The 72,089-nt window shown below is 32.3% G+C and overlaps 1 protein-coding gene across 7 annotated transcripts; it reads left to right on the top strand.

Moving 5' to 3' along the window:
- The first annotated feature begins 24,962 nt into the window (after window positions 1–24,962).
- Window positions 24,963–57,552, top strand: LOC124956785 (cell adhesion molecule 2-like). Of its 7 annotated transcripts, none has more exons than XM_047513034.1 (7): window positions 24,963–25,146; window positions 25,650–26,076; window positions 26,464–26,643; window positions 42,586–42,797; window positions 50,857–51,085; window positions 51,849–52,148; window positions 54,919–57,552. In XM_047513034.1, the coding sequence occupies exons 3-7, from the start codon at window positions 26,583–26,585 to the stop codon at window positions 55,017–55,019; spliced, it is 903 nt and encodes a 300-aa protein (XP_047368990.1). In that variant the 5' UTR covers window positions 24,963–25,146; window positions 25,650–26,076; window positions 26,464–26,582; the 3' UTR covers window positions 55,020–57,552. The 7 variants fall into 7 exon arrangements, with proteins under 7 accessions (XP_047368990.1, XP_047368987.1, XP_047368988.1 ...); XM_047513031.1 differs by having other exon boundaries at window positions 25,448–26,076; XM_047513032.1 differs by having other exon boundaries at window positions 24,963–25,262; window positions 25,661–26,076.
- The last annotated feature ends 14,537 nt before the right edge of the window (window positions 57,553–72,089 follow it).

The following is a 72,089-nucleotide window of genomic DNA, read 5'->3' as shown; positions in this document are numbered from 1 at the left end:
AATCATTTAATGGATTTTCTCGTTGTAAACGATGAACCTACCAAGAAAATCTAAAAACGAGAGATGAAAATACACGATAAATTCTCAACTCTTGTTCATCACCACATCGAACGATCTGTTCTTTCGCTTTGATATAATAAAGGATGAAGAGGAAGAGAGAAAGATAAAAAGTTATTTATACTTTAGGAATTTAACACGAAACCTTTTCGAGTTTATCAAAACAAAATTAAATTACTCCTCTCAATCTATAACTTTTGCGTATTTACAAAATTCAATATTATGTGTTGGTATAACTTTATAACATAAATTTAATAACCTATTTTATTATATAATTTATTGTACGTGTAGAAATATATCGTCGATTAGAATTATGTTATTTAAAAACGTGATCCTTCGGGATTTCAAATAAAATTACGAAATAATATTTATAATGAATGATGAATAATTAAGCTTAATAAGTTTTAATGAATTTTTTCATAATTAAATAAGAATTTCTTTTCTACGGTTAAATAAAAACTAATTGCAAATATCGGGGATACCTGTTACGTTTTCTAAAGGCACAAAAAACTATGACGCTTTTACAATAAATACGATGCATAAATCTATCCAGTTGTAATTCTTCATCGAACCATGTAAACAAAATGTCAATCATTTCTATATATATATATATATATATATATATATATATATATTTATATATAGACACGCATCTTATACATGAGTACATAACATAAGCTCGTACATAAGCTCGTACATAAGCCCCGTTACATAAATCCGTACATAAATCGGTAAATACATATGTATCGAATATATATCCAAGATTCAAGAACAGCTTCCTCAAAGTTCGCATTAAAATGCTGATATGTTAATGAGCATCCATATATACGAGATATTATACACGATTCACCGCTGAAGTTTCGAACGTATAATACGTTTAATATTATTATGCGACGAAGAGTACGATAATGTATAGCTCGTGCAGCTACTCCAACTCTGTTAATATTTATCGGTTTTACTCTACGTACTCCTATCCGAATGAATAACAAAATGCGATACTCCCACAATATATTCATAGATTTATCATAGTTTATAATATCACTTATTTCTTTTTCTTTTTATTTTTATCTTGTTTTTCTTCTTTTTTTTTTTTTTTTGCTTTCTTTTTTTTTCTTCTTAATAAACCATCAAAACGCCTCCATAATATATTATATAAATAAATATGATGCTCGTTAAACATTCATTATATATTAATATAATCGAAGTATTGTATTATTTAAATGTAATTTAATTTTCGTTTTCTTTTCTTTCTTTCATTTTTTTTTTTTGCTTTTTTTCTTTTTTTTGTTTTTTTTTTTGCTTTCTTTCTTTAAATTATCGATCTCAAGAGTATATAGATATCGTTCACGAAAACGACGTATAGGGACAGAGAACTATCTACTGCCAAGAATGATTCTTAGGAAGTAGTCGATATATACCACGGGTGGTATATACGAAATGGAAATTTATTTCGACCAAATAAAAGACGTATAATGCCACGAAAATCTTCTGAAAGAAAGCTACGGAAATATACGGTAACATCTGACGCGAATCGATAAGCTGCCAATTCGAGATGTTTACAAATAGGATTTGAAAAATCAATAATAATACTTTTCTATAGTTCCTTTTAAAATCCAACCTATTTGTTAGAAATATATATATATATATATATATATATATATATGTAATTTTTTATATTTATAAATTAAAGTACAAAGAATTCGAAATATTAAACGTACACGATATTAATTTAAAATCACGTTCGTTTAAAAGGAATTTACATTAATGAATCCGTAGAGATCAACGAAAAATTAGCAACGAACGTGTTAACGTGTAACAACAAACGTTATTTTACTGAATACTCGAAAACGAGATGGATGGAAGCCATATTCGAACTATTCTATATATATATATATATATATACACATCGTGTCAACATTTATTATTCACGACATGTCACAAGTTGGGAAAAGAGAGATAGATAGATAGATAGAGAGAGAGAGATAGAGAGAGATAGTGTGCAGTGTCAATTTTAATGGCTCTCATATAGTTCTGACTGGCCAACGTGCTTTCATAGTTCTAGGGATTGTAAATTTGAATACAAGTGGCCATTGTCGCTACTATTAAATGATTTTAACACAACTGACGTGAACAACGTTAATATCCTTGGCATTCTGATTTTCTAAATAAATATATCTATTATATAAATTTGTAATAAATATGTAATAAATACATACACGTATATACGTACACAGTCATACACAGAGAAAAGAAGAAGAAGAAGAAGATGAAAATGATAATAAAGAAGATTTGTATTTCGAACGATATTAACAATCAAAAATCTTTCCTCTTTTTATTTTTATGTTAGATTTAGACGAAAAGAGAACGACCCAAGAGATATGTAAAATAATATCTTATCAGACTTGGGAAACCTCAAGGAAGTCTAACATACTTCGTGAAATCTCCTTCAACTCGTTTTCCCAAGCTCGTCCATTTTCTACTTTGCAACTTGCCTTTCTCTTACGTTTACCCATCTTTTTCGTTTGCTTCTCCTATTATTTGAGCCGTCATCCAACCTTATTCTCATCCGTTTAACCGTAAGATCCACAATTTCATATAACTCGAACGTTGAATCCTTGAAACGGACATGTTTACTGATCAAAACTGTGTTCGAGCTAGCGTCATATTTTTGATATCTGACATGAAATCGATTTTTAAATATTTAAATTAGATTATATTATCAAGATATGTAAATAAATAAATATGTGTATCTGTGTATGTGTAGATATATCTATATATATATATATATATATATATATATATATATATATATATAGGATTCGTAAAAGGATAATAACGAACGAAATAGGTAGATATCCTTATATTATGATTTGATACTCTAAACGGACATCATCGGATTCATCGGAAAAGGACATCGCGAGAAATCGCTTATCGAACTGTATAAAACGGATCGATGTTCGTTCGATTGGAAATTGATCCTCGACAGGAAGGGTCAAAGATGACTTATCACAAGATATATTCCGTTTCCACATAGTGAGATAGGTCATTGGCCTTGATCGACGTATTTTCACGTTTTTTTTTTTTTTTTTTTAAACAAATGATAATAATATCTCAAGTGATAGATAATACCGTCATTTTATTTTTCGAAATTTTTCCCTTTTTCTTTCTTTCTTTCTTTCTTTCTTTCTTTTTTTCGTCGTTTTTCAATCTTTTCAATATTTGCAAAAAATTCTTAATAGATATTTCATATATAAATACGTAGATATATATACATCGTACGTATTATCTATTACGTATTATGATTAATTTAATTTATCTACTGATTAATTTATTCAATATAAAAAATTAGAACATATGATGGACGTTAGCGGAAGAGAGATATCGAGATGAGATATGCCGATGAAATTCTTAATAGAAATGAAAGAGACGAATATACGAATTTCTCGATGAGGGCGATAATAAACGATATTTGAAATGAGCACGCGTTCATTATGAGGAAGAATCGTAGAGATAAGAGATTATTCGATATCGATGATTTTTAGAGCATGAATGAGTAAGTACTTACTAGAAATCTATTTTTTTTTTTTTTTTTTTTTTTTTATATATTTTCATCCCTATCTTTAGCTTCTTCCAAGAGATTTTCTTGTCTTCTTTATTTACTTTTTTCTCTTTTTTTATATAATAAATTTTTTATTTTTTTTTTTTTTTTTTTTTATGTAGTACTTGATAATTTTTTTGTTTCTTCTTCTTTTTTCTTTTCTATCATCCAGTTTCAAATAGCATAATATAAGTTTCAAACGAGTGTATGTTATTGCGCTAAAAGCTTTAGTTATACGCCGTATTAATAGGAATAAATATTTTTATTTATATTTTTTTTTTTTTTTTTTTTTGCATTTTTTTATTTTTTTTTTTTATTTTTTTATTTTTTTTTCTTTGTTTAAACCATTGTCTAAATATTGTAGTAGTATTGTAAATCATATGAATCGAGGCATGAGAGTATCGATATAAACGAAATCGATATGGATCGTCGAGATTTTTCGAGAGGATTTCTATCTTTTTTCACTTTTTTTCTTTTTTCATTTTTTCTTTTAAAGATTTCCCTGTCCAATCTAAATACAATGATTTTATTTAACATCGAACAATAAATGGGATTTGTTGGCACGCCACAATGTTTGATCATTGATATCAAGCCTGGAAAAACTATGACGGTGTTTGAAAAACAACAAGGATTTCTTTCTATACGTTACGTGTATTTACACACGATATATTCCCATAAAATATTACAATATTTCTTTATGTATACTTACAACAAACAGAGAAATGTAATGGACCAATGGTTTCCTTTCATTGAGTAAACTTTAAATATTTAACGTCATTTGAATTAATAACGTTCTCGTTTTTATTAACAGTATACCAACTCTCTATATTTCTAGAAAGTTTATTCACTGCGTTCGTAAATTAAAAGTAAAAACGAAAAGAGGAAAAAAAAAAGGGTCTGATATCAGCATTCGAATATAAATTGAGAAAAATCTGTTGGCTCATAGAGGAAACATGATAAATAGAACATAATTAATAAAGAATTATTTTTCTTCTTTTATAACAAGGATCTAATATTTTTTTCAATACTGTACTAATTATAATAATAATAATAATAATAATAATAATAATAATAAAAAAAAAAAGAATCTAACAACGTGTATCTATCTTTAGTGCCCTCTTTTTAAAACCAATATTGCTAACCTCGATATTTTCCTCTTCTCTTTCACACTAATAATAAATAATTATCCTACTTTTGAAGAATTGTTTTTCTCGTCTATACTTTTTCTCTTTCTTTCTTTCTTTCTTTCTTTCTTTTTTTTTTTCTTTTTTAGCCCAAACTAAAACATTAAAGAAAAAGCATACATTACGTGCAAATATTACGTATGTTTGTCAATTGATATTAATTCGTGTACGAAGTTTGTATGCGTATATAAATAAATAAGTAAATAAATAAATAAATAAATAAATAAATAAATACATAAATAAATAAATAAATAAATAAATAAACGAATGAATAAATTAATAACATGTGTGTGAACATTTATCTTGGAGTAGAAAATTGTGACGATAAATGATGTCTCGGGAATCGTGAAATCCTCTTCGACTTGCCAGAGGCTAATTTGCGAAAGGTAGACCGTAGAATAATTTCACTTCGTTCTCAAAGTGTTCCATAGTATCCAGTTCGATCTTGCCAAACCCAAGTTGAGAATTTGGCAGGTAATCAGCAGTTCGAGCCGATTTTCGACGATTCCCATGACGTTGGAGACGGTAGTGAGTGGATGAGGACGAGGGTGGAGTTCAGAGGCGGCGGCTCGAGACACGATTCACGCTTGAATTCTCTCTTTTCCTCAGGAATCTCTTGCGAGGCCCTTTCCACTTCCCATCCCTATCTCCTCCTCCTCCTCCCGATCGGGAAGGATTTCTACGAATGTTTCCAAATACGGAAATTCCGCAATCTGGAATAACGCAAACGTCTGTTCGAAACGTTTCGAACCGTTGAATTCCTTGATTGCATGAGCTTCAAGAATTACAGAACGAAACGGGAATTATTGTTTTTTTAATGAATATTGATCGAATCGTTTGAAGGAAAAAAAAAAAAAAGAAAAAAAAAAGAAAAGAAAAAAAAATTCGTAAGGATAAATTACGATAGGGATAACAAATAATACGATTTTTAACAATAGGAATAATGTTCGATAATATATTTTGATGGTTAAAAAAAATTCGAAGCATTTATCGGGAATAGTTCGAGGGATCGAAAATTTGTGGAACGATGCCAAACGAACGAACGAGTTGAATAATCTGAACGAAATGGCAGGCGTTGAAGGAGGAGAAGGAGGAAGAGAACGAGGAGGAGAACGAAACACGTTCGTCCAGTAAATTACTGCTCACTCTCTTTCTCTCTCTCTCTCTCTCTCTCAATCTCTCTCTCTCTCTCTTTCTCTTTCTCTTTCTTTCTCTCTGTACAGCCAAATATATTTTTCCCGTTTAACGTGTGGCCTGAACCACTCCTTTTCAACGTACCACCCCTGAGCCTTTTAGGTCGAAGCAAATGCCACCATTCCTAACGCAGTTTCTACGGAACACTAAAAACGACTCCGGGGGAAATCTACTAAGTTCTTTTTTTTTCCGCGTTTCTACGAAATACATTTTCCTATCTGAATTTGACCAGGTTTTATGCACACTATGCTTTCATTTCCTAGCTTAATGTTTTCGAGCATATCTACGTATGTATCTACTTATGTACGTATATATATATATGTGTGTGTGTATCTATGTATGCATGTATGTATAAAAAAGACTATTAGTTATCTCTTTTATTTCACCTTTTCCTTTATATTTTTTTTTTTCCTTATTTTTTATTTTTTCAGTCACGAGAAATTCCCAAATCTCCCGTACTCGAGAGAGTACGAACGTGTTCTCATCATCTACAAGATATATATATATATATATATATATATATATATATATAAATTGTTTATAAATATACGATTTCGTGGGGATATCGAACGATCTTCGAAATTTATCCTCTTTCACCTTTAACATTGACAACAATGATCTTATCGTTAAATATATATGCTTAATTGACGTAATACAATATGTTTACGTTATAAGTAGGATCCGAATGGAAGGACAAAAGTACGCCAGGTAAATAAATAATACGAACGATCGAATGTCCTTTGTTCCGTTTAATTCTGACGCAGTTCCTTATCAACCATCGAACATAGTGGTCCTGTATTTCGAAGCCTGAAGTATGTATATAAAGAAAATATAGAAATTAACAAACATTTCTAAATTTTATTTTACTTTTACTTTACTTACTCAATAGTGATATATATATATATATAATCTAACTTTATCATAGATATATTTATATTTAATTCGATATAACGTTACACTATTATATCTAATATTATATGAAACGATATTGTATTATATTATACTATTCTAAATTCTGATCCTTCGATATTTTCTAATAATTCCATTTCATATATACATATATCTTTAAATCAATATTACTAACGACTTAAGAATATATTTCTTTCATTCATAATCCATTTATGAATGAACTTAATTATTTATCCTTCTCCATTCAGTTTCTCTGTGTCATTCATAGGACATATATCGTTATTTATTATGTTTTTTTTTTTTAACAATACGTTGTCAAAATAATTTTTACGTTTGAAATTAATTCACAAGATATTTTTTCGGATATTAAATCAATATTACTAACGACTTAAGAATATATTTATTTATATACTTAATATATGTAACGCATTCTGATCCATTCACGAATGGACTTAATTATTTATCCTTCTTCATTCAGTTTCTCTGTGTCATTCATAGTACATATATCGTTATTTATTATGTTTTTTTTTTTCATAATGCGTTGTCAAAATAATTTTTACGTTTGAAATTAATTCACATGATTTTTTTTTTTTTCGGATAATAAGTCTATTAGATATAAATTTGATCGATCGAAAAGACAGTTAACGACTTGAAATTGGTACGATCCATCTCAGGTCTACTACGTAATTTGGATAAGTGCCCTGTGGAGACGCAATAATGGATTCCTCGCTTTCACAGGAGACGAAAACATTCCCCTTTCCCGTTCGTGAACCAAACGTTCTCTTGTAAGCGTTAGGCATCCTCTCGTTAATAATAGACATTTAAGCTCGTCTCTCACAGTGGGGGGTAAGCACATAAATTGTTTCCCATTCTACCTAACTGACAAACGTTAATGAAGACTTATGGGAACTGGGAAATGACCATTGGCTTTGGTCATCGACGAATTACAATTTTGATCAATGATCGAATATCATTGAATCATTCGTTAACTTTCAATGAAAATATTGATGATTCATCCACTAATGTTATACTTGTGATTGAAAATAATGATCTAATGTATATCAGAACTAATCAATGATATCGTTATATTCATCCGTATACGATAAACATCAAAAACAAAGAGATCGTTAAATGAGATGATTAAATGATCCATCTTTAATTCAATATTATATTTATCATTTCATGATAATTATATTTAATAGATATTCAATATTCATTTAAATTGAAAATCACTTTCAATTATTATCACTTATTAGGTAATAGTAATGATTAAAAAAAAAAAAAAGAAAAAAAAACATTGATATCATCGGTACGTATAAAAAATTTCTATGGAATATTTTATTAATTAAAAAGAAAAAAAAAAAAAAAACAAAAAGAAAAAATATCACTCGTTTTTTAACAGATTATTCACGATTTTCTATTTTGTTTAGACTATAATCGTATGTATTGGCAAGAAGATTGAGGCAATCGATGAGCCATATAAAAAAAAAAAAATTGCATTATTGTATATATTTAAAACGATGTAATAAAAATTTCAGACGTATGTACGTTATTGGTCATTCGATAAGATATAGGTATAGTAATAAAAAATTTGATATATATATATATAGAACAGGGCAAATAAATTTTATGAAAGAATACGATCGCGTTCTCTTATATAAGAAAATTATTTAGTATTGTACGAGAACTTATTTTATTTATGGTACAAAGAATATCACGCATGATATGACAAAGGACGAACTTACGAATTACGATCTTCTCTTTACGAGGAGGTTATTATCTAAGAGCATTGATCGTATCGATTCGTTGCCAATAATTCTACGAAGCTTTAACATTGAATCGATCAAGCATCGTATAAAAGATGCTTTTGTATCTTTGAAAATTTCGTTTGGATACAAATAGATATATCTATGTATGTATGTATCTATGTACATACATAAGTAAATAAGTACATACACGTATAAGGATATAGAATAGATCGAGTCGATCGATCTCTTATAGTTTTTTCTTCTTTTTTTTTTTTTTTTTTTTTTTTTTTTTTTTTTTTTTTTTTATTTATTCTGTTCTATTTTATTTTCAACGAGATATACACACGCGAGCATTGCTTTATCTTCTTTTTTTCTTTCTTTCTTTCTTACTTTCTCCTTTTTTTTTTTCCTATTTTCATCGTTATTGTTGTCTCATTTCTTTCGGAACATTTTATAATTTTTTAATATCAACGGTAAATAAATTGTAAGATACTAATGTGTGTATAAAGAAAAAACAAACCCATATAAATATATATATATATATATGTATGTGTGTGTGCGTGTGTGTGTGTGCGGATATATTGTATATATATATGAAAGATTTTAGTGATTTGAAAAAGATACGAGAAATGACTAGATACTAAAGAGATTAAATGGTGATAAAGCTTTTACGGTTGGACGATCGGCTCGAAAAGGTTTGCTTCTTCGAGTCTATCGTCGAAGATTATAAAACGTTATACGACTTTAGTTGAACTCGTCAAAACTCTCCGAAAGCATCTGGGACGAGTAAAGTCTAAACGTGGGCTTAACGATCGATTAACTTACGATTCAAAGACATTGATGACTTAAAATTCGTCAGGTATTCGATCAAATTGACAATTTTTCTGTCTGTTTAAAATGAATAATGAATTAAGTATAATTATTTAAAATATAATACGTATCAATACGACAAATAAGATTTGATTTAGAAAGGCTTTTGATTCGTATCACTTTTAAAGTTCATTATTTACGAATAATTATATCGATGATAAAATAGCTATTGTATTTCTGATTTATATATATATATATATATATATATATATATATATATATATATATTCTGGCGTGTATGAAAAAAAAAAAAAAAAAAAGAAAAAGACATGAAGGCATCTTTAACTTTCGACTGTAAAAACGTTTATGCGAATTTCCAACAAGGAGCTTTGTATTCCATTTAGATGTGTATCTGTATGTGTGTGTGTGCGTGTGTATCAGGATAGTCCCTTGGAAAGAAGAAATATGAATACCACTTTATATACGACGGTTTTAAACGGTCTTCCAACGGCGATAATATCGGCCTATAGTCATCGCGTCACCAAAGAGGCAGGAAAGCATTTATGTCTTCGTGTCCTATCTTTCTTTGAGCTTTATGAGAACGACCCCGCTGCGGCCTACAATAAAGTCTACGTATTCCAGTAACCGTTTTATTTCATCGAGTTTATCGTTGTCCGATCGAGAATAGACAGAGGATGAACCTTTTCGAGAAGTATAACCGAAGAGAATATTCACATAATATTGAAGAGAAATTGGCACGAAATTGACGTGAATAATAAAGTTATGATATTATATAAATTATATTGAGATATTGTTTAAATATAATAATTATTGTAAATAATACGACGTAATGTAATGGATAAAATTATTGAAAAACATTTTGATTGAATTAATATATTTGCCAAATACTGACAAACGTTTTCGAATTATTGTATAATCGTTAATAAGATATAATATGGAGAATATATAATACCGAATATAATGATAATAATAATAATAATAATAATATCTCTCTTCAACTTTCTAATACTCACGTATTCTTCTATTTTCAGCCATAATTTCCCTCTCGACGATATTCATAATCCGATTTCAGTCGGTTCATTTCGCTTCACATCGAGCATAGAATTTGTTACGAGCCGAATTGTTAAGAGATATTACGAATTTCGGACGGATGCGTTGGATTATCGTAATTATGTTATCTGTATTCCAATTGTATGTCTATACATGATCGTTTTAAATTCGAATGCTCCTTTTTGTTCTTACGAATAAAATCAATGTGCGGGATATCGAAAATAATAAATATCCGAGAGCCTTCGATTATACATTTTAAATAATAATAATAATAATAATAATAATAATAATAATAATAATAATAATAATAAAAGTCCTTTTTTATTATACATAAAAACATTTATTCTTTTTATTTGCTTCATGTGATAGCTTTCACGGACTGCAATCATTCAGTTGAAACGAGATCCTTCAAGATGGCGTATACTGTCAAGCATTTCGCAATGGAACACGCAGTGAAGGTAAACAAAAAAGAGGAGGGTAGGAAAGAGTAAAAAGAAATAAAAAAAAAAACATAGAGATAGAGAGAACGAGAGAATGAGATAGAGAGAGAGAGAGAGAGAGAGAGAGAGAGAGAGGAGAGAAAAACAAAGATAGAAAAAAAACGAGCGTTAACTTCCAACTGCAACTAAGCTGGGCTCGCTCGGTCAACGAGATTTATATGTTTACGCGCTTCCATAGCAACTTCCTATTTTCTCGAACTCCCTGAGCCCCTTTCTTTTATTTTATCCTAATATAGAAAGAGAGAGAGAGAGAGAGAGAGAGAGAGAAAGAAAGAAAGAAAGAAAGAGAGAGAGAGGGGGGGAGAGGGTGAGTGAGCAAGAGAGAGAGAGAGAGAGAGAGAGAGAGAGAAAGTGGGAAGGAAGGGGAGGAAAAAAAAAAGGGAGAAAACAACCACGCTGTTTCTATATTTCTACGAAACTGTTCGCAGAGAGAATGCTTCTGCGCCATTTCTATCCTCGTTTGCCGCCCTTCGCGTCGACGAATCGCGATCTTCGTTTGGCGCATCGCCAAAACGCGTCATGGGCCGATACTGTTTTCGACGTAGTTACGATAAAGAAAAAACAAAAACAAAAAGAAAGAAAAAGATGAAGAAAAAGATAGATAGATAGACAGATAGACAGATAGATAGAGAGAGAGAGAGAGAGAGAGAGAGAGAGAGACAGAAAGAGAGAGAGAGAGACAGAGAATAACTTAACTATATTTTTCTTCATTTCAAGTATTTTCGAAATATCTTCTTTAATCCTAATACTCGTTCATTCAAACAATTATATTAGGTATTAGCACAGATTACTTTTTATATCGTTATAATAACATACTTCGTACTATATAATTTTTTATTGATTTTTAAATTAAAAACAAAGCGGAGTAATAGTATTGCTTACGTAAATGTATAGATTAGACAAAACGAATTAGCTAGAATAGGAGTACATCATTTCTACGTATATCTATGTATCTATGTATTTATGTATTTATGTATTTATGTATGTATGTATGTATGTATATATGTATGTAACTGAGAACAGTTTGTACTTGGGTTATTATCGAAGAGAAAAGCGCCTTAAAGCGATTCGATTTTGCTGACACAGATTGTGCTTACCGCCGTAGGACGAATCACGATTGAGTCTCGCGATCCAATGCAGAGCTTGCAAGTCTCGTTTCGTTCTCCCTCTCTGTCTCTTTCTCTCTCTTTCTCTCTCTCTCCATCTATCTATCTATCTATCTATCTATTTCTCTTTCTCCCTTGACGAGGGATGCGAATGAGAGAAGAAAAGAGAGTGAGAGAGAGAAAGAGAGAGAGAGAAAGAAAGAGAGAGAGAGAGAGAGAGGGAGAGATAGTGAGACAGGGAGTTCATACTGGTTTGCATCGAGTTCGAGTGGCCAAGGTTTAATTCTCGTATTGGCAAGCTTCGAATCGAATCGATCGTCGATGCCCAGTGAAATTGGCCGTAAGTGTAGACTAGTTAAACAGCGCGTCGTTGGAGTACCATCTCTCGATCTCTCGATTTACTCAAACATTCTCTCTCTCTCTCTCTCTCTCTTTCTTTCTCTTTCTCTTTACGTCATGAGAAAAGAAGGTCGACTATTCTCTTCGGAGAAATAATTTTAATATGTATATATATATATATATATATAGCAGCGAATTTCCTTGACTCCATGATTAAATTCTAGAGGAAGTAAACATCGACAAGTGAATGATTAAAAACACGTGATATCCATATACATATATATATATGTGTGTGTGTGTGTGTGTGTGTGTGTTAAATTATATCATATTTTAAAATACGAAAAAAAAAAAAAAGAAAATGGATCAAATAAAAAAAAGAAAAGAAAAGAAAAGAAACGAATGAAATGTTAAAGTTCGTGTTCTTGTAAAATACTTGAAGATTTTAATAAAGCCCTGTGAACGAGGGTGACGACGTTTCAATATAAAAAAGAAGGAAAGTATCTCGCGATCTTGGTTCCTTCATTAACAAGAAAAATGAGCACACCCTCTCTTTCTCTCTCTCTCTCTCTCTCTTTCTCAGCTAGAAACAGCCATAACGGGGAGCCTTATTTATTTGCTCGAGAAAGAGGATGGCCGAGCTTCAATTTGCTCGGCAGAGTGCCTCTGTATGTCGAAAGTGCGGCTAGCTGCCTTTGTCACGTTACCACCATGTAAACACGTTGTGTGCGGTTTACCGTTCTATTGTACGAATTACAAGCAAGGCTAGTCGTGTACGCGTGTGCATTCAACCTACCTTCGTATGAATCTCTCTCTCTCTCTCTCTCTTTCTCTTTCTCTTTCTCTTTTTCTCTATCTCTCTGCCTCTCTCTTGCTCTCATTCTCTCTCTTTCTCTCTCTGTGTGTCTTTCTCTCTCTTTTTATGTCTCTATCTCTATCTATCTCGTGCCACAAGAACTATGCTTATGGTAGAGAATATTCAACTGAGTTTCAACAATGTTTCTATTATTTTTCGAATTGTAAAAAGTACTTTGATGGAAGAAAAAATGGATTGCGTTATTAATCTAATTTTTATTTTATCTCTCTTTTTCTCTTTTTCTCTCTTTCTCTTTCTCCTTCTCTCTTTTCAATCTTTTTCTTGTCAATTTTTATGATGAAATATATTTAAAGGTAGTAGTAATAGATTCATCGAAAAGTTTTGTTTGCCTTGGACAATTTTTTAAATTGTCAAGGACCAATAATTTTGAAAGAGAAATAATTTGAAAACTTTTTTATCAAGATAAAAAAAAGTTGATATTATTGATGGATCAATCCAATTTGCGATTTGTTTCTCTCTCGAGTCAATTTTTAATTTATGAAAAATAAATTATAAGAATGCTGTGTTAAATATGTTATCTATAGAAAAGTTTCATTCGTTCGATCCAGTTTTCAAGTAGTAGTAGTCATTTTTAATGGAAACGAATATAAAAATTTCCATAAGTATTACATGTTGTTAATATTAATGTATCGGTATAATTTATGATTTGTATTTTTTTTCTTCGTTGACGTTTTACGATAAAATAAATTAGTATAAGGGATTAAGGTTCCTTTTATATTGGATCTACCGAAAAGTTTCGTTCGCTCGATGAGTTTTTAATTTTCAAGGACGAATTATTTTAATGAAAGAAAATAATTCAAAAACTTCTTATAAGAATGACGGGATATGATTAATATTAATTGAAAGAATTACATTATTAAAGTATTACGTTAATGATTGCATTATTAATTTAATAGCACAGAGATATTGATTTAATAATATAATAGTATAGATATTTTTAATAGATATAGAAATATATTGTTTTAATAGAAAAATTAAAGAGAACTTTTCGTTAAGAGAAAAAGGATATAAGCGTCGGAATCCTTCGAGTTTCAAAATTGTCTTTTGAACTGACTTCGCACGAAACATCCGAAACTATGAGCAACGTTTTTAACGTTTCTGGTTATGTCTGGAGAGAACGTGACTCGACTTTGCATTTTTGCCGTCTCTACAAGCTCGACGGGACGTAGTTATGGAAAATACAGCGCAGGACGTAGAAAATGTTACAAGAGAGAGAGAGAGAGAGAGAGAGAGAGAGAGAGAGAAAAGGAAGAAAAGGGAAGGAATTCTTTAGGCGAACTCCCGAGACTCTACAAGAAATAAGAGAAGTTACATATTTCATTCGATCAAGAAAAACTTCTTTCTTCATATCTTGACCTTACCGACTTTCAAATAATCTTCTATTTATTTATTTATTTATTTATTTATTTATTTATTTATTTATTCATTTATCAATTTATTTATCTATTTATTTATTTATTTTACGATACGTTTTATCTTTTCTCTATCTTCGAAATCGTAAAAAAAAAAATACGTATATATATATATATATATATATATATATATATATACATAATTTTTTTATGTATTTTGTTGCTTCTCTCTTTCGTTGATACTTTTCAAACAAAATAATATACAATGTATATATAGTTATATATATATATAAATTTGCAACGATTATTATATGAATTCAAAGAGATCAATTAATTAATTAATTAAGACAATGTAAATAAATTTAATTTAATAAATCGAACATAATAAATAGAAGATTTATTTAAATCTCCAAAATATATATGCTATTGAGATTCGAAGACATATATGAATTAATTAGAATAATCTAAACAATATTATATTGTGAGAGTAGAAAATGAGATTTATTTGCCATGTAATATCTGATATTATTAAGATAACTCTTAGTAGAACGTTATTCAAATGTATACCGACTCATGTCCAACTAATTAACGTATCTCCACGTGGCTTTCCTACAATTAACACGGTATAACACCGTAACAGTGATCCATACTTTGCCATCCTGCACGCTAATTACCGTTGGCGAGTGTAATTGCATTTTCGACGTTTCAACATCGATGCACGTATTCTGATTCGATCATTTTCTCGTCTATGCATCAACCACCATCGTCATGACCCGATACTAATTGGTAGTAATACTATATATATATATATATATATATATATATATATATATGTGTGTGTACGTTTTGGATTCTTCTTCGTTAATACCGATTTACAAATGAAATTCTCATTTAGATTAGATATTAAATTTTCATTTAAACGGTTATAAAGTTGCAACGTTGAAATTAATTACCGCTTGACAATATTTGTCATTAATGAATAAATAATTTTCCATGGTTTAGTCAATGTTAGAGAAATAATGGTTAACGAACGAACCTCAAACATTCCCACCTGTCTCGTTCTATAATTTTCTAACGTAAATGATATTATCACGAGTTACGAAGTGGACATATGAGAAATTCTTGAATATGGTTAATCGCTCGTAACACTTTATATAATTAAGTATATTCAATCGATTTTTTTAATACTGTATTCAATTCGATACATATATATGTATATATATATATTATTATTTTTCTATTCGTTTCATTCGTTTCTACCTTTCAATGTGATTTCCTTTTTACGATTTTGATATTACGCATGTACGTAAAAGGACATTTCATTTGTCAGAAGTTATATGTTATTGTAAAAAAGAAAGAAAAAAAAAAAAGGGAGAAAAAAAAAGGAATAAGAAAAAAGACTTGACACTTTCCATTCCCTTATTTTGATCGATCCTATATAGCTCTTATCGTGCCATACAAGAAAGCTCTGTGACTTGTCAGTAGCAAGGAATCTGAAAGCATGCCTTTGAATCGCAAATACTTTTTTCTCTCTTGAAGGTCCCTGATCGCCGATAAATGGTAAAAGGAAGCAAAGAGAGAGAGAGTGAGAAAGAGAGAGAGAGAGAGAGAGAGAGAGAGAGAGAGAGATAAATAGATAGAGAGAAAAAAAGAAGAAAGACATAATTATGAGCTTTCGTGTCAAATTGAAAAAAAATTTGGAAAGTAAACGTATGTTTAAAATGGAAACGAGGGAATGAAGATAAGCTTGAAAAATATTTGATTTAATTAACGCAAGAAACAAAATTAAAAATCAAATCAAACGTATGATTATTTATAGGGAATTGAAATGGAGCTTCGTTTCTTTCTTTTCTTTTTTTGTTTTTGTTTTTTTTTTTTTCTTTTTTTGTTATTGTTTATTTTCTTTTTTCTTCTATTTTTTTTTTTTTTTTTTTTTTTTTTTTTCCCCCCGTCAGAAATAAATCCTTATGCCAACGAAGCTTGCGTTAATTTCAAATCGTAACAATGGCCTGTGGAAATGGGGAAAATATAATGGGAGTGATAAACAATCTTCGAGAGAGAACAGGTTAAAGGACAATGCGAAAGTTTCGACATTGGGGGGAGGAATAGGGTGGAGAGAGTAGGTGTGTTTCGGGTTTCGTTTCTTGCCATTTTGGAGGGTTTCTCGACAGGGTACATCGTCTAGTTTACCGCCCATCGTGTTTTCCCTCATTCCTTCGTTTCTATCTATAGTTACATACGTATATGTTAAAGTTAAAGCCACAGTAGGAGGAACGATTAATAATTCTATCAATAAAATGTATTTGAAATTCTTTGCAGATTTATCAAATCGTTGGAGTAATTATAAAAAGAAAAAAAAAAAAAAAAAAAAAGGAAAGAAAAAAACAGAAGAAAAAAACAGAAGAAAAAAAAGAAAGAGAAAAAAGAATAGGGGAAAAAAAAAAGAAAAAGAGGAAGAATATATCAAATAATCTTGGGAACGTCGGTCGAACGCGTATTATAAAGAATATATATATATATATATATATATATATATATATATATATAAAAAAAGAAAAAAAAAAAAGGAAAAAAGACACACAAGCGGAAATCATTTCTAAAATGTGCCCTTTTTTATTTTAATTCGTTTAAATGTTTTAGATCGTTTATGAATGAAAATAAAAAAGTAAACGAAATAAAGAAATAAGATAGATAGATTATTTAAGATAGATATATAGACAGGACGGATAGATAGATAGATTAGGTACATGGATAGATAGATAGATAAATAGATGGATTAGGTACATTGGTAGATAGATAGGTAGATAGGTAGATAGATCGATAGTTTAGATAGAACAAACGGATAGAAAGTAGTTACTCGATTTTCCATTGTCTTGGCAATGTTAGTCTGATCGTTAAGACTCATATACGAGACTTTCCAATTTTCATTTATGACCGACACCAAGTGGTTCAAAGTTAAAGCTGAAAAGTTCTTCTGCTGCTCTTGCAATTTAGAACAACCGAATACGAGATGCTGTAAGTCTCTCTCGTACTCGAAGATTCGTACTACGATAAGTAACGAAGGAAGGAAGGAAGGAGGGAAAGATTTTTTTTTACGATAAAATAGAAACGTGATATCGACACCGAATCGAAACGATATTTTCTTTTCTTCTTCTTCTTCTTCTTCTTCTTCTTCTTTTTCTTCTTCTTCATTTTTTAAAATCAACTCCAAGCTGAGAGATAGGTTCAGCTCGATTTTCTAATAAAATTGAATACGCAGGTAGATAATATTACTCGAGAAATATATTCGAATGTCTATCTTTCTTTTTTTTTTTTTTCTTTTTCTTTTAAAAAAATCGTATTATGTCTTTCGTAAAACTTGCCAAAGAGTTCGTTCTAAATTTTGATATAGACATGTATGAAATTCAATTGATTGGATCGATCGATTTTTATGATACATACATACATACATATATATATATATATATATATATATATATATATATATATATATATATGTACAGAATTAATTTTTTATTATAAAATTTTTTGATGAAGAATTTAATTTAAAAAAAAAAAAAAAAAAATAAGAAAATGGTTCAATTTATATATCGTATCACTGCTGCAGCGGGAAATGATGTTCTTTTTTGCTCTCTTTTTATTTTTTCTTCTTTTTTCTTTTTTCTTTTTTTTTTCCTTGTAGTTCTATACAACCGTACTTACTTCTTCATATCTTGCTATAAAAAATTCAGAACACTTTGCTGTGTTTGAAAGAAGAAAAAGGTAAAAGGAAAAAGAAATATGAAGTTATTTGATCTCGAAGAGATGTTGAAATATTTTCATGATTCATCGTTGAACATAGGATGATAGTATTTTAAACGAGACACAGGTCAAAAATATATCGACTCTTGGCATTCGATGCCATTCATCGAAAAGTTCGGCACCGAACGAAATCCGCTCGAAAGCAGAAATTACTTCAATCGAAAGCGTTTATTAACGGCATTGTAATCTTTAATGGAGTCGTGAAAATCTGTCGGCCGTGGGAAATTTTCGATACTTCCATTTTATTCATCGTACGTGTTCGCTTATCGAAAAAAGCTTGTCAGGAAATTCAAAAGAACGATGATGTGGCTCTGTACGATTTATCGATAACTATTACTCGCAATCGAATCTCAAGCGATAATTTACTTTTTCATCAATTTTTATGACAATGAGATAACATTATTTTCATATTCGTCGAAATAATTATTTATAATTATTAAAAGTCAATGAAAGATAATAAATGAAATAGAGTTATAGTGTCATCGGGAAACAAAAGAGAAAGTTAGGGAAGAAAAAAGAGGGCATTGAATTTCTTTGATTGAATTATTTTTATTTTTATTCTCTTTTTTCTTTTGTTTTCTTTTTTTTTTTCCTTCCATTTTCAACAAAATCTTAATTCGATACACCTATGAGAAGTAAAGAAAAAGTATAGAAATATTTATCAAAGAGAAAATATAGAAATATAGAAATATTTGCGAAGGGAAATTAATTTTACATTAAATATTCTGATAATCGAATCTTTAGAATTTGCACGAACTTTTTCGATTTCCCGTTTTTCTACTCAAACGTAAAATAAAATAAAACTAAAAGTAGAAGTTGAGGAAAGTGTCAATGAAACGACAGTAGCCGTTTTAACGTTATGCCTTTGACACAAAAAAAAAGAAAGAAAGAAAGAAAGAAAGAGAAAGAGAGAAAGAGAGAGAGAGAGAGAGGGAGAGAAAGAGAGAGAAAGAAAAGTGCAAGTACTCTAGATAGATATATTTGTACGCGTTCTTAGAGATCGTTATTTTGCGATAAAAGAACATACTTTTACGTCTTCATTGTAGTATTTTTTATTCTTCCAGTTATATACGCAACTTCCTTTTATAGCATTGTTATTATTTACACGTATGCGTATTACGTCAGATAGGGAATTTCATGTGTGTGTGTGTGTGTGTATGTGTATGTGTGTCTCTCTTTCTCTTTCTCTTTTTCTCTTATTTTTCTTCTCACCTTCTCTTCTTTCACTGTTTCGCGACCTTAACGCTCGACGTCGTAGCTTTTCCCAGAGAAATAATAACCGGCACTCGGGACGAGAATTTGTTCGCACCTTTAGCGAACTCACACAAACGTATCAACCATTATAACATAGTTAACGTTTCCCGTATTGTTCTTTTTCACATTAAATTAATCTCACTTATTTAGTTTATCCGACATTCGTATAACCGATGATTTGAAAATGAATAGCAATCGTAATCGCGATAATCACATTTGTTTCTAATATTTTCCGTGGCTATATCCGATATTTTTCATTTGGAATATCGCTCAATTCGCAACGTTATTCTCCGACATCAATACTTCACTCATTTATCGGAATATCCATAACGATTTACCTCTGATTTATTACGATCGGACGATCACTCTGGATGGAAAAAAAAAAAAAGAGAAAAAGAGAGAGAGAGAGAAAGAGGGGGAAAGAGAGATAGAAAGACAAAGAGAGAGAGAGAGAGAGAGAGACAAAAAAAGAGAGAGAAAAAAATGAAACTATCGAACACTAGTAGCCTTGAAATTCGTCGATACGTTTCATAACGGAGTTATGGGACGGATGGAAAATAGAATTTCCCGAAAGAATTATTGCTTCCCCATAGTGTTCGAATTACATATGTACCAACAATATATATATATATAAAAGAAAGAAAGAGACAAATGTAATATAATATAATATACTATTACGTTTGTAAATCTTTCTCTCTTCTCGTAATTTAATTTAAAATGAAAGAGGTAGGAGAGATCAAAGCAGGTTCCCTTAACGCGAACATAAATTCTCCCTGATTTTAAAGGTTTCATGTAGAACGTTAATTTTCAGTTAGTTACTCCTAGGTATAGGGTGACTACAAAACGGGCTCGTTCGACGGCTTTACTATCGTTAGTGAAAGCGGCTAGTCCAACGACGACGACGACGACGACGACGACAACGACGACGATGACGACGACGAAGCTACGACCGAACATAGTTAACTCAGGATTAAGCCTAGATAACCGTGTTGTTAGATTATCATCGTCCAAGTAGGATACTACAAAATTATAATTTATGGAATAGCAATTTACCCTCTCTCTATCTATTTATCTATCTATCTATCTATCTATCTCTACCTATCTATTTCTATTGATTACCTATAACTCATTTGAAATCAATTATAAATATATTTCTATGTAAAAAAAGTATCATAATTTCTATTACATATATGTTTCTACAGATATATATTAAGTTTAATTTCATAATCATTTTTATTAATTAAGTACTATTAAAGTAATTTGAAAAATTCACATCATTTTTCTTCATTTTAACATACGCTTTAAATATACTTTTATCAAAGAGATATGTATATATTAAAATGAAAAATAAATGAAAGAGAAACATCCGGGAATTTGTCAAATTATTAATTAGTTTTATCTCATAAAAAAAAAAAAAAAATGATCGATTTTAGAATTATTTTTGTTGTTCATTTATTATTATTAATTAATTAATTAATTAATTAATTAATTATTTTTGTTTGATATAAAGTGACATTGATGTATACTCGATATACTAGGTATATGCTTTTGGTATTGATTTTTCCCTTTAAATTTTCTAGGGAACTTTTAAAATAATATCTGCTCTTGTTAGACGATATAACACGATCGTCAAACCAGTACAATTACGATCGCATTTTAGATTTGGTTGGAAGCGGAACTAGCTTCCCAGAAGTTTGCTGATTTGCGGAGAAGCCACATATCTATCTATGCTTTGGACAATCATCTGGTCGTTCGTACGTATATATGTATATATATATATATATATATATATATATATATATATATGTATGTGGACGCATATGTACGTATGTTGAAAGTAGAAGGATCGTTCGAGCAATAAATCGGATTGCGGAAATTCGAGTGAACATGACTGTGCCGATATTCACAACTAGATAGAGTGTACCATATAGAAAATTACGTTTTAGTTGACCGACCAATTTAACAATTCTCATTTGATCATTTTGTATGCTTTCATTCGCATCGTATAGTTGATAGGTATATCATTATTGTTAGGAAACAAGTATAATGGATAGCAACGGTAATAGGAAATATTGATAGAGAAACTGATAAGACAAATATTATGTTCCATTATTTCTAGTCGAAAGTTAATCTTTTCCTTTCTTTTTTTTTTTTTTTTTCTTTTTTTTTTTCTTTTTTTCCTCGTTTAACTCAGACATATAGAAATTACATTTAATTACACATTTATGATAAATATTACGAACGAAACTGATAAAATATAGTTTGAGGTTAAACGAAAAAAAAGGGAGAGAGAGAGGGGGGGGGGAAAGAAAATAAAAAAAAAATAAAAAGAAAAAATAGTCATTGTAAAAAGTGTTAGAAGAAAAAGTTTAAGAATTTTTTCCACCCTTTTTCCATCCTTTTAGTTTAGATAATACATGGATAAATGGCATAGCAGATGGTTATACGATATACTTGACGTTACACTTGCAATTAGAATGCTTTACGTTGGTCCGAATGCATTTTACGTGCACGCTACTATCTTATAGCTTATCTGACATGGTTAAAGTTCTAGAAGGTATGATTTCACGCGTCTTCGTATACTAGGCTACTTTTCGAAGGGTATAATCGTCCTACGGAAGTATTCCAAGCGCAAACCTCTGAAATTAGCAGATGGTTCCCAGTCCATATGTCCGTCTGTAACAATAGATCGGTAAGACGATTAAGGATAGTTTTTCTTTAGAAAGGCATTTACCCTATTACAGGATATTACAATATTCGAGAATTAGTGAAATGTAGTTAAATGGAAAACTCTATGATAAATCTTATGTTTACCACGCTTATCGTACTCTTCGCATTCCTATTTACAGTTACATAGGTAACGAGTTGAATTATGGAGAAACTTAAAGACATTGTATTAGAACTATGCAACGAGTATTAATGGAATGCAATTCTAATGTGCTTTAACGTGAAGATCCTAATTAACGCTACAACGATATTGATATATCAATGTTATTAATATATTTCAACAAAGTAAAAATGTTATAATTATCAATCCTATAAAATCATAATAATTATATTACTGTTATCGCCAACTTTTAGTTGAAATCAATATATATATATATTTATTTGATATTTATTTGATAACACTAATAGAAATCCTAATAGTCGTTATAATGATTCTAATATCAATATTAACATACATTTGAATGTAGAAATTTTAGAATGATCATTGATATCAAATCATAATGATTATGTTATTATTATTTGCCAATGTTGATTAGTACCAGTGTAACAATAATAACATGAACAGAAATTCCTATCGTCACTATGATGATTCTAATTTCAATATTATTATACATTTTGGTATAGTCATTTTAAAATGATTATCGCTGTGTTAACAATCGCGTTACTTGCAAAATCTCAATCGAAATCGTTACGATTATAAATTGTATTATTGTTAATTAAAAAAAAAAATAGAAAAAAAGAAAAAAATAAGTAAATAAACAAAAAAAAAAAAAAAAAAAAAAAAAAAACAAGAAATTAATTGGAATCATTATATAGGTATAGTATTATAACGAATAAAATGTATATTACTTTATATAGGTTTTAGGCTACTTTGATACAATGAAAGTTGACCGGATAAGCGAGAGACGTGTGTCGACGTTACACAGGGATTCACGTATAATATCATATATAATATCGTTTCGATGCTTTGTCGTCTCACGTATTGACCGAAAGCCGTCGGTCGTACTCCCTGGCATCGAAGGGATCGCGTGAAAACGCATTGAAAGCGTCGAGGGATTCGAGTCGGTGATCGTGCCTATTACGAGAGAACGATCGATTCTGTCAGCGTGAAAGCTCCATTATGATTTATACCTTACGGTGATATTCGTACGTTGGTACGGCATCTTCAAGGATATTAATCGATCGAATTAACGAATTAAAAAACAATCAGTATTAAGTGATACACTTAAATCGAGAATCATCTCAATCGAATTAAGGAAATTTCTAATTAAGTCCTAAATAATATATCTCGAATAATCGTTGCATTATATTCCATCGATCTTAATTTCAATTTCAATGAAAAAAAGAAAAAAAAAATGAATCGATCGAAATCATAAAAAAAAGGAAAAGATAATCGACAGGGAAGTATTTAAATGCTTTTTTTTTTTTCTCTTTTTTCTTTCTTTTTTTTTTTTCTTTCTTTCTTTTTCCTGTGAACAATTTCAACATCCAATAGTAATAAGGATCTATTAAAGTAGGATCATCCTTTATATGTTATAGTCCTTTATATATAAACCTGGTAAGACCATAGACATCTTATGTCCTCGACATACATATATATATATATATATATATATGTATATATACTTGGATACATAAATACACATGTATATACATACAAATACATGAATATATCCGTCTTAACGATCCTAATGCTCCTAACTCTCCTTTGATCCATCGTAATCCAGTTTATATCAACAACCATCAAGAGTATATATATATATATATATATATTACGATATAATTTCCGATGTTTCTCAATATCTTCAAACCTAGAAATGTAGAATAAAAGTACAAAAGAATAAAAATACAAATAAGAAGAAGGGGAGGATGAAGGGGATAAATCTTTAAGCGGATCGGCATGATCAAAAACTATCGTAGATCTTCATAGGTCTATTAGGTTCTCCTAGTACAGCCTGTTACTGTAGAACCTTTCGAAAGGTTTTGGAGAAACGTCATAGAAAGAGAGATAGAAAGATAAGAAGATAGAGATAGAGATAGAGATAGATATAGAGAAACATATATACGTGTTAGTAGACGTTTCGAAGACACAGAGAGAAAGATAGATACATAGATAGATAGATAGATAGATAGATAGAGAGAGAGAGAGAGAGAGATACATATACACGCACAACACATACATTATCGTAAAGGAGAACGTGCGCGAGCGAACGCAAGCGTGTAAACCGTCCTCCTTCTCGCACATCGTCGTCCCTTAGCTTTTCCTCCCTTCCCACCCTCTCCCCTCCCCACCGCCACCTTTCTCGTTCAACCGCCCTTCCACCCTCCGCGTACGTGCCGTGGACGGTGGCGGAAAGCTGTGCGCGCCAGAGCACCGTGACAGGGGGTGGATCGGAAACGCGCATGCTCCCACGGCCGAGAATCTCCCCAGTCAGGGTAAATCTGCCAACGAACGAAGACGTGCCTGCGTGCCGGATTGTGTTCTATATGTACATCAACGATGTCGCGTTCGCGAAGAACCGGCAAGGGAAATCGTACGAGAGGATAAACTCAACGAATTTTCGATTAATTTCATGATAAAAATTAATCGAAACCCTTATAACGGGGATACAATCGATAAATGTGATTAATTGGGATCACGATAAACTGTCCCTCCCACCTAACCTCCCTCCCCCACCTTTCAAGTGGGACCATATCAAAGGGCCCATATCGAATGTTTCTCCTATCGTGTGTGTTTAGTGAGCTTAACTTTTCTATCCGTCGAATGAATTTTATTTATTGATACATATATATATATATATATATATATATATATATATATATATACATACATATGTGTGTATGTATATATATATATATGCATGCATGTATATATACCATTTAATCATGAAATGCTGTGCTTTCGATACTAATTTAAATGTAGGTCTATACCTATATATATGTATATGAACTGTACACACGCATAGTAATAGGGAAAGAGATAGAGAGAGAGAGACAGAGAGAGAAAGAGATAATATATCAAAAAAATATTATTGCTATGTGATCTGTGCGGGTCGTGTTATTAAAATAACTTTTGATATCGTGTTTGACTGGTGATCTTCGAGAGATAAGATTTTATTTCGTAGATTGGATTCAGTGAAAGAAAACTAAATTCAACTTTGGAATGAAGATCAAAGAGGAGAGATCGTATATTTTTGGTGCGTCGTTGAAATGATTCGTTCATTACTTTTGAATGGTGTTAAACGTATCGGAAATAAAGAAAAAGTAAAAAGGATTTTGTGATTGTAAAGTGAAGGGACAAGTTTGAAGAATAAAACTTGTAGTGACTTGAGTGACTTCAAGTTGAACGATTCGATCGAAAAGGGAGAAGTCATTTTTGGTATTGCTATCGAAACTTTTCTCATAAAGCGAGTACTTTGATAAAGTACAACCTCTCAAGAAAGTATAATATACACGATATTAGAAGGATCGTCCTTAGAAAGTTGTTACTCATCGATAGATTGTGTGCGCGCAGATTCGTTATCGTATATTCGGGAACCTCGCACATTTTGGGTGTGGATTGGTTTACTAACGTTGTCGCGTGATTTTTCGTGGGGTAGAAAATATTTTTCTTTTTTTTTTTTTTTTCTTTTTCTTCGAGGGTGAAACGACGAATCGAAAGTTCTTTCGAAATAGTTCGAAATCAATTGGATCAATCGATCAATCGATCGATCGATCGATCGATCGATCGATTCTTTGATTGATTGATTGATTCGTTTCTTCGAATTCGATTGATTTCTTTCTTTCTTTTTTTTTTCTTTCTGTTTTCTTTTCGTTCTTGTTCTTTTTTTTTCTTTTTTCTTTTTGCTGCTTCTCTTTTCTTTTCTTTTCCTTTTTCCTTTTCTTTTTTTCTTCTCGTGTTAAGTGCCGCCGCGTAAAAAAATAAAAAAACAAAAATAGGATCAACGAATTAATAATACGAACTTGAAATAATGGGAGAAGAAACGAAGAGAATAATGTGAATCGTTTTAATAAATAAACATAAGTGGTAAACGTTTCAACAGAAAATTCTCTTGGAAATGGCTCTGAGATGGCAAGCCAGGCTCTCCATCGCTGCCATACTCTTCATGTGTACCGAAGGTAAATGCATCATCCATCGTTCATTTAGATTTTCACCTTCGATATAATTAATCCATCGTCTAATACGTCTAATTCGTCTATCGTGATTTTGATTACTTTGATTAGAGAATGTCTTTGTTCGAAAATATATATATATATATATATATTTGTACGATCGAACGAATTTTCCTCTTCAATGATAAATAATAAATTCTACTTTCTCGAAATAGATACGAACGAATAATAAGACAAAATTAAGAATTCAAATGAATAAAAAATAAAGAAAGAAAGAAAGATAGAAATATATAAAAATAAAAATAAAATAATAAATATAGTATAATATAATAATATATTTACGAGTAACGTAATTATATCCTTACTAGGAATAACGCTTTATTATTTCATTATGCATATGATCGTCCGGCTAATTATCGCAATTGAATGTATTTCCTCGTAGAAATCACATAAATTTTCTCGTCGTCGTCGATAGAATTTCATTAAATTATATACATACATACATACATACATACATACACACACATATATATATATATATATATATATATATATATATATATATCTTAATTGTGTCGTGTAGTATAACGATTGTATTAAACGGTGCTTGATAATTGTTAATAAAATCATATAAATAATAATTGAATAGAAGTGAATAAATAATATTGAAGATAGATAGAGAAAGAGGAAGAGAGAGAGAGAGAGAGAGAGAGAGAGAGAGAGAGAGAGAGAGAGAGAGCTCGAATAGCGTCTTAGATATGAACAGGGCAAGCAACTTCATGTTCAACTTCATCGTTCTTCATTAAAGGGAAAGCGTCTTCGAACTTAGACGATGAAGTTATATGTAGAGACTTATGTAAAGAGTTTGCGCGCTAGAGAGAGAGAGAAAGAGAAAGAGAGAAAGAGAGAGAGAGAGAGAGAGAGAAAGAGAGAGTGTATCTAACGTAGGGAAACTAACCAATCGTATAGTCAGAGTCTAGATAATTTTACGTTGTTGGTCCATCCAAGTGAATAATTCAATATCCTCCAAAACAACACGCAAGCCGCGCGTTATATATAAACGGAAAGTTATTCGATCGAAGCCACGGTATTGGGCGATAAAACGGCATAGTTAATGGAATTACAAACGTTGTATGTGCTCGTTCGCGATCGAGCTCTATGCACGTATACGCGTACAACGATGCAACTTCGGCTCTTGCATTATTCATAAGTCTATCCGATCAAGCGGTACGCGTGGAAAAGAAGAAAAAAAAAAAAAGAAAATAAATTGAAAGAGAGAGAGAGAGAGAGAGAGAGAGAGAGAGAGAGAGGGATGGAAAAGAAAGAGATAGAAAAGAAATTAAAAAACCAAAAAGAAAAAAAAATTAACACGAAGAAACGAAAAAAATCTTTCTAACTTCGCTCTACCACTCAACATTCATCCAAACGCAATCCACCTATTCCCCATTAACCATACACCAGCGTCATTGTACGTTCTATTAAATCGTAAAATCTCTTTTAAAAATCTGCCTTAGTACATTGTAAAAAATTTCAAAGGATACGAACAAACAAGTTGAAATTAAATTCAATGGTAGATACAGTAGGAGGAATGGTCGGGAGAGATCGTGGTGGTATTGGTAATGGTAGAAAGCAGCAACGGTGGTGTAAAAAGTATCGTACAGAGGGTGGAACGTTTCGCGTGTAACCAGCACAATTTTACACACCACTATCAACGCCAAACCTTTCTCCCACTCTTCTATCTTTGTCCAACGAAAACGAATAACTTTTGCAATTTCATTCGACGCGAGGCGCGAATTGTTCGACTCGCCATGTTCGCGGGACCACGAAACTTCGAAACGGACAAATTAAACGGTCGTGCCATCGCCATCGAGAGTTGGTACCACTCGCGGTGACGTTGGTGGCGAGCCATCAGACGATATCGTGCCTCTCACGTCGGATATCGCACGTAAGAGAAAGAGAGAGAGAGAGAGAGAGTGAGAGAAAAAGAGAGTGAGAAAGAGAATGAGAGAGAGAGAGAGAGAGATAGAGAGAGGATAGAAGTTATCACAAAGTTCAAAGATTAAATAGTAGGAATCGTCGAATAGAAGGAAATATAATGGAAAATATAGATAGATGAAACTTTTTCTTTCTTGTTTTTCTTGTTTTTCTTGTTTTTCTTGTTTTTCTTGTTTTTTCACCCTTTCGATAATTCGTAATAACTAAGAGTAAAATGTGATAAAAAAGAAAAAAAAAGGAAAATGTAAAAGACAAAGAAAATTGTCCTACATGGCTGGGTTTACAAATTGAACGTTTTACTTTTTCCTTTTTTATTTATTTTTTTAATTCCCTATTTTTTAAGTCCTGCGATCGTAGAGACCGATAAGATATAGGTCTAATTATAATGTAATATTTTTTATACGTACATACTTTAATATTATATATATAATGACTCATATAATAACTCATTATATATATATATATATACTATATACCGTAGTTTTATTCGTACGGGAATTAATCTTTTCATCGTATAATCGTAGAAAAAGTTTTGCACCAGAATTTCTTTTAATAATACTAATATAATGGAGTTCGCGACTATTTACGAGGATAGAATAAGATAGAATAATTTCCCGTGATTATCATAAATGATATCAATTGATCGTGTGTTATCACGCCGTCGTTCGATGTTATTCGCTTTGTTATTTATGATTCAAAGAAGACGAGGAATTTCGATAGACAATTAAATGAAATAAATATATAAATTTCGAGATAATTTTCAATTACATTATGATAAATCAGGGATTTTCGGGAAGATATATAGATCTCGCGAGAAAATTTAACAGGGTGATCCATATACGTATACATATACATATATATATATATATATATACACATATATATACATATACATATATAAACATATATATATATATATATACATAACGGAAGAGCGCTAACGTCGTCGTACGAAAGTTTAAGTAAGTAGGTTAAACTGAGAAACGATCGATCCGTTCTGTCGTTGTCCGTTATCGGTCTCTCTATATTCCTAAGGCGTTCTGAAACGCAGCCAAAACGTCATCCCTGTATCGATATATATCTATACTATCGATGGTGTACCTCTTAAATTTTCCTTTTACGATCTTGCTAGTACATACATTGAAATATACAGATGAATACATTCGGATGAGAACTCATTCACGCAAATATCATATTAATCATATTTGAATCGTCGAAGGAAATCATAGGCCGTATCATTCGACGGAACGGTCAATGAACTGTTACTAGTTAAAAACCTAATCAAATATTCAACGTGTGTGCGTGCGTGTTGCTTATCGTGGAACGAATCGTTGAAGAATTTCACGACTTTAGCTGAGCGAAAGTCAACCCTCCAAGTGTTACAACCTGTTTTCTTTGAAAGCGTTAAGGCTCGTGGAAAAATGATTTGCATAGAAAACGCGTGGTTTGCTGGGCGAACAAAGTATGTACGGAACCGTGAACTGAAGTGCTTTTGTTAGAATACAGGAGAAATGGGAGTGATAGAGATGGAGAAGGGGTTAAAGGGAGAATGAAAAGTAGAGAAGGCAGGTTGAAACTTTGACTTCGGAGATTATCCTTATCGGGTTATTTTTTTTTTTTTTTCTTTTTCTCTTCTCCTTTTTTTTACCCTCCCTCCCTCCCTCCCTCCCACCCTCTACACCCCGATGGAATCTAAAAAGAAATTTGATTTTCTATTTTCCAAGGAAAACTCGATGGACTATCTTGTTGTTTTTTCATTTTGTGTCAATGCAAAATCGTATCTTGGAATGATTTGTATATCGAAAGAAAATAGGAGTAAAATAATCGTCATGTTTCAACAATATGACGTATGTTTTTTCTATGTTCTTTCTTTTTTTATTTTTCTTTTTTTTTTCTTTTATTTTCTTTTTTTTTTCTTCTTTCTCTTTTTCTTTTTCTTTTTCTTTTCCACATGACACGTTATCTCGTGGATAGGTTCGTGAAATTAAGCCGAGTAATTTCACGCTTGTGAAAATGCTTCTCTCTCTCTCTCTCTCTCTCTCTCTCTCTCTCTCTCTCTCTTTCTCTTTCTCTCTCTCTGTAAAATAATCCTTCCTTCGTGAAAATTGCACACGAAGGCAACGCATGCCTTCGTTATATCAAATATCTCTACTTCTCATCTGGATTTTCATCATCGTCAGATAAATTCCAATATTTCTAACATGTCATCGTCAATTCCAATGACGAACTTCGAATGAATTCAAAATATATTTTCAAGGATTTCTTCAATCAATCGAATTAATTAATATTCCTCGTACGAATTCAATTTCGTTCAATTTTATTTCATAGCCCGTTGAATTAGATATAAACGGATCGGTTCTTCTTTCATTGATATTTTTATTTGAATATTCAACTGTCGCAACTCCGATCGAAAGTCAAAGCGTTTCTGGTCTTTAGAAAGCGCAAATAAAAGTTTCAAAAGTCTTGCGATGGAAATAACGTATATCTTTTTCCAAGAAAACGACGTAATCGATAGACAAACGCAACGGGATACGACGATTTTAAAAAGGGGAAAAGAGAAAGAACGAGTAAATACTTTACCCTATCTCCCCTACCTCCCTCCCACCCTCCTTTAATCTCCTAATCTCTTCTCACATTGAAATAAGTAATTCGTGGAGAATACGTTGTGTCATAAATATTGAATAAGGGATAAAAAATCACTTTAGATTAGTATGTCGAGGGATCGACATATTGTATTCGTCACGATTGAAATTAACAATCGGAGACATTATGGGATTATTTTAATTGAAAAAAATAAACTCGAAAAAAAAGTATAATTAGATTTTATTTAATTAAGGATTATTCGCTTGAATATAAAAAATGAGATAACAATTGTGAAATATAATTTAATAAGAAAAAGTAATTCTCTTAGACAATAATTCCGTATTTCTTTAGAGTATCTAATAAATTTGATTTAAATAAAATTATTTATCTTTTAACGTAGAAAATAATTTTTATATTTGTTATTTTTAAACATCTTTATAGAACTATACTCGTTTTCTTATCTTCGATTAAGGAGAATAAAAATAATTGCACGTACGTTCATATTATTTCTTTTATCTCTAAATTTCATCTTAAAACGATATTAGCTTCCTTATCTTTACTAAATATCTGTATCTTTGATATATATATATATATATATATATATATATATATATATATATATATATAAAAAAAAAATGAATTACATATTTGTTATTTCTAAATCTACAGCTTTATTAATCGTACACCAAATAAATCGCTTATTTATTACGATATACGTCTAAGATAACAAATATAATTATAACCTTTGATAAAAATAATTCATTATCTTGTGAATATTAATTTGCAATTTGTAAAAGTCGTTTCGTTGATCGACAGATAAATATATATTTTTGTTTTGTTTTATAAATAATATAATTACATGTTGTATAATATTTTGTTTAAAATATATATATATAATAATATTTAAAAATATATATATAAAATATATATTTTATATAAATATTTTATTTAAATAAAGTTTAAAATATATATAATATTTTGTATAAATTGTTTATAAATAAAATAATTGCATGTACGTTTTCGTTCGTTCGTATTATTAACAGTTGTTTTGAATCATTGAATTAACATATTATAAAGATATTCATTTTCTCTTATAAAATGATAATAAACAGGAATCAAAAGAAAGAATTTCATTGAGAAAACAGGATAGGATTAAACTTTTGGAATAAGTTTCAAGATTGAGGCACGTCGACAATGATCGATTTGAATCGAGAGAACTACATTGCAGATTCAATGAAACTCAAAGGAATCGTCCTAAGAATTCTCTGGTAGAAGATTAGATTTGCATTCTATCATTCTCATTGGAGTTATTCGACTCGACGGGGTTAAACGGGAGATTATTTCAAAATGAACTCCGTGGTGGCTGGCAGGTGTTCCGCCGATCTCTCGAAACTTTCCCGCGGAACTTCGTTCCGGGAATCGTTTTAGTCCCTCGTTCCTCTTTCTCTCTTTATCCTTCCCTCATCCCCAACTCCATTTCCCCCCTTTAAACCCCATTCGAATTCCCCATTGCCAACTACTCACACCTCGCCACACGTTACTTGGCACATGAAATCACACAAAGTATGACGAACCTTGAAATAACTTTCCGCAATAATAAAGGACAACGTGACGCGTGCATCTTCACTTTAATCTCGCGTTTCTCATTTTCCTGCCTCATAATTTGCAAGGGGGAAAAAGGGGGTGTAAAAAGAAAAGAGAGAGAGAGAGAGAGAGAGAGAGAGAAAGAGCGGAAGAAGAAGAAAAAACAAGGGAAAAGGATAAAAGTATGTGTTTGTGTGTGTGTGAGTGTATGAGTGCACGTGAGACAGAGAGAGAGAGAGAGAGAGGGAGGGAGAGGGGAAGAGAGAGAGAGAAAGAGAGAAAACAAAGAAGGAAAAAAAAGGGAAAAGAATAGACTGTCCAGTAATTATTTTTGCACTTCTGAAAATGTCATGACTGGGATTACATCTCACAAAGAGATGCATTTACGTGCACACACATTGACGCGTATAAATATATACATATATGTATGAAAATGAAGAAAATTCTCGTTGAAAGGAGAGATTTTTTCTTCTTCTTCTTCTTCTTCTTCTTCTTCTTTTTTTCTGCTTTTTTTTCCCTTCCACGCTTTCATTTTTTCTTCTCTCTTTTTTTTTTTCGTGTTTCTATAATTTTTTGTCTCCTCTTTTTTCTTCTCTCCCTGTTTTTTTGTTTTCTTTTTTTCTTTCCTCTTTTTTCGTTTTTTCTTTTTTTTTTTTTTTTTTTTTTTTTTTTTTTTCTCTCGAAAGAAAAACATCTCGGATTAAAAGTTTCGTCCGGCGTACTTGAATCTCACCTTATCTTTTGCGGGGTTTACAATGAAACGACGACTCGAAGCGGAAGCACTCGCTCGTATACATTCCACTTTTTCGGTTAGACGAAAACGAGCATGGCCGGTATAGTGTCCTCGGTCTAGATTTTTGTTAGGAGGCTGCGACAGTCTGACTTTTCGGAGGACGTGCTACTTATTTAAGTAGAACAAACTTTAGTCCCGCCGGCGTCAGCTCATTCTCTCTCTCTTTCTCTCTCTCTCTCTCTCTCTCTTTCTCTTTTTCTCTTTTTCTCTTTTGAATATAGAAGCGATAGGAACCTTTTCCCTTCGTGTCGAGGGAAAAGAGGAAATCATTAACGGATTATTCGCGAGTCGCTTCCATGCGTGTGCGGAATTAGTTGCGAAGTTTCACGATAGGAACTTTCTCACTATTCTCACGATATACTCGAATACATAGATAGACATAGTATACGAATACTTGTACGCTTTGTGGTTTACCTTATGAAATCGTTCTTTGTAGTTTTAAAAATAAACAATCTCATGATATTAGAGAAACTATTTCATAATTTTAATGTAATTAAATTATATTCAACGAGATTTTAAAATCAATTTAAGGAAAATTATTTGTACGATGAGAGGTAATTACATTTAATATTTCATTTGGAAAACATTCATTTTAATATTTATCTTTAATAATTTACATTTTTCTTTAGTACAGTTTATATGTGATATATCATTAAAGGGTATTAAGCGTAATTCATTAAACGAACAATTAAATATGATCAAACTTAAGGATCAAAGGGGAATATACAATAATAATTCAGGATATAATGTTCGTTTCCTGAACGTTTTAAATCAAATCCTCTTCTTTACATTCTTCCGGTGGATTTTACGAATACGAATTCCCACTAAGTGTGAGACGTATATATATATATATATATATATATATATATATTTATATATGTATAATTCTCGTAGAGATACGTGAGAACGTACGTAACACACGCAATAGAGAAGTTCGCGATCCCCGGTAAAGTCGCAACCGGCTGCATTCGCTTGTTACGTGGTTGCAGTCAGCTCACAGAGGGAGGAAACATTAAGTTTCTCCGTGTTTTAATTACGAGCCACGAAAGGGAGTACCCTCGACCTGGTTAAACGCGAACGGCAACTTGCTCCTCGCTGCTAGTCTCCCTTGTGTTTCCGTGTCACGTGACAGACTGACGGACAATCTCATGAAAAATGATAAGTTTTTATTCTACAAACTTTTTCATTGTTTACAATTTTCATTGCAAAATTATATATATATATATATATATATATATATATATCTTATGATATATTCTATCATTAAGTTTATCAATTGAAGTTCGAGATCCAATAACGCGCGTTCCAGATTTATAGGAAGGACTAAAAAAAAAAAAAAAGAAAAAAAAAAAAAAAAAAAAAAAAAAAATGTCATTAATCACTCAAACTCACTTATACGGTGACACAAGAGACACCCTTCTTTCATATGTCCTTGTTACGATAAAAGGGATAGAAAAAGGACAGAAGTGTCACAAGTGGTTAGGTTTGAAGACTAAAGAGAAATCTAACCGGGAATCATTAGATATATCTTATTAATGCAATGGCTTATACTTGTTCGATCGGTATTTTATGTGTCTCGGGGAAATAGTTAGCTACAATATCATTTTATTGAATAGAAGACGCAACCTATTTGTCTGTGTAAATTTCACTCGGACGTTGTTACAAGATATATTGGTTTTAAGCTCTCTCTCTATAAAGTCAGTAAGATCGATATGAACGATTCTGTAATATAATACTTAAGTGAGACTTGTGTCGTATTGATCGATCGAAAATTAGAAAAGAATTATTCGATTAATCGGTATACGTAAGTTAAGTAGTAAAGCAATAAAAAAAAAAAACAAAAAAAAAAAAAAGAAAAAGAAAATTATTCTTATCGTTGGATGTATCCGACTGTTGTAAGCACTTTAACTCAACCGATAAGCTCAACTTAATGTTTGATAATTTCTCAACATGTTTCATATCTGTTCCGTGATTTACTTACATCGTTGTTATCTTAAAACTTAAAAACAACTTTCAGGCCGTACTAGGCGCCTACGCATAACGATTTATTTCGTTGCAATTTTTATCGATGAGAAAGAGAAAGAGGCAATAACGTAAGCTTTCGCGGCTTGGCGAGTGTTGCAACAAGGTAACCAACCTTTGTAAAAGGTTACCATACATTTGCGATTTAAGTCACGCGAGGTCCATGTGTGATTAAATTATATTACCCCTTTTTTAAGAGATAAGCTCAAAATTTATCGACCTTATTTATCTGAGACTCGAGCATTATGGTTACCTTATATACCTTCTTTTTCTTCTTCTTCTTCTTCTTCTTCTTTTCACTGCTATTTTTCCCTTTCTCTCTCTCTCTCTCTCTCTCTCTTTCTATATATATATATATCTTTCTCTTCTCTTATTTTTCTTATGTTAAATTTGAAGCAACGTCAACCTCCTATGGTTGAGATGAACAAAGATAGAACTTAATTATTAGCCGAGCCTCATGTATTTTTTTAATCAACGTTGAGTGCCCTAACCAACTATAAACAAAATCTACTCTAGCCCTGGATTCTCACGTTTTACACGTCATATAAAGTTATCACGTTTGGCTCGTTTGAAGAAAGTAGTCTCCTTTGGCTTACTTGGGTTTCTTCGCGAAGTATTCTTATATTTCTTAAGAGAAGGTCGCATGCGTTCTAAGTCCCCGAACAACATAAATATTCAAAACGTCGGCGAAAAGGTAGAACTTTCCTTTCTAGATAAAAGAAATTAGAACGAAATATACGATATATCTAATGCCATGGAATTTACTTAAACGTCTTAATCTCCTACGACGAATTATGATTCTCCGTTGAGAATTGAATTAAAAAAAGAAAAAAAAAAAGAAATATCAAAATTTATTCGAAGAAGCAAATCTCTCTCTCTCTCTCTCTCTCTCTCTCTCTTTCTCTCTCTCTCTTACTTTTCTCGAAATTCATCGAATTCACGAATAACAAAGTTATTGGTTTTTTCAACATGGCGTTCGTCTCGATAGTATGTGATAATATATGTTACCTCGATTTCACATAGCATCGTTCTAGGACATATTCTCATCCGTTTTCCATCAGGAACGTTTTATGGTTGAACTGCAGTAAGTGCGAGCAGCTGTTGCCGTATCCGTTGATGTTCTTATCCCAATAGTTCCGTCCGCAAGCAAGCAAGCAAGCAAGCAAGCAAGCAAGCAAGCAAGGAAGCAAGCAAGGAAGGAAGCAAGGCATTTTGCTTTTCCATCTTTTGCCAACACCGATGGTCCACTCTTGGGAACGATAAATCACGGACGCTCCATTTTCCTTGTGTAATAACGAACGTTGTAAGAAAACGATAACAATAAGTTTATCGTGTCGTAAAAGAATAATAACGTTGAAAAAGAAGAAAATGCTGAAACATCTTCGAATTCTCATAAATGAGAAAAAGAGAGAAAGAGGGAGAGAGAGAGAGAGAAAGTCTACAGCGAATCAAGATGTAACATACTAAGATAATTTGTATTCTCTAATCATAGTCGATGTTCGTTCTTATGGTATCTCGAACGTTTTCATCGTTATCTTGACTATTCCCTTCTAACTTTACACGTTTTACGATCGGCTATTATGGTGGACGCAATCTCTGTTAGTCGTCGTCATCCTCGTCGTCGTCGTCGTCGTCGTCGTCGTCATTGTCGTTGGTCGTTGTCTTTGTGAGCTTGAAATCTCTTCACCTGTAGCAATAACGCGAAAAATCGTTGAGGGGTTGTTGGAGGATGACGGAGAACGCAATTACCGCTGGCCGTTGCTGTAAAAGAAAAAAAAAAAAAGAAAAAAAAAAAAAAGAAAAAAAAAGAAGAAGACGAAGAAAAAGGAAAAAAAGAAGAAAGGAAAAAAAAGGAAAGAATATAAAGAAGAAGAAGAAGAAGAAGGGAAAAGAAGAAAAGAAAAGATAAGATGAGAAAAGCAAAAAAAAAAAGGAAAGAAAAGAAACGTAGTAAGGGAAGTCTAGTCTTATCGACAAATTCTCCTTCTTCTCAGACTGGCCGAAAACGAATGACTAGCAATTTGTAGGACGAATTGGGTGTGAGACTATAAGTCAATGCTGTGAACCAGTCACAGTCTTACCTTCCTTTGCTGTTACTCCTACGTGATTTAACTTCTTCCACGAAAGTATCTCTTTCGTTTTGTCTCTCTCTCTCTCTCTCTCTCTCTCTCTTTCTCTCTCTATGTCGCTGTCTCTTTTTTCATCTTTCTTTCTCCTTTCAACGGTACGACTTTTTCACGACTCTTTTTCACGAGCGGACTAGTTCGATATCAAAACGATGGTTGGAAATGAACCGACATCACGATTCTGTCATAAAACGCAACGAGAATGGTACGACATTGAGAAACACTCGGAGATTGGCAGGCAAACTAAGAAAATTTCTTTTTCTTTCGAGAGTGTCGACTTCACGTGAGTCATCTAACGTGATGATTACGTTGATAATTTAATTTTTAGGATTAAAGTTTTTTTCCTTTTTCTTATTTTTCTTCCTTTTTCTTTTTCTTTTTTCCTTAAACATTTGTATAGTTTTTACTATTGCCTTTGACAAGAAGAAGAAAACGAAGAAGATGTAGTAAATTCTATTGCGTTAGAGAAAGGACCGTGTCGTTATAAGCTCTTCCAGTTTAGTTAGCTCTCTGCGAAATTAATTAAAGCAAACGAGACCGAAGTGTTTGAAATAGGAAGAAACATAGTTATCCGACGTTAGACGTCACGAGAATCCTCGAAATAATGACATACCGTATAGAATATACATGAAAGAAAGAAAGATATAGAGAAAGAGACGAATAGATAAAGATAAAGGGAAAGAAACAGAGTGAGAGCGACAGAGAGAGAGAGAGAGAGAGAGAGAGAGAGAGAGAGAGAGAGAGAGAGAGAGAGAGAGAGAGAGAGAGTGAAAGAGATTGAAAGAGATAAGGATATAAATAAAGATAAAGGCTAGAGATAAAATATATCCATGAAAGGAACAAGATAGGCAATATGTTCGACGAAATGAAAGTAAAGTAAAGGAGAACGAAACAACAATAGCATATAATTATTATTAAATACATCGTCGTGAGTAAAAGGTACAGTAAGAGCATTAACGTTCATACATAGGTGGAAGTCGTTGCTTATATCCAACTACCTTAAACTCTCCTTCCCTTACTTACCTTTGCTACCTAACCACCCTCTCACCCATGTCTCTTTCCCTTCCCCTCCCCCAATAGCACCCCCGCCCCTCTACTCCGTTCTCCATCCCTAATTCACTCTTACGAGGAAACGTAATGAGCTCTGATCTAATCTAATTCCATCCAATCTCCCTCCGGCAATAGCTACGTCCCAGAACTATTAAGGTCCGCTAAGCACCAAGGTATAGACACTTTGTATGTCCGTACTTACCTATCTACCTACCAACCTACCAACCTACCAACCTACCTACCTACCTACCTATCTACCTACCTACCTACCTACCTACCTACCTACTAACCAACGAACCAACCAACCAACTACTACTCATCTTATATTGCGAAAACCTTTTTTTTTTTTTTTTGTTTTTATACTTTCACAGAAACGTACCGAAAGGATGATTCCCTTTTCTTATTCGAATTTTCAAAGAAAATTTTTCTCATCCGGCAAAGACCCGGACGTTCTATCCATGAAGAGAGGAGGTATGCGTGTTACGAGCTCCTTTGAGTTTTAATTTTCGTTGAACTTCCTCTTTCTTTTTTTCGTTCTTCCTTCCTTCCTTCCTTCCTTTCTTTCTTTCTTTCTTTCTTTCTTTCTTTCTTTTATTCTTTATTTCTTTCTTTTTTTTTCCACTTTTTCATTCTCCCTTTCCTTCTTTCATCGTTGTACGTGTCCGTTTTACTTTCTTATCCAGTATCCCCCACTATTTTCTCTCAACTTTCAAAGCGAACTTTGACTGAATTCTCTATCCTGAGATATTACGAAGCTTTCCGTCCATATTGAATCTTTTATTACTTACCGTCACTCCCGTTAAAGGCTTATAAACTGTCGACAGTTTATCACTTCGACAGTTTATAAACTTATTAAGAAAATAATAGATAAGTATAAGTACGTTTACTTCATAGTTATTTTATACACTGTATAAGATATAAGAATATTACAAAATATATTTATATATATATATATATATATATATATATATATATATATATAGATAAGAAATGGAAATATTTTATATTATATTGTAATATTATTGTCTAACATTATTATCTTAATATCTTATAACATATTAGATATTATCTTATTATATGAGATATATTATACAAGATATATTATCATATAAGATTTTTTTATAAATGTTTATTTCAGGATCGAATTGGTGTATTATTTCGACAAGAAATATGAAAATATCAAAGATAGAGCACATTGAAGACAGACAGACAGACAGACAGACAGACAGACAGACAGACAGACAGACAGACAGACAGACACAGAGAGACAGAGAGAGAGAGAGAGAATTCTCTCGACATCGCGTGTGCCAATTTCATTTCATCGTAGTTCAACTTCAAAATATCTACATATAAACGAACGACATATATATACACACACACATATATATATACATATATACATATATATATATATATATATATATATATATATATATATATATATATATATATATGTCTGTATATAATCTGTATGCTCGATTGGAAACCGTTGGGCATTGCAATAGCCATTCAAAGGCCACGACATTCACGACAAGCTTTTGCCTGTAGGAACCATTAAGAGAGAGAGAGAGAGAGAGAGGGAGAGAGAGAGAGAGAGAGAGAGAGAGAGAGTTTGAGCACGTCAAAATACTCAACCTCAATTGATCGTCCGTCGCAATCGCTATGCCATGAACATGTACGCAAACAACAAAGTACACCTGAACTTATACGTACACGTTTGTATGCGACGAGAAATTCGTTCTACGTTTATATTGAGTCAGTTAAATTTCGTTTCGATTAAATCTTAAATATGAATTTTCCTTATCGTTCTCACAATTACGAATTATAGACTATATCAATTTGTAATAATTGGCAATAATATGTTCTTTTTTCTTTTTTTTCGTTCCCTTCATTTACTTTTTTTCTCTGTTATTTTTTTCTTTTTTTTTTCTTTTTCTCTTTGTTTCTTTTTCTCTCTTATCCATGAAAACAAAAAGCAACAAAAGTATCAACGACAACAAGCATACTCATCAAGTTAGAGTTAATTGAAAATAATGAATCAATTGAATATATTATAGTCTGAATGATTTATTATTCTGTGGTAATAAAACCAAATGGATATATTCAATATCTATTGATATTGGAAACCACTCATCCATTATGACAGATTATATTTTACTTTCATTCATTTGCAAATAACAATAATGAGAAAACATTTATCAATGCCGATTAGACTGGTTGTACATTTTTTTTTTTTTTCCCCCTCGTAATTGTGCATACTTTATATACGAAGGAAAGAGGAGTAAAAGGGCTAATAGGCGAAAGAGAAGGAGGAGGATGAGGAGGAAGAGAGGAAGAGAAAAAGAAGAAGAAGAAGATAGTGGAAGTAGTAGAAGAAGAAGAAGAAGAAGAATAAAAAAAGCAAAAAAAAAAAAAAAAAAAAAAAAAAAAAAAAAAAAGAGAAAAAGATTATATTAGCACGTGTGTAAATTTCAACGAAATCGGCTTAACCGATGAAAAGCTTTTTTCCCCCGTTTAACCCGACCACTTTTTATCTCGTTAAAACTGATCTCGGATTGCGCTTTTCTGGATTTACGAGTACACCCTTCTTCCCGTTTGGCCGAGTACGGCCAAGGACGTCCGTTTTTTTTTTTTTCTTTCTTTCTTTCTTCCTTTCATTCTTTTTCGATTTTCCTTCCTTTTATTTTTTTTCTGTTTCTTTTTTTGGTATTTTAAAAATTTTCTTCTCGTCTTTCCTCCCTCTTTTTTCCCCCACCCCACCTACACCCCCCACCCAAAATATATATTCCTTCTCTCTTTTTTCCCATTCTTTCTTTTTTTTCCTTTCTTTCTTCTTTTTTTTTTCTTCTTCTTCTTCTCCTTCGTCTCTCCCTTTTGCGGTTTATAATCGTTAAGAGAGCGAACTGGCCTCCTGGTCGAGACAGTTTTAACTATTGTACGATATACGTTTGTAGTAATGAGAGACAATTGTTCGAGGAACACAATACAAGGAAATATGCACAATGGATGCTCGTCGACGATCGTTAGTTAAGATATTCCCTCTCGTTGCCTATCCATTGCATTGTATAGGTGTATATATGTATGTACGTATAAGTATATATATATATATATATATATATATATATATATATATAAAGAGAGAGAGAGAGAGAGAGAGAGAGAGATTGCGTAACGAATGGTGGCAATGTAGAAGGCGGAATGGTAATTGTGAGAGGGTGGAAGAAAATAGTGTCAGGTGCGATGATGGATGAGAGGATTTGAGAGTACGAGAGAAGGATGAAAGGAGAATAAAGAATAAATGAAATCGAAGGATAGGAAATCGATGTGTACGGAAGATGGAAAACGAAGGAACTAATTAGTACCTTACAGAGAGAGAGAGAGAGAGTCCCTCATCAAAGTGTGTAACGGTGGGGTGGGGATGGTGGCGAGGGGGAAGGTCAAAGGAATGAAAAAAAGAGAAAGAAAGAAAATAATAACCTTGCTCATCACTTTACGTAATTGTTCGATCGTGTTTCTTATTTTTTTTCTTCTTTTTTCTTTTTTTTTTTTTTTGTTTCGTTTTCTTCTCTCTCTTATTCCACCAATGAAACGCGTCATAGTCGATTGTACTTTTTTTACGAGAAAAGGTGACCGACGGTCCTTTAAGGGAGTGAAAGAAGGAGAAGGGGGAGGAAGTAATGAATATTTTTTTCGTTTAAATAATAAAAAATTTAGAATAATTATGTGCGTGTTTGTGTATATATATATTATTATTATTATAATAATAATAAAGGAAATTATTAATATGGATTACAGACACGTTGAGCCTGGGTGATCGCACATTGGATAACATGGATAGAAGAACGAGTCAGAGTAATAGGGCACGTCAACAAATATTGGATAATTCCTCTGGTCTGAAACTGAAACCTGAACCAAGTTTCGACTATTCGCAAACCACAAACGTGACTGCGTTGATCGGTAAAACGGCCTATCTGATTTGTCGGGTACGTCATCTCGGTAACAAAACGGTAAGGATCTATCTAATCGTTTGTACGGATTACTACCATATTACAGAGATCAAATTATTATTACAAATGTGAAAACATACTTATTATTTATTTCTATTTAAATGTAATAAGAAGAAGGAGAAAAAGGAGGAGGGGATGGGAAGTACCCCTTGGGCTTTAATGGGCATAAGGGTGGGGATAGGATTACATGCTGATGTAACACAATAACAGGAACGTATATGCATAACAATAGAAACGTGTAACACTGCTTAATCCCAGTAGAGAATTTACAGTGAATCCTCTGTTAAATTACGTGCCTCCGTTGTGAAGAGACGAACACGTAGAACCCAATGCATTACATTTTCTAATATTATCACCTTTATAAAGTCTCTATTTATATGTGTATGCATATGTGTATACAGAATATATAAATATATATATATATATAAACGTAGTTATATATATTTTTGTTATCGATGGAAGAAAGAAAGAAAGAAAGGAAGAGGAAAAGAAACAAAAAAAAAGAAAAAGAAAAGGAAGAAAAATCATCGAATCAAAGGATATAGAAAAGTTTTCTTTGAAGATTGTCTATTGGTCAAACGTGCACGTTTACCTTTTGGACAAACGCTAGGCATCCCTTGAATATAAGCAAAAATTTTGTTTGAACGTTGAAACATGTTTGTCAGGCATTTCATAAATTCCGAAACGGAGTGTTTGTATATGTATGTATGTATGTATATATGTATGTATGAATGTATGTATGTGTGTGTGTGTGTTATTATCGTTAGAGATATATAGAGCGTTCTATCTTTTATCATACGGTAGCTCTCTAGATTTTCGTAAAGACGTTAAGGGAAACGATTTTCAAGAAATAATCGAATCTCTTGAGTTTGATCGAATGTTAATCGAGGCTTCAGAGCAAATGGGAACTCAATTTTATCACAGTGCTATCATTCTTGAAATTGCCCAATCAAAGGTTATGCATAGAGATTTCAAATATTAAACTTACGATTCTCTCTCTCTCTCTCTCTCTCTCTCTCTCTCTCGCCCTTTTCCTCTTTTGGTCTCTATCTATCTCTCTATCTCTCTTTCTCTTTCTTTGATGGTACCAATAATATTATCTATGTGAATAATACCATCTCAACATACATACAAATACAAACAGACACATACATATTCACTAGCACATCTAGATAAAGATAATGAACATTTCTACAAATGAAACGTAAATATGGATGATGTAAATTCGAAAATTATTCTCGTACTTTAAAAGGATAAAATATTAAACAGATCGACATGTCCAAAATTAAATACTTTTATAAAATTATATTAAATTTGCAATATTTATTAATTGTCTGTTCATTATCTTTTTTTCTTATTTTTTCTTTTCTTATCTTTTTCTTTTTTTTTTTTTTTTTTTTTTTTTTTTCATAAAATACGGCCCGGTCGTAAGCCGATTATTCTCTAGTTTTTCTTCCCTCTCTAATTATTCGCTAAATTACGTTTTGAAATTAAGTGCATCGTACAATACGATTAAGTACTTTCCTGTTACAATCTAACCTCTCTAGAAAGCAATTTAATTATTTCGACTGTAGTAATTGAACGACGATCACGAAACCGATTTAATCGATCGCTACAACCAGTCTATAAAACCACAAAAGCTTCTACGATCATCGATAGGTATTCGAAAATCCACTTAATTCCAATTACGTTGATACTCTCGTTGAAAAAAAGAAGAAAAAAAAAAAAGAAAAAAAAAAAAAAAAAAAAAAAAAAAAAAAAAAAAAGGGAGAAAACAGGAAAAGATGAGGAAAATTAATATATTGATTTTTCATGGTGTCAGAATAAATATCACGATATGAGAATCATATCATTTTAAATATTTATATTTATTAAATAATTTTTATAATTTTTTATCACTCGATTATTAGAAATATCATAAATAACTTTGTATATCAATGTATTCCTTATCACGATTAAATGCTAACTAGTAAAAGATTTTCAACTGGGTAACTCGCGAACATTCCCTCTCTCTCTCTCTCTCTCTCTCTCTCTCTCTCTCTCTCTTTCTTTATCTCCATCTCTCTATCTTTCTCTCCATCTCTCTGTCTTTCTCTTTGTGTAAGGTATAACAAGTTCTATGCGATTAACAGAAGTTTCGTTTCGCCCATGCTTCCACGCACGCATCCCGTAACTACATATGTAGTTGTCGACAACACATTTATAAGCACGGATTGTTAAAGTTAAGGTTTAACAAGGATTGCTTCATTTCCAACACGCTGAATTTGGAATTTGTAAGATCTAACGGTACTGTTGTTATATTTCTCGTATCTATTTAACTACCTTCATCATATATCGTACGTTTATGGAAATATATATTAAGATGTTTCGAGAGCATAAATTTTGTACAAAATGAATTCATTTCGGATTATCGTCTGTAACGTTTGAAATACTTCTTATAAATGTAGAGATTAACACACGGTGATAAATTTTGGATTTGGTCTATTAAAAAAAAAAAAAAAAATAGAGAGAGAGAGAGAGAGAGAATATACAACAAAGGCATTCTAATTTTACGATAACGTCAGACGTTTCGTGTCAATTTCTAAATTTGTCGATGTTAGACGGCTGAGAAATGGAAATTCGTAATATGGCAACTGGAATCTCGCTTATCCAGACGATTCCATTGCCTTCGAATACGCTTAGATCCTGAAATTTCATTTATTTATCGCCCGAATTCCAAAGGTGCACAAAAGCGTATATATAGGTACGATCTAAGAATCGTTTTACATGTACGTACGTACCTCTGTATCTGCATATGACGTTGCATCAAGCAATTTCCAAGAAGCGATATTAGCTGCTCCTCCATCTTGACGGGATGCGTATAACATCGTTAATTCGTAATAGCCTTTTGTTTCTCTATCTGAAATGCCTGAAACGTGCTTACATGAGGACAATGAGGTCTACAATATAGCTTTAGAAATTTACAACGTCGAAATTGTTATTATTTTGGGGGAAAGGGGGAATTATTTGTTGAAGAGATAAAAAAGAAAAAGAAAACAAAAAAAAAAGAAAAAGAAACGCAAAGACGTCGTACATTGAATCTTGAATCATTGAAATTCTGACGATTATTATTTACTGAAGAGCCAGAAACGATATTAACTTAGCTATTTCTCATCTTGATAGTTGCGTATAAGCGTAAGCTCGTGAATTCTTAAATCACGTTTCATTTCTCAGCTGTTTGATATCTGTCCATGTATATGATCGAAACTCCTATGTAACTCTTTGAAAATTTACAACGAAATTTATGAAAAGATAAAAAAAGAAAAGACAAATGTTACTCAATACACGATATTTATCATGAATCCTTAAATCATCCTTTATTTCTTTCAGCAATATAAAAGTTATTATTTAAAATAGAAATAGAAAAAGGAAATATCGATCGTTAAGAGAAATTAAGATCGAAATATGTCGTATTTTTAAGATTATTCTTTGATTCGTTAAATCGAAAAATATAGATAATATATTATCGATAAAAAATTATTAATTATTAAGATACGAACAAAAGAGTTTTTCCGAAAACGACGAAGAAGAGAGATTTCAGTCGCGATAATGATCGTGTCCGTCGTTGTAAAGTGAAACTTGTGGGGGTCACATTATACATGGCTTAAAGCCGGGATACTTGAAGTTGATATTAACGAGCAATCAGACTTCAAACGCGAACGCGATATCGATAAGGTTTGAACGTTTACACGTATGTACTATATTACGTACATACATATATGCATACGTGAATACATACATATATATATATATATATATATATATATATATATATATATATGCATATCATATATACATACATGCATAGATGCATACATACATAGATATATATTAATTACCATACGGTCGACACGGCTTATTCGCTATGCCCTTAATGAAGAGAATTCGAACATTGGACGCGCAGAGATTTGGCACGACTCGATAAGAACCTTTTACACATATACATAGATATAGGGAAATGCAGAAAAGCGGAATTATTATCGGTTCGTGAAAGTAGGTCGATATATTTCCAAGCGACCTTACATATCACAGCCCTTCTCCTTTAATCATTTACAGCATCGCCCTCGACGTTGAGAGCCTACCAGAACCATATGTACATACATACATACATACATACATACATACATACACATATATACATATATATATATATATGTAATATATATATATAGCATCGATATTACAAATTACAAAAATGTTTCGCGTCCAACGAACCGTACGAGAACGAACGTACACTTCTCCGAGGACTAAATTTCGATTGAAGTTATAGACCTGAATGTTCGTCGGAAAATACTGCCTGGAAAAATATTCGAAATATAAAGTACATTTTCCTTCAGGAGTATTACAGTAGATCTTAGAAATATTTGAAACACCTTTCGAAATTGAATAATTTGTTTTTCCTATTTTCTGATTTCTTTTTTTTCTTCTTCTTCTTCTTCTTCTTTTTCTTCCCTTTTCTTTTTTCCTTCTTCCATCTTCTTTCTTGCTTTTTATCAATGTAAAATACGAGGAAAAATTCTCTATTCTATTGGAATAATTATAATAAGACGAGTCTTTCCTCTTGGCAAGATAAAAATATTTAATTCAAATAATGTGACTCTTGTTTTAAATATCCTAATAATGGTTATTTAATTTCCAGAAAAGAAAAAAGAAAAAAAAGAAAAAAGAAAAAGAAAAGAAATATCTAATATTTCTACGACTTATTATAATTCGTCGTATATGAAATTTATTGATTAAATTACAATATATTATTATTATTATCATCATCATCATCATCATTGTTATTATTATTATTATTATTTTCATGAATTAAAAAATTTTTCATGACAAAATCCTTCGAATGCAATCGATCCGTCCATCTGTTCTCTCTTGAACTATCCTGCGACATCCTGACGACAGTATGAAGGACGTTCTCTCTCACCTCTCCCTTTCCACCACCCCTCTTCACGGGTTATGTCCGGAACGAATTTCAACCATAACGTTCTGCATTCATCATTGCCAACGTATTCCCGAGCACTTTGCACAGTTCGCAATTTCTAGTGGTCTCGTCACCGAACTCGGCCTCGGTCTTCGGCCTCGCAAAGCCAACTTGGAGACCGCTAAACCGTTTCTGGAACAGAAACCGGTCCTGGTTGCCGACTCTCGAGATCGTTACGAGACATAAACTTATCTCGCGTGTAAATACGCTAAGTGGTGCCAAGTGTACTCGGCTGTGCGCTGCACCGAGTGCAAACACGAGTAGGAAAGCTCTTCGTTCTTCCTGAGAAGACGTAGCTCTCGGAGATTTTTATCTTTCAACGAATCCTCTTATATGTGTATATGTATATATATTTTTTTTGTTACTATTTTAATAACAAAAAGAAGGGAAACATAAAAAGTATAAAAAAGACGTATATATATATATATATATGTATGTATGTATGTATGTATGCATGTATGTATATATGTATGTATGTATATAATGATTGAAAAATATTAAAAAACTTCATTTTGTAGTGACATATAATTATGAATTAATTACTAATTTGTTAATATCTTTCAGATCTAATTTCAATGTCCTTAATTGTTAATTTATATTTTAAAGTTATAAACTGTAATCATTTTTTCTTTTTTTTCTTCTTTTTTTTTTCATTATGAATAGTATTACATTTTTCAAGTTGAATTTTTCGTAATAATTTTTATAACAATTGCTATCACATATTCGAGGATTATGAGTTATATTTATTACCATATATAATTATATGATATATGTCTGAATTATGAATTGTTATAATTAAACACTATAACTTTTTTTTTCCTGCGATGAAGTAATAATATATTTTGTTTTTTTTTTTTTTTTTTGATATTCGAAGTTTATATTTTATTAGTTAATATGATTCATTTATACTGCTACATACGTTTTTTATATTATATAAGTTTATCAGACAAAAGAAAAAATTGGATTACAGAGGGATAAAGGACACTTGTATATTTTCCTTTTAAATCTTTTCTCTCCCTACGTTATATATATATATATATATATATATATATATATATATACATCAAGCGAGCTTTCAAATCGATTAGGTTATATAAAAGGAAAATACAAAGAGAAATTTTCAATTTCATTAAAGCGTACAACAGATAAATATTTGTTAATTCAATCTGTCAACAGGGAGGCCTAAATTTTTGTTTTTTTTTTCTTCTTTTCTTTTTCCTTCTTTTTTTCCCTTTTATATATATATATATATATATATATATATATATATATATATATATATATATATATATATATATATATCTAAGTAATATGAAAAACGCACGATCGGTGTATACGTCGATTACATCATCCACAAATCGTGGCTACGATTTTCTCAAACGCGTCTAACCGTGAAGCAATTTTCCAAGATGTTCAGGATCGAGATCGAAATCGAGATCGAGGTCGTGCCTGGCCTGGTCTGGTCTGGTCTGGTCTGGCCAATGACACGACTCGTTTCACTAAGTCGTTCTACGTTCGTATGAGGAAAAGGAACAATACTATTTCAAGGGTAAATCGTAGTAATGTACCAAAGGGAAGAAAAAGAAATTGAAAGTTGGCTGTTGGGATTGTCTTCCTCCAATAATCATCGTAAAATCTTTCTTTATTTCTTTCTTAACAGCGAACAAAAATATAGATAAGTTTTTCTTCCATTTTTTTGTTTTAAAAAACGATTATTTTACATCGCACATATATATTACATGTATGACCTCGAATGAAATGTCGGATGAGATAATTTTTTTCTCTTTACTTGACGACTCTCTTACATTGTAAATTTATACAGATACATATCCGTACATATACATACACATGTATACGGATAGATAGATATTTATATCATATCTTAAAGCGAAAGCCGACTACTGATAAAAAGGCAAACAAGTTTATTTACTTTATGATTGCCTTACATTGTAAATATAAATACGGATAGACACATTTTAGATATTTTAGATACGTTGTATGTTTATTTGTTTGTTCTTTTTTTTCTTCTCTTTTTTTTTTTTTCTTTGTCTTTTATTTTTTGCATGATACGAAAGCCGAAGAAAAGTTGCATAGGATTTTTTTTATTTACACAATTATCTTACATTGTAAATATATAATATATATTTTTATCTGTATGTACATAATAGACATTATATATATATATATGTATATACATATGTATATATGTATCTATGTATACATATAGATATTCGAAACATGGCGTAGAATCGACAAGTTTGCAGTTTACAAAAGTTGCGAGGTATACGAGGAACTTTCAGTTTTTACAGATCGAGAGAGGGCTTTCGACTTTTGCTATAGCCCGGAAATAGGATAGATCTCTCTCTCTCTCTCTTTTTCTCTCTCTCCTTCTCTCTCCTTCTCTCTCATTTTCGGTCCACCCTACCCTATTTGAAAATCTCTCTAAACTCGAACGATGTACCAATGTGGATACCGTTTCCCTGGATAGTAAAGTTGCTCCTATCGTATTACTTTCTCATAGTAGTCAAAAGCTAGGAGGTTAAAGTACGTTCAGCAGTTAGGTAAAATAATCTCAACAGTAAAAAACATACCGAGTGTTATTTAGTTTGTTTAGTGAATCTGACATTTCACGATTAATAAATTATTTTCGACAACATTTTTCATAATAATAATTATTTCGTATATCTATCGAAGTGACGATAAATTAACTAAAATATTACGAATATTTCTCTACGTGATAAGGAAGAATTCAAAAACCCGTCCCCCGCCCCCTCCTCCCTCTCGCTATCTATATTATCACTAATACATTTACATACTTAACATACGTATATATATATATATTTATATATCATCGATATTTTTTATATTTCTACTTTTTCTTTTTCTTTTTCTTTTTTTTTTTTTTCTTGCATTACGTAAAACGTCGTGACTTCGTTTGCTTTTTATTTGTTGTTTCTTCCTTTCTTTTCTTTTTTATTTTTTCTTTTTTCTTCTTTGGTTTCTCTTTTTTTCTCCTTCTTCTTTCTTCATTTCTCTGTCAAGGTATCCTGGGTGAGGCACAGAGACATACACATCCTGACGGCCGGAACGTACACGTATACGAGCGATCAACGATTTCAAGCGCTTCATGAAAAAACAACAGGTCAAAACAGCGAATGGTCGGAGTGGACACTTTGCATTAAGTGGGCGCAAGAGAGAGATCAAGGGATCTACGAGTGTCAGATATCTACCATACCTGTTAAATCTCATCAGTTTCGATTGAACGTCGTTGGTAAGTAAATATCTTTTCGTATTCGTCGAAAACAAAAAGAGAAAGAGAGAGAGAGAGAGAGAGAGAGAAAAGAAAACAAAAAAAAAAAAAAGAAGGAAAGAGAACTAACGAACAAACAAACGAACGAACGAACAAACAAACAAACAAACAATAGGAAGAGAAAGAAAGAAAGAAAAAAAAGCAAGCAGAAAAGAATAAGAAGGAAGAAAAGGAAATAAAAGATGAAAAAAAAAGAAGAAGAAGAAAAAGAAGAGAAAAAAAGAAGAAGAAGAAGAAAAAAAAAAGATATGATTTCAATGTAGCAAGTTTAAAAGGTGAAAAGTAGCACGCTCGATACTAGCTACATTCTCTCAATTACAGAAGCTTCAGCTCGCTACCTTTCTACGGGATTACGATCCTACTTAGAAAGCTCACTCATCTCCCTCTCTCTCTCTCTCTCTCTCTCTCTCTCTCTTTCAGCTCGCTTTTAGCTCGTTCAAGGGTATCACCCTTTCTCTCTTTCTCTCGAGCGGTTTTTCTCGACTAGAAAGAGCTTTTCGAGGGCACGCGTCTCCGTATTTATCCGAGGAAACGACGATAGCGGATAAGAGCCGTTGAAAGCGAAAGAGAGAGAGAGAGAGAGAAAGAGAGAGAGAGGAAAGAAAAAAAATGGAAAAAGAAAAAGAGAGAGAGAGAGAGAGAGAGAGAGAGAGAGAGAATAGCTAGGAGACGAGACGTAATGGATAAGAAAAAGAGAGTGAAAGAAAATCCTTTTTTATCGCAGTACCAACAGCGACGATACTAGGTGGTCCAGAAATGTACGTCGGTGCAGGAAGTACGATAAACCTGACGTGCGCCATACACTTCAGTTCTGAACCACCGGTCTACATCTTCTGGTACTGCAATGAGAACGTCCTCAGCTATGACAGTCCCAGGGGTGGTGTTTCGGTGATAACCGAAAAGGGTGGCGACGTCACAACCTCCTGGCTCCTCATCCAAGCTGCACAACCCTCGGACTCAGGGGAATACAGCTGTAAACCCAGTAATGCCAATACGGCCTCCATTAGGGTTCACGTACTCCATGGTAAGTGTTTACGACGTAACGTAGCTCCATCTATCCTACCGATTTTATTCTCCCGAGAGTTCATTGAGAATAAGAAGAAGAGGAAGAATCGAAGGTAAAAGAACTTGAGTAAAGGACAGTATTATCTAGTAACGTGACCGCGATTCGCCCTAGGGACATTTATTTCGTCCGGAGTACATGGTTACTTTCTAAGGGTACTTTCCCTTCCTTTCTCTTTTTCTCTTTCTCTCTTTCTCTCTCTCTCTCTCTCTCTCTATCTCTATCTCTATCTCTCTCTCGATTATTGGAACAACAAAGACAACTAGATATTCGACAAGAAAAGATCCTCCCTTTTCCCTTTTATATTCTCTTTTGAAGAAGATTCGGATAAGAAGTGAAAACTAGCGACAGTATAGGATGCCAAATCGATTTGGCAGGCTTTATACTTTGAACTACCGGAAAGAGTGCAAAGATGGATAGAGAGACTCTACTCGACTGAATTTTATCCGTGTTAGACCGATCGTCCAAATTTCTTTTTTTCCTTCCTTTTTTTCTTCTTCTCTTTTCTTTTTTTTTTTTTTCTTTTTTATTTTTATAGATCGTCATCCAGCCAAAGCGTCGAAACCTAAACGCAGTTATATTATCATCGAGAAATAACGTATAACTATTTGTTAATTCGTTTGTTCATTAACGTTTCCGTCAATGATTAATTTTAATAGATATACTCTTTGATGTACCCGCACACACACACACACACATATATATATATATATACACAATATATATATATGTACATACGTTCGATTATTTCGTTCTACTTTAATCTTTTTATTTTTCATCGTTAAAAGTAAAAGTTTCATTGACGATTGTCGTTTATACGACAAGATCGATCAAATTTTTTTTCTATCATCGATTAAGGAAGTTTTTACGAGACGTAAGTACCCTAACTCTTAGGGATCAATTTCGTTTTTACGAGATTCTTAGGCCGCCATTCGTGTTTGTGAATCCTCATAGATGAGATTCTTCGAACGACTAGGGTAATCTTCTTTCGTATATCCGAGATGTTTCCAAAGAATGAACGATAATAGGATGTTCGATGTACAAAGTGAAAATTCTCTTTTAAGAATTCAAGTTAGAGGATCTTGAATGTATGTCTATCTTCGATGTCGGTGAAGGTAAAAAGACGATTAGGGAGAGAAAGAAATAGAGAGAGAGAGAGAGAGAGAGAGAGAGAGAGAGAGAGAGAGAATAAAACAAATTAGTATCATTTGAATCCCTTTCAATTTATTCGAATAAAGATTATTTTCAATTTAGCAGCGTTCATTCACGTCATTAAATTTTTCGTTACTAAATGATCCTTCATTTTCGATGTCTCCGAAATAGCGTATAAAAGAAAATGAAAAGAATGATAAAGAAGGAAACGAGACGAAACGGATTTATAGTTTTGGAGTATAGTTTCCTTCGTTTTACGAGATCAGAAAATTGTACGAGTTTTCGATGTGAAAGTGTTCACGAATGTGATATATATATATATATATATATATATATATATATATATATATATATATACACATTGGTAGGTATGCGTGACATAGAAGAGAACGCGAGGAAATTGCTTTTCCATTCCTTTCATAAAACAGCAGAGACACGAACAGCAGTACGATGGGTCGAATATGGTAGGTAGAAAGGTACTTTAGAAATATGCCGGACCTACGGGGGTCACACGATTTCAACATCCCTTTTCAAAACTTTGATGCCTAAAAAGATGACGTAAGAAAGTTTTCATTGAAAGAAAAAATATATATATATATATATACACTTTTATATATATATATATATATATATATATATATATATATATATATGCTAAAAGGAAAATAAAGATAAACGAATGGACGGCCAAACTATTTGAAAGTTTTTATTAACTTTCGAAACGAAATATTTGATTTAATCGTTCCCCATGAAATGGAGCGTATTTAGCCAAAGAATATATTAAATGTAGACGATAATAATATTCTGTTTTAAAAGTTTTCTTCGCCGCCCAGTTATAAACACATTTTATTATACTTATTTTTCTTTCGTATGACGCGAGAAAAAAAGAAAAAAAAAAAAAAGGGAAAATAAAAAACCTCATTGAAATCGATATTTGAATAGATACATTGTTTGTAATAGATTGACTATTGTTTCTTTCGAGATATAAAAAAGAAAAAAGAATAAAAAGAAATTGAACTTAGTAAAATCATTATTTGTATATATATAGTCAAACGTCGATACAATATTTTCACGTGAGATATGAATTAAATTGTTAATGATTTTATCGATTGACAAAGAAAATTAATTTTGTAATCATATTTGTGTGTGCATATGTATGTGTGTGTGTGTGTATATACGTGCACACAGTTAAGTAATTTATCGATTAATATCATTATGAAAGATGGCTCGTTTTTGTTGAATTATCATAGATTTTTTTGAGAACCTGAACGTTGAGGAAATGATCCAAAAAAACAAAAAAAAAACAAAAAAAAAAGGAAGAAAGAAAGAAAAAGATTAATTAATAACGGTGTGAGCCAAAAGTTTTCTTAAGTGATTTAAACGAGGAAGAAAAAAAAACAAGAAAAATGAAAAAAAAAGAAAAATCTATTATACTTTTTCGAGAACTTTTTGGGTTAATTATATTCATATTATGAAACTATACTTTATCCAGAAACTTTTGGCCCGGCTAAGAACTTTTGGCTATCGCACCTAGTATTATAATACAAGAGATAACAATAGATATAATTTCTTATTACAGGCGAACGACCGGAGGCAATGCAAACCGGAACAGCGGGACCCACTCTATCTTCGAGCTGTCTTTTGGTGTCTCTCATCATTTTGTACATATCCTCGATGTAAACGAACTTAAATAATCTTAACGAATGTCGCTGCTGCATATGTCGTCGTTTTTTTAGATCGAGTTACGAAACCATCGAGGTACGTTCTCCTTTTGAAATAGTTCTCGATCGACGAAATCGAATAAAAATCATTTCTTATGAATTAAGAGAAAAAAAAAGAAAAAAAAAAAATAATAATAATAGAACGACGTTCTCGCGTTCTTATTTAGATATCCTTAGACAATCGGTCGAAACCGTACACACCGATCGATCGATCGATCGATCGATCGATCGAAAAGAATATAAGAATGGATCCTAATGATAATAATATTAGGAATTCGTGACCGTAAAATTTTCTCATGTCGCGAATAGTTAGAAGTAATTGGAGGAAATTATTCGATAATTCGAATGATCCTCATGAAGAAAGTAACCGATTGCGAGAGGAAACGGTTTAAGGGTTAAAAGACGATCGTCGTGAAGTTTTCTTTTTTCTTCTTTCCTTTTATCCTTTTTCCTAATTTTCTTTCTTTTTTCTTCTTCTTATCTCATCTCTTACGACCGATCGAAAAATTTCTCTTAGAAATTTTCGACGTTTATCGTGACGTTACGAACGTAAAATCGTTTACGTTCGTACGATAAATAATTTCGTTATTTACGAGCGATATTAATTATCGAACAGATTCATTCAACGATTTATCGAATTTTCGACGGGGAAAAAAAAAGAAAAAGGAAAAAGAGAAAGAGAGAAAGAGAGAAAGAGGAGAAAGAGAAAAGAGAAAGCAAGATTTCTTCGGGATCATTTGAAGTTTCATTGGGCTCAACGATAATAATAATACTTAATTCCTCTCGTAGGTGTTAATTAACTCGTCGGTGTCGAAATAGCTATGAAAATTTGTATATACGCAAAATCCATTGTGTATCGTTGACACGAAAACTTGAAAATAAATCGGCGTGTATCTAGGGTCAACGGAGAGAGATCCAATTATAAAGATGTATGTGCGTGCGTCTACGTATGAACGAACGTGTGTGTATATGTACGTATCTGTATGTGTATGTATGTATGTATGTATGTATGTATGTATGTATGTGTGTATGTGTGTATGTGTGTATAGGTAGATATATCAAAACGATCCGTTTGCGTTGAACCACGTTTCTCCCTTCGGCAAAACTCTACAGAAGATAATTATTATTAATTAACAAATCCTGTAATTTGGCAACGTTAATTAACGGCACACGCTGGATTAAATTCAATGATTTATCAGGCACGAAATTGAAAAAGAAAGAGAAAGACTGGACAATCGTTTTTCAATTCAATTGTTATGTTCCTCCTCTCCCTGCGACAACGACGAATCAACGTTCGAATGATCGTTTTGTAGAATTTACGTGAATTTGCCATTCCGCGCGACGAGTTAACGCGTGACACGAAGCTTAATGAACGATATGAACGCATCAAAGCGAGAACCGCGTAAACGGATACGTTTGTGTTGTCGATTAACGGATATAAAAGTGTTCCAAAGAGAGAAAGAAAATGAGAGAGAAAGAGAGAGCGAGAGAGAGAGAGAGAGAGAGAGCTTTTGAAATTATTTAAAGAAAGAACTTTCATTCGGATGATACAAAATGAAATAAAGAATAAAATGGGATAATACTCTGATACAGAAAATTGTATTACGTGAGACAAATAAACAATGAGAGGTATAATAATAAATGTCGAAAAGAAAGGAAAGGAAAAGGAAAAGGAAAAGGAAAATAAAGGAGACAAAAAGAAAATGTGAAAAAAGGAGAAAAAAAAAATCAGGGACGTTGTATATATTCGCTTCTTTCTTTTTTTCTTATTTTTCTTTTTTTTTTCTTTTTTTTATTTTTTTCTTCTTCCCTTTTTCCACTTGCGTGCTGAGTAACGATAAAGTGAATGAAGCAAGTAAGAAATTCGGAAGATGTACTAAGATATACATCCATCTAGTTTTAATCTCTCTCTCTCTCTCTCTCTCTCTCTCTCTCTCTCTCTCTCTCTCTCTCTTTCTCATCAATTTCTCAAGCAAGTACTCAAGTTCATTATAAATCCCATAATAAATCACGTCGATGGTAGCTCAACGCATCGTCCCTATTATTAATCATTTGATAGGATAAAATGAAAAAAAAGAAAAGGAGAAAAAAGAAGAAGAAGAAGAAAGAGAGAGAGAGAGAGAGAGAGACAGAGAGACAGAGAAACAAAAAAAAGAATAAAAGAAATGAAATGATCATATTTCAATCCTAATCGATTCTAAGGAATCATTAGTCGATCATATAAAAATCATCATAAATATGTATTCTTATTAGATTTTGAATTGATCATAGATAATTATATTTACATTATGTGACGATCTAATTACAGGATAAATTTTATTTATTCTTTATTAATAATAATACGTTGAATCGAATAGAAAATTTCATTGCGTAGATCATCACGGTCGGTCATTTGTTAATGTAAATTTTAGTTATCGTTTCGTAAGAGGACGTACTGCGTACATACATACATATATATATATATATATATATATATATATATATAATAAATACATTCATACATACATACATACATACATACATACATCTGTTTCACTAGTGTGCAGGTTGCTGGGCAAAGAGCTAAATAACGATAGGTGAATGTTAACGTTAACTCGTTGATGACACACGGTCGAAGCGGCTTTCGTTCATCGATGTAAACACGTTCACGTTCAGAAATGTAAACGACGTTCCTATGTGTGTATTTACGTCTACGGTCCTACGGTGTATACGTGTACATTTACGTTTACGTGTTTGCGTATATTCGTGAATCGAATTTAATATTCTTAATCGACCGTGATATTAACTTAACAAAAGATTTTAAACTGCTGATTCGAAAATTTGTCTTTTAATAAACTCCTTCTTGTTTCGTAAGACATGAAATAAAATGAAAAAAAGAGAGAGAGAGAGAGGGAGAGACAGAGGGAAAAGTTAAAACCTATACACGCTCGATCGTAAAATATAAAGAGAGCCTCGAGGGCCACGAAAACTCGGAAGAATAATTGCGGTGGTTTCCGGCGGGAAAAAAGAAAGAGAGAGAGAGAGAGAGAGAGAGCAAAGTTTCAAGATATTTTTCTGCTCTTTCAACGGAAACTAGGTGTAAGAGATAAGACTTCTCTTGCCATTTACTAACATCCCAGACCCAACTTCTAACGCGTGCCATTGCTACTCTTGACGTCTTTCCGTCTTCTTCTTCTTCTTCTTCTTCATCTTCGTCTTCTTCTTCTTCGTCTTCTTCTTCTTCTTCTTCTTCTTCTTCTTCTTCTTCTTCTTCTTCTTCTTCTTCTTCTTCGTCTTCGTCTTCTTTGTCTTTGCCGAAAACAACGACATACTTTCGACTACCTCTCAAAAAACGAAGACCACTAATATATCGAGACTACTTTCGTGATTGACGATACTTATATCCGTAAATTTTCGACGATCTACTTCTTTGTTTTTTCTTTTCTTTTCTTTCTTTTTTTTTTTTTTTTTTTTTTTTTTTATTCTTCTCTTGTTGTTTTCCTCCACTGACAGAGTACGTATGCAGTTGCTTTTGTTCATTTAATCAAACCCAGAGGCGATCGGTTTGTAAGAGGAAAGGGAATTAATTTTGTTCATAGATGTGGAAGAAAAAAAAGAAAAGAAAAGAAAAATAGGGAAGAAAAAGAAATTACGAAAAAAGAATTACAAAATCCGTGCTCTTTCTCTTTTTCTATTTTTATTTTTCTTTTATTTCTTTTTTTTTTTTGCTTCGATTTTTTTTTTTTTTTTGGTCCCTCATTCTTCTCATCTTTTTTAATTTATTTCATATCATTCTTCTTTTTTCGTAATTCTTGCCTTAAAGTTACCTTGAATTCAATCATTATGCGATATTCGCATAACCAATTTATCCTTTGTGATCTAGAAACGAGAAAGATCGAAAAGTGTCACGACCAAAAATTATTTCTTAGAGGGAATCCTCTTTGGGGAAAAAAAGAGGAAAAAAAGAAAGAAAAAAAAAAAAAGAAACCAAACAAAAAAACAAAAAGGCGAATGCAGTGTTTCTTCTTCCTTTTCTTTTTCTTCTTCTTTCTTCCTTTTTTGTTTTTCCTCCTCCTAATCCTCCTCCTCCTCCTCCTCTACCACCCCCTCCCCCTCCTCCATTTTTTTTCTCTTCTTTCTTGTCTTTTCATACTTTTTCCTCTTACTCTTACTTACTCGTACTCTTTTCACTCTTTCTTTTTCTTTTTCTTTTTCTTTTTCTTTTTCTTTTCTCGTCTCGAATCGGCGCATTCCGGGCATCGACGCTATAGCACTGTCATTGTATAGATGCTACTACGAACGTTACTCGTGTACGTTACAATCGTCGAAACGAGAAAAGGGCGAATGCAGGAATACAGCGGGAGAATTACAACGAGAACGAGAAGAGGAGGTGACTGCGAAGAAACGATGGAGTGGAACTCGACGGTCCGTAGGAATTAAACGACGATGCTAAGTGCGAGTTGTAAGGAAGAAAAGTGTGCAAAAAAAGAAGAGAAAAAGAAGAAAAAGAAACAAAGAAAAAAAAACTAAAAGCGCGCAGAAAAGGACAGAGAGAAAAAAAAAGCAGATAAAAGGGAAACGAGCTAGGAAAGGGTTGAATGAAAATAAATAAATAGAGAGGTAATGAGAGAGAGAGAGAGAGAGAGAGAGAGAGAGAGAGAAAGAGAGGGATCAATGAAACAAATAAAAGAGAAAGAACGACATTCATAATCGCAGTGACATCGTTAAAATAGATAGGTATATTATTGTACATATTATGACATTACATGGTTTATTAAATAAAAAGGACGTTTTAAAAGGATTGGTATAATTGTAATGTATATTGAAAAATTTTTTTCAAAAGACTTCAATAGGATTTCGAATCTCATTTTTTTCTCTTTATTTATTTTTTTCTTCTCTCTCTTCTTTTTTTTTTTTTTTTTTTTTTTTTTATTTTGTTTTATTTTTTTAATTTCGGTTCGGTTTTTCTTTTTTTTTTTTTTTGTCTTTTTTTCTTTTAATCTCATTCTGCCCCAAAATCAAATAATTCCTTTGATCGATACTAGAACGTAAAAATACAAATAACGGACTACGGTAAAATGTAGGAAAACAACGAGTCGATCGAATTGTGGAAAGCGGGGTTGAGTTTAAAATATTTAAAAAAATATATATATATATATATACATACATATGAATGAAAAAGATAAATAAATAAATACAAAAAAAAAAGAAATAAAAAGGAATTAACGCTTCGTTGCCTTGCAATAACGTAAACAAGAAAACATTTCTAATAGAAAAATGAATGGGGTTATATAGTTCGTTAGATGAAAATTTTTAGTTGGTCGGTCTGGATTGTTTATAAGATTTCGAATTTTTTAAAGGAACCTTTCTTGAATCTGAATAAGAGTGAATGAGGAAATGAGAGGGAGAGAGAGAAAGAGAGATAGAGAGTTCCATCCTTGGCTTATCTCCAAATTAAGTGTAAACTTGAAGCTTCCGTTAAAAGAGACCACCTTGCAGAGAAGGAAGTTTTCGTCTGGTTAAAAATTTCCGCAGTGCAACGCTTCGTTTATTCAAAAAGAGGAAGAAGAAAAGGCAAAAAAGTTAAAGGAAGATCGCAGCTTCATGAATTCACGAATTAGTGTTAAAGAGAAAGAAAAAAGATATATATATATATATATATATATATATATATATTTATGTCCTAGATTATATATCTAGCGTTTATATATCTCTAGATCTCTAATGTAATATATATATATATATTTATATATAGAAAGATAGATAGATGAGAGAGAGGGAGAGAGAGAGAGACGGAGAGAAAGAGAGAGAGATACTACTTTAGGTATACTTCTGTCAAATGAATTGATACAAATTGATAAATATGAATGAAAGTTAGAATTTCTTTGAAGGTGAGTATAACGATAAAACTATTGTTAAAGAAAGTCAAAGAAAAGGTAGTAGAAGAGGCAATGGGATGGTATACGTACGACAATAGTCTTGTAGTGGCTGACTAGTCGTCGGAGCTAGGGAAAATGTTGGTAAAAGGTAGGGAAAAGGGAAACGGGGCTAACCACCTCGACAACCAACGCCCTCGAGGCAAACACCGTTAACAGAGACAACGGTGTTTAAAGTATACAAGAAGACAAAGGTAAGTGGAACGTTTTCGGATATTTCAAAAGTACTACGTAAACATTTATTTTTAGTATTTAAATAGTCATCGTCAATTTGAAAATGATCGTATATTGTGATCGTCAATGAATATAAGAAAATATTATCTATTTTATTCGATTAATTTATCAATGAATAAGATGTTAAATTTAGGAGTATATGTAATAAGAACATTTCATGATCGATTTAATGGTTAACTATTGTCGTCGTTTTCACTAACGATTAATATCTTTATTCCACTCAGGTAACTCTTCTTTATGTCTTTATTCCTCTATGAAACATTAATAACTATGATCGTTATCGAAGATCGAAGGATACGACTTTATTGTTTTGAGGTTAACTACAAATTTTGGTTCCAACGACGTTAACGGTGCACTGTGTGCATGCACCGAATACTCGGTTATTTGTGCATCGGACGACTTTACAGCTCCCACGCGAGATGTTCACCAAGAGAGTAAGGAGAAGGGTGGTATGAGCTTTGTAGTGTAGGAAAGAGGAAGATAGACAGATAGATAGATAGATAGATGAATAGAGAGAGATAGAGATAAAGAGAGAGAGAGAGAGAGAGAGAGAGAGAAAGAGAGAGAGACACTAACGTCACTAAAACGGCACGTTTGTAAGAGAGAAGGATATATAGAGATAGAAAGGAAGAAGTATGCGAGAAGGAACGTTTTATAGCCTCGGCTAGATGGTCCGGAACGTGGAGGGGAAATAAAAAGGATACTTGCTGAACCGTGCTGTCTAAGAAGTGAGGAGTATGGGAAGAGAGGACAGTAGGGTGAGTGGGAGAGTAAGAGGGTGTGGAGGATGTGGAAGGGGTTGGTCTTTCCTAGTAACGGTCGATGCCACTGTTAGACACGTTACAGATACGCTTTTTCCATTAACCCTTTCTTGACACCGACTATCCTAGGATTTCTTCAACAACGAACCACGCGTGCGAACGTCCAAACGATTCATCCTAGAAAAAAAGAGAGAAAGAGAGAGAAAAAAAGAAGATAACAAAAAAGAGTAAGAGAGAGAGAGAGAAAAAGAGAGAGAGAGAGAGAGACAAAGAGAAAAGACCTATCCTGAGAGCTCTAGATCACCTACGAACCAGAAAACGGTGCCATCCTTGAAGATTTATCTCGAACTACGGCTTCTCTACTATGTCGACCACTCGTGGACCACTTTTTATGCGTTCCTCTTTTCTCTCTCTCGTTTTTTCTATTCTCTTTCTTTCTCTCTCTCTCTCTCTCTCTCTTTCTCTCTTTCTCTTTCTCTTTCTCTCTCGCTCTCGCTCTCGTTAGTTCTCTTTTTCTCGGATAAGATAAAACGCTAGAGATGCATCGTACATCGAGCTAGTTAGTACATCCTTCCTCTACGTATTTGCCTTTCCTCGTCCATCTGCAAAATCAGACCGAATGGTATTAAACATTTGAATGCATATGTAATTTATTTTGTAAATATGTAAATCGTTAATGTTTCATCTCGGCTAAATATGTATAAAAGTCATGATAATGAGATAATTTAATTCGTAAATTTTGAGGAAAGTTTTTATTTCAACTATTACACCTATTCAAGAAAGTTTCTTCAAAATGTACGCAATTAGAAACGTGTTATTTCGGAATGTAAAGGGTATAGGCTTTGTTGAATTTATCTCTCAGTGGTTTATAGTTACAAGTTTAATTATGTAATATAGTTCGTTATGACTTTAAAACGTAGAAAGGGAAGGATGCTTGAAAACGTTTTGGTTAAAAAGATGATGCTACAGTCTGTTTTTCTTTTTCATTTCTCTCTCTCTCTCTCTCTCTCTCTCTCCTTTTTTTTGTTTTTTTTCCCTACGTTTAAGCACGTCCTTATCACAGAAGGTTCGACCAAATGGACTTGCGTGAAAGTAGTTGCGCCGTGGTAATGACGCTTTTAATAGAACACTTTCGTTAGACGATTATTAGGCTCTTAGCGAAAGGACTATGGCTTTCGAATCTTCCGGTGCATTAAACTAAACGTACTCGCGTACTCTATATAAAGGATATTCGTTTCTAAGGATCATGAAATTATTATATTACGTACTAATTATTTTTCTCGTTGTAATAAGATAATTAAGTCTATTGATAAATTCTGTCGACCATAATGGTGGTAGATTTAAGGGATGAGTTTTTAACTTCTGAAAGGACGAATCATTTCTCAAGAGAGTTAAGATAATTAAAAAACTTTCATTAGAATAGAAAGAAGTTATTAACTTACCATCAAATTCATTATTCCACGACATAATTATTGTTGACTTAATTGAAAAAATATCGTCGCGTATATCAGATATAATTGTTGAACGTCAAAAATATTTGTTATTTTTTATTGTTTCGAAGAAAATAAAAAAGAAAAAAAAAAGGACAAGAAAGAAAGAAAGAAAGAAAAAAAAAGAAGAGAAAGAAAAAGGAAAAGAAAAGAAAAATGAATAGCACTCGACTAATTGGTTTAATAATTCCTTCGCCCAAAGGCATAACTTTTCTAATTATCTAAGAGTAATAATCTTTAATAATACTTAATCTCGAGGGTAATAAATAAGCTGACCAAGCCATTTTAAAGGTAGAATCTGAGACTGAGAATCTTATAAGGGATGAGAAGAAAGCCGATTAGCTACGACGAATCCTGAAACGACAAATCACCTAACCGCACGGAACAACAACGTCGCTCGCTTCTAGTCCTGTATTCTCGATATATCATCCAAGCAAACGCATCGTAGCGAAACTTTAATCATCTAGGACGGTAGGGAGAAGTATAGTCACCGCAAGTACTAATACTGCTACAACTAACCAGAGAACCGGCAACGTTCTCAATACACATATATACACACACACACACGCACGCACAACGACGACGACGACGACGTATGTATGTAATCGCAGAAAACGATACCCGAGTTCGCGATCCAAAAGTTCCTCTCGTCGTCTAGCAACGACGATTAAACTCCTTAAGCTGACTCGTAACGAGTCTTGGAACATCGATATCCAATAACCCTTCCTTTCGTACCTACTCAAGACAACTCGTATAGTTTGAAAATTTCTTTGATATAACAAATCGACGATCCTCTTTCAATTTAATCTCATATTTTCAATGTGTTTTAACTTAATCGTAATTTTTGTTCTCCTTTTATTTCTCTCTCTCTCTCTCTCTCTCTCTCTCTCTCTCTCTCTGTCTCTCTTTTCTTCTTCATGAAAGACAATATGAAGAATTGAAAAGGATCATAACGATAGGTAAGTTCAATTGAGATTTTATTAAAAAGAAAAAAGAAAAGAAAAAAGGAAAGGAAAAAAAACAAAGAAATCGAAGAAAAAAAATATATATATATATATAGATAGATAGATAGATAGATAGATAGATAGATACGAGTAGATGGATAGATGGATAGATAGATATAGGTAAAGAAAAAAGTTTTCGTGGTGTGTGTAAAAGTCAGATAATACAAATCGACATTCGTGAATATCGGTGACACGGATAAACGACTTGTACCGTTCTTTGTAAAACGTGCTAGCACTCTTTCTCGATAAGTTCGGTTCATCGATCTAACGGTACCGAAAGCGGGTCGAACATATCCGAGTTACGCTGTGTTATCTCGAACTCAGCGAGACTCGGTTTCGAACGATTGATATACCTACTTTTTGACAGAGAAAACTTTTCGACGATCGTAGCGATGTATCGTCTGTTAAAACGTAAACCAAACCGTCAGATTTATTCTCTTTACAATTTCTCGACGATTTTCATCTTTTGACGATGGTCTCCGTTTAAAACAAAAAAGAAAAAAAAAAAACGAACGAACGAACGAACGAACGAAATGCATTTCGAACGATCCTCATCGTATCGATCAACATATCAATTTTTATTCTACGATCTTATAGGATATAATAATATCAATCGTAAAATCATCATAGAATTGATTTCTATTCATTCGTAAATTTCATTTCATTTTATTTCATTACATTTCGAGATCTAACTCGAACGTATCGTTCGTTTAAAAGGAGAGGGGGAGAAAAAAAGATGAATATTCTATTGGATCGTAATTAAATAAATTGCCATTAATAAATCGTCGAAACAAATATTGGCTATGTCTGAATTATCAGAATATTCTCCTTCTTCTTCTTCTTCTTCTTCTTCTTCTTCTTTCCTTTTCTTTTTTTTTCGAAAATATTGCTTTTAAAACAGGGCAACGTTCGATTAAACTCGTCCAATGGAAAGCTTGTATAGATCGGGAGAGCTTGCAAATAGATTGATTTGTAAGCTCGCGATACGTTCCAGCGATTAACTTTATTGATATCTCGTGTTTACTCGATCGTTCAGATTTCCGAGCATAAAGAAACTACGACGATTATGGATGGATTTGGCCGAATCGTAACGGATAGAACGTTTAATCGGTAGGGGCACTTCCAGCAAGGCGATAATTACGAGGACAGTGATTAACCGTACTTGGCATGCTCATTGGTACTGAAGTGCAACGAGGAAGAAGAGCTCTAGAACATTGAATTGGCAAAAGAGACGATCGAGTAGATCGTGTCAGTCTTTGATTGAACGAATGTACTCGATTAACGATTAATCAATTGTCTATTAATAAATGCTCTAAGTTAATGAACGACTTTTCGATCGTATCCGATAATTATAAATCATTTTATTAACATTTCTATAATCTTCGATTAGTTTGATTGAATTATCGATTAAATTATTTTTTTTTTTTTTTTTTATCATAAAGGACAACGTTTAAAACTCATTGATAATTCTTTTCATCGTTCCTTTACTACTATTAAGAGTTTTAATACGATAAATTGTCAAAAGATACGATCTAGTAGATCATGTCGATCTTTGATTGAACGAACATTCCCAATTAGTGATTTATTAATTGACAAGTTTTTATTAAGGTATTTAAAAATCTTTTAAACTTATTCCATTATAACAAATCCATTTTATCAAAGTTTCTTAATTATTAATTAATCTCATAAAATTTGACAAATTATTTTTAGCATGAACGATAAAGTTAACTTGTTGGCTCTCGTCTTCTACGATGAAAATCACAAAGTGACGGTAATAATCAAGTACTTAAAACTTTACGAGCTTATTCTGTTCCGACAGATCGTTTTGTTCGTCGTTTCTAAACCACTAATTAATTCTAATGAAACTCGATAAATTTATTTTTAACATAAACGACGATATTAACTTGTGCCGGTTGGATTTATTCTTTGATGAAAATCAATGCATCTCGTTAATCGAAGCATAAGAAAATTGTTACTTCTGGCGTAAATAGTCATAGACCTTTCTCACTTCCTCTCCTATTTCCACCCCCAATCACTCACCCCACCACCGATTATTACAATTATTTCGAGCTGTAAAACGGTCGATTGGCAAAAGGTATATGATCGAACAGATCGCGTTGGTGTTTAATTGAACGAATCAGTGATTACGAATTGACATGGGTTATAACCTAGTGAAAACTTTTCAAGCGCGTGTTCCACTGTGATAGATTATATTGTCAAAATTTCTGACAACGTTAAATAATTCCGTGATATTCGGTGTCCGAGACGGAAATCATCAGTTTTGTTAATCGTACCGTAAGAAAATTGTGACGCCTGCCGTTAACACAGAAATTGAGAGAAATATCATCAGCTTTTCTCGTCCGAATTATTACAATTATTTCGAGCTGTAGAATGGTTGATTAAGAAAAAAAAAAAAATATATATATATATATATATATATAATCAAATAGATCGTGTTGGATTTAATTGGAGACGAAATTGTTGATTGCGCATTGACACGTATTTATTAAGAGCAATGAAACTTTTAAAAACGCTTTTCAAATGCCCTAGAATAATATTATATAGTAAAAATTTTTTGGCCCTGTTAAATAATTTCATGAAATTCTATTTCGAGACGGTAGATCATCAGTTTTGTTAATCCTACCGTGAATGAAAATTGTGACGAGCGTGGCGTAAACAGAACCGAGAGAAACGTTGTCGGCTTTCCTTCCCCTTTACTATTAGAACTATTTCGTTATCGTGAGCTCGTACGATTACGTCGAAATCCGAGGCACCGAGTCGTAAGAAACGTGAGTTTAAAGGCGAAACGTGGCGCCTGAAAACATTATCGAAATGTTAGAGAGTTCTGTCTTTCAAAAATCTACCCCTTCCTTTCTTATTTCCTTTTATAGTTCTCGTTTCTCGACGAACGACTAGTCTCAATGTCAGTCATTTGGAGATTAATGCGTCAAACTGAAAAGGGTGAATCGATTAAGTCGCCCTTTTAACTCGAAGAACTTAAATTACGGATTAAATTCGACTGTAGATTTAATCTGCCGATTTGGTATAACCACCCTCGCTCGATTCGGAACTTACTTTCTTCGAGACTTGTCCTTGAAAATTGAGAAAGTATAGATTTTCTTTCTTTCTTATTTTTTTTTCTATTTCTGACTTTTCTCCTTTCTTTTTCTTTCTTTTCCTTTTTTACTTTCTTGTAAACATAACTCAAACCGAGGGAGAAATATCTTTCTTTTTTCTTTTTTTTTTTTTTCTTTTTTTTTCCCCCTTTTTCTTTTACAACCTACCATGTCCGCTCTTTGATATTTCAATCTTATAGTTGATCGAACAAAAATTCAAAATTACTTTTACACAACGTGAAACTTATACGCGGAAAATATTAACTTTTCGATAAGATTCAAAGATGTTGTTTGATAGAGAATAATATAGTTAGAAAGTGTTAACTTGATCACTCGATACGAGTCTACAACTTTGAGATTTAATATCTCTGTTGGATATTGAAAGAAAAACAAATTTTAAAGAAAAACGTTGAAAAAAAATTACGAAAAAAAAAAGAAAAAAGAAAAAAAAAACAGTTCACTTTGCAAGAATCAATTGATTCCAATCGAGAATAATTATTTTTAAATTTATAGCGACATGAGAGACGCGAACAAATTGAATTTTTAATCCGATGAATATGTTCTCTTCAAAGATTTCACTTCCTCTCTCTCTCTCTCTCTCTCTCTTTCTCTCTCTCTCTCTCTCTTTCTTTCTCTTAGAAAGAATTAGAACTGTGATTGTTCAACGTAAGCTCTTAAATGGGCCGCGCATAACAGCGTGAGAAATGGCGTTGTTTTGACAGTCGGCCCGTTGTGCCAACTACGATTCGAAACTCGGTGTGTTGGCGTCGTCGTCGTCGTCGTCGTCGTCGTCGTCGTCGTCGTTGTCGTCGTCGTTGTCGTCGTAGCTGTCCCGTTGCTGGCTGCTTTACCGGCGCCGTAATTTTGCGGTGTCGTATACACACGAGATCGTTCCTCTCTACACGTGTGTACATATGCTTGAAAGTATATGTACATACACGGAAATAATAATGCACACGTAAATCACAAACTCTAGCTGAAGTATGCGCAGAGACAGAGAGAGAGAGAGAGAGAGAAAGAGAAAGAAAGAGAGAGAGAGAGAGAGAAAGAAAGAGGTAAAGCGAGAGATATGGACTTGGAAAAAGAGCAAAAAAAGATAGAAAGAGAGAGAGAGAGAGAGAGAGAGATATGTATATATATAAAGTGAAAGAGAGAGAGAGAGAAAGAGAGTAAGAGAGTCCTCAACAGCGCAGAATCCTTTTGTTAACGCCTTTATCGATGCCTTCTTTTTATACCCTTCAGCCCTTTATCTGTATTGTAAACTTAACCATTTCGGTATATTCATATTTGTATGAGTTAGAGAGAGAGAGAGAGGGAGAGAGAGAGAGAGGGAGAAAGGGGAGGGTTGTAAGAGAGAAAGAGAGATGAAAGCTAGCATTGTTTTATCTATGAATATTTTTTTGGTAGATAGTCAACGTACACCAACGCAGATAGTTGTGAAAAAAAAATAGAGACACACATACATGCACACACACACATACATACACAATGAATACATACACAAACGAGTTTCATCGATCGTTACTTAAATTCACGAAGCATTTTGCGTCCTCGTTCGAAACGAATGAAATATCTCGGATTCATTGGCGTGCAAGGATAAGCACGAGAAGGTGACTTCGAGTCTCCATCCTTCCTTCTTTCCTTCCTTCCTTCCTTTTTTTCCTTCCTTCCTTTCTTCGTTTTCTGCGTTTTCTTTAAAACGATCAGACGGAATTCCAGACGCACGTAAATACTTCCGAGGATAATCGAAAAATACCGATAGCTCGATATTGCTCTCTTCTTTTCCTCGTTTCTTCTTAACGAGATCTCTCAGTAAACTTTTAATTCGAATTCGACACTAACGCGAGTTTATAGAGAAAACGAGAGAGAGAAAGAGAGAGAGAGAGAGAGAGATAATTATTTCAAGTCAAAAGAATTTGTGTTAATAATAAAAGAAAAGAAAAGAAAAAAATAAAGAGGAGAGTAAAGGAGAGGAAAAGAAAAAAAAAAACATATAAAAGAGAAGAATATAATTAGCAACAAATTAACGACAAATAAATATCGTAATATATGTTTAACGTAAGAAAAATAAGAATTTTTATAAGATATATATATATATATATATATATATATATGCGTTACAATGAAATAGCTCAGAGAGAATTTGCTTTATCTGCGTTATTAATTAAAGCGTACCTAGGTAATATTGTATAGCTTGCACCACGTAAGCCTCAATTAAACACTTGACTTAGCGTTTAATTAAACAGCAGCTGTGACGACAACGGATGTGAAAGAAAAGCAAATTTGGTTAGTACATTTGCTTTACTCTTTATTATCTATATTATATACGATGTTGTTGTTGTTCATTATTTCTTATAGAATTTTTTTTCTCGTATTATTTCTTTCTTTTTTTTTTTTTTTTTTTTTTTTTTTTTTTTTTTTAATCGAAAAGGATTAAAAGAAAAAAGAAGAGAAAAAAAACGATGAAGGTATACGTGACGTACTAATCTCGTATGGGGCTTCCCTTATCATAATCTCCTCTCTCTCTCTCTCTCTCTCTCTCTCTCTCTCCCTTTCTCATATACACTTTCTCTATCTCTCTTTCTCTCATTTGTTGCGACAGTGAAAATTCGATTTGAAACAATTCGTATGAACGGATATACGCGTCGTGTTCTTTCCAGCACGTAATTGAATTTCAGTTCTCTTTCCCCCATTGGAATTTCTTCGTATTTTCCTCGATGTTACCGGTAACGTTAACACCTTTTCAAATATCGCTCGTTTGCATTCGTATGTTCTCTTGGGGACGACTGTCGTTTGATGTCTCTTATCTGTAGAAACTGACCCTTGAAAAAGGGATTTAAAGAAAAATAGGGAGGAGTGGAGAAGCATGGGGGCGGGTGGGGGAAAAGACATGAAAAATATTTCAAGAATAATCAAAGGGAAACTTTCCAATAGATATCAATAAGAATTTTAATTCATTCGTTATAATTATCTTTTACGTTGGACATTAATTTTAATCAGAAAGTAAATAATATTACATATTTTAATTCTATCGAATGTAACGAGGAGAAGAAGAAAAAAGGAAAGGATAACGATGTAAATACAAAATTTTTGCAAAATTAATTGTCAATCATTGATAAAATCCAATGACGTACAAAATGTTACGATATTTCATTCATGATCAATAATAATTTTCATAAAATAATTCGTATTAACTTTACGTATCGTTAGAAAGTCGCTGTACTTAAAATTGTTCAAAAAAGGAAAGAAAAGAAAAGAAAAGAAAAAAAAGAAAAAAAGAAAGAAAAAAAAAAAAAAAGGAAAGAAAGGAAAATAATCCGAAACAATGTTTGCGGAAATGAACTCTACGATTATCGTTAAATCGTAACGATCATAAATTCAATAACTTGTTACGAGTGAAACACCACCATAAGAATATTTTCTACTTGAGACCTATAATAATTCCCATTGGGGATAAGCAAAGGAAAACATTGTCGGGAAACTCCGCCGACATTTCGGTACTTCCACTTGGCCGTTTGAAAGTTTAGCAGGAAGAAAGTGGGTTATATAACGTGAAACTTGGAAAATTCCTACTTCGCTTTAAGCTTCCCTTCTCTACCCTTTGCAGGGCGTCTTTTCGCGCGAATAGTCTCGCCGTATTTAACAAAGTCAAAGTCGTCGTCGCGAGTATTTCGCTTACATCGAAATAAAAAACAATTTACAATGGTTCAAGGTAAATGATATAAGAGAATAAGTTTAGTTTTTGAAAGAGAGATAGATAGACAGATAGAGAGAGAGAGAGAGAGAGAGAGAGAGAGAAAGAGGGAGAGAGAGAAAGATATCTGGTTAAACTTTTGTTCAGATATTTTCACGGTATTCGTTTGAATATACCGCAATGAAATCGAACGAAAGGAAAAGAGAACAAAACAAAAGAAAAAGAAAAATAGAAGAAATAAAAAAAAATTAAAGAAACATAGCAAATATCCTCCGTCTTATTTCAAATTATTCAGATAAATTTTCATTTCTATGTAGTTTCTATTAGTTTAACTCGAAAAAAGAAACATACACACAAATACACAGATACAAACGTGCACAAGTTTAAGGAAAAAAGTTAAGAGAGAACGAAAGAGATAGAGATAAAGAGAGGAAAAAAAATAGAAAGAAAACGGAAGATAGAGAGAGAGAGAGAGAGGTTAAAGGTCTAGCTGCAAAGCTCGAAAACCAAAGTCGAGTTGATCGAGTCGATACGAAACGACGTTTTCTCTCTTCTTTTCCATGAATTTCACAACGTGAAACTTTTCCACGGCTCGTTGTAACTTTTACTTTCTTTTCACGAAAGTTTTCACAGCTATTGGACTTAGGAAAAGAGAGAAAATGGGACACCGTAAGTGTGAGAAAATTTCGATATTAAACCGACTTTGTACTCGATTTCTATTTTGTTTTTCTCCTCTCTTTCTTCCCCTACTTCCTCTCTCTCTCTCTTTTCCCTCTTTTTATTTCCATTTCTATTTCTATTTTTTTTTAATTTTT

Source organism: Vespa velutina, chromosome 23, assembly GCF_912470025.1.
Source record: "Vespa velutina chromosome 23, iVesVel2.1, whole genome shotgun sequence".
NCBI classification, from domain to species: domain Eukaryota; kingdom Metazoa; phylum Arthropoda; class Insecta; order Hymenoptera; family Vespidae; genus Vespa; species Vespa velutina.
The sequence above is the reverse complement of the archived record's forward strand: the minus strand, read 5'-3'. Positions and strand labels throughout refer to the sequence as shown.

Bases quoted from the DNA above. Each gene is read 5' to 3' on its own strand.
- LOC124956785 (XM_047513034.1), top strand. From the start codon at position 26,583: ATGGCTCTGAGATGGCAAGCCAGGCTCTCCATCGCTGCCATACTCTTC. The intron at 26,644-42,585 runs GTAAATGCATCA...TATGGATTACAG, and splicing joins ACTCTTCATGTGTACCGAAG to ACACGTTGAGCCTGGGTGAT. The intron at 52,149-54,918 runs GTAAGTGTTTAC...TTCTTATTACAG, and splicing joins TAGGGTTCACGTACTCCATG to GCGAACGACCGGAGGCAATG.